The 72,089-nt window shown below is 41.9% G+C and overlaps 1 long non-coding RNA gene across 1 annotated transcript; it reads left to right on the top strand.

Annotated features, from left to right (window-relative positions):
- The first annotated feature begins 43,483 nt into the window (after window positions 1-43,483).
- Window positions 43,484-65,054, top strand: LOC124554787. Its single transcript, XR_006968450.1, has 3 exons — window positions 43,484-43,575; window positions 58,734-58,862; window positions 64,713-65,054. It is a non-coding gene; the product is annotated as an uncharacterized LOC124554787 (long non-coding RNA).
- Window positions 65,055-72,089: the final 7,035 nt, after the last annotated feature.

Below are 72,089 nucleotides of genomic sequence, written 5' to 3'. Positions count from 1 at the left end.
CCTTTGTCTCATCTTCCAGTTGGGCCTGACAACATTTCTGATACATCGGCAGAATTCTTTTTCCGGCTGGAGGGCCATCCTTTAGCATCCTTCACTAACCTTCTATAAAATTCAATGCTAAACAGATGCGACATCTAAACCCTGTGATCCCCGACTGTAATGTTCGCCACGCCCAGTGGATACTTAACACTGTACACGAACTCCCAGAATTAACTATGGCGACGAAGAAAAGGCCATCAGTTTTCGTTGCCACATGGACTAGATGCGGTTCCACTCTCGAGGATGGATCACTCAAAATGGCAGAGGACAGCGTACCATAGCAATGACGTTATCGCGAAAGAAACAGTAATGGTCAACGATATGTGGGCGCAAATGCAATGGAATCCACTGTATTAAAGAGACATGAAGTGCACCCCAGCACACGCAGTGTGCAGAAAATAACATCATGGTGACTACTTCCTTTAAAAGAATTCCGGAACCAAATTATTTCCTGTTCGGTCTTCTGGATGAGAAATTCTCAGAAGGAAGTTCAGGAGAAGGACGAATGAGGCTGATGTTAAATAAATCGACGCGTGCAATGCGAGAAGTCTGAATGCGGTAGGGAAACTGGAGAACCAGAAGAATGAGATGAGAAGACTAAAGTTGGACTTGGAAAGAGTTCTGAGATTTTGGTTAGATAATTATAGGGTAACAACAACAGTATCAATGAATTGTGTAACAAGTGCAAGCATCGTTATAAACAACAGAAAAGTTGGTAACAGAGTGAGATAATATGAGCAACATAGTGATAGAATAATTCTTCTTAGAACTCAAGCTAACCGAAAACCCAATCACCTTTGTACAGGTTAACAAGGAAGGAGTCTCCCCGAAAATTACTAGTGGAATTGAGTGTACCCTGTGCAACACTGTCTTTTGTCTGTGGCAGATCCTTCCACCAAAATAAGAAGAGAAACATGAATGACAAAAGAAAACAACAAATGGCCCTTTTCAGAACCAACGCTTACTATTTTCAGCATAAATATAGAGGGCGTAACGAGAACTAAGGAAGCTATTTTCTCAGACATATGCAAAATGAACTGTTATGATGTGCTATGTTTTAAGGGAAACACAAAAATTAGGACTGTATTAAACCAGTATGGATTTGGTGAAGGACTTACCCCACCACAAATTTGGAAGAGCAGTATATCTGAGAACTGGGACTAACGTTACCTCAGTCGATGTTACACGGAAACATGATAATGAAGTAATCATCATACAACTTGACACCTGATCTATTACATCTGTACATAAATCACCATGAAGAGGTTTCTAATTGAATCCCTACAAAGCTTCAACTCAAGGCAAAATTAAATTTATAATCGGAGATTTTAATAGCCTAGTGCTTCGAAACTATTAACAACAATTAAAGTTAGTGGAATGACCTAACGTTGATTCACGATGCTAAACTGCTAAACTACCATACTTTTTTTAACAATGTGGTATGCCAGAAGTGTTACAACCAAGATTTGTGTTTCGTCAGTCTTAACACTAAACAACTATGTACAATGTTCATAGCCGATTCCATTAGAAAAAACACAAAACCTACAGAACATTCTCCGTGTTTTCAGTGCGTTTCAAACAGGTCCCCTACAGAAGTAAATTCAGTTTCAAAAAGTAAACTGGAAAACCTATGTAGAAGACCTTAACGATAAGATACATCTTTCCCCCACACCATACGAGTATGATGCTTTTGTGGACAAACTGAGAACTATATCTCGGAAACACACAACCAGAGGTTGTAGACAAATGAACTTACTTGGAAAAGCAAACGATATAAAGCCAACAATTGAAACGTGCTGTGAGCTGTATGAGAAGAATACTGGCAGTCATAGAATGTGGACAAATCCTACTGCAAACTATGAGTAAAGTGAGGCAAAATAGATGGGTTTAGATGCTCGAAATACTGGACATGACACTGAGAAGAGAACTTGAATACATTGTGATTGAGACCGAAATAACCACAAATAAAATTTCTCATCAACTTCTTCTGGATGGGAAGACGAAAGTTACTGTACGTAGGCCTAAGATAACAAGGGCACCTCAAACTGCAACGCAAAGAGTTTGATGACAGCCAAGAAGCATAAAAAATGCGAAAGCTGCGGGGTAGATGACATACACTGCTGAACCAAAACATCGAGCGAGGTGGCGCAGTGGTTAGACACTGGACTCGCATTCGGGAGGACGACGGTTCAATCCCGCCTCCGGCCATCCTCATTTAGGTTTTCCGTGATTTCCCTAAATCGCTCCAGGCAAATGCCGGGATGGTTCCTTTGAAAGGGCACGGCCGACTTCCTTCCCCATCCTTCCCTAATCCGATGAGACCGATGACCTCGCTGTCTGGTCTCCTTCCCCAAACCACCACCTGAACCAAAACATTATGACTACTTGCTTAATAGCGCGGTGGTCCACCTTTGGAACGCAATACATCAGGGATTCCACGTGGCATGGATACGATAAGTCCTTGGTAGGTTCCCCGGAGGCATATGGCAGCAGATGTCTACACACAGGTCACAAAATTCCCATAAATTACCGGGAAGGTGGTTTTCGGGCGCGGAGCTGGCGCCCGACAGTATCTCAGATGTTGAGTCCAAATAAGGTGGATTTTGTGGCCAAGACATCAACATGAGTTCATTACCATGCTCCTCAAACCACGTTAGCACGATTATGGGCTTGTGAGACGGACAGCTATCCTGCAGGAATATGACATTGGCTTCGGGGAAACATCAAGCATGAAGGAGTGCACGTAGTCTGCGATGCTATTCACAAACTCCATAGCCGCCACGGAAGCCCAGGCGAGTGTCCTCCATGGCATAATAATGTCCCCATAGGCCAGTGTCTGTGGAGCTGTACATATTTCGAGCAGCCGTTCGCTTCGATGTCGCGTATCGTGACACTAAAGTAGATCAGGCGACATGTTTCCACTGATCCACGGTTTAGTCTCTATGATCCCGTGTCCACTGCAGTCGTAACTGATCCCATGGCCACTGCAGTCGTAGCTGACGATGTCGGGGAGTCAACGTGGGGACACGCTGGGATCGTCAGCTGCGGAGCTCCATGTTCAACAAAGTGCGCTGAACGATGTGCTCCGAAACACTTGTGCTGTAACAGCATTGGACTCTATCGTCATATCTGCCACAGATCACCACATATTCTACTTTACAGAGGGGGCAAGCCACCGGTTTTCACGTTTTGTGATGAGGCGTAGATGTGCAACACATTACCTCACACACGCGATGTCACCGTCCTTAAACCACTTTCCACAGATGCTAACCAGTAACACGCAAACAGCCTACCAGCTTCGCCGTTTCCGAGATGGTCGTTTCCAGAGCCCTGAACATAACAATCTGAGCTTTGTATAAGTCATTACGTCAGTGGATTTTCCCTTTTGCGGCTCGTATCATATTTGGAATGATACACAGCAAGTCAAACATTGTAGGAATCAAATCCTGGACTGCAAAGCATACTCCGGTGTCGACACAGATTCAGACAATAAGCTAGTAGTGATGAACAGTAGGCTGCAATAGCAGAAGATAAAGGAAAAAGTGTATACGATGAAATGGAGCACTTTTAATTTGGACAAAACGAGACAAAGTGGAAATTCTCTGGGTCAGAGACCAGTGGTCTAACAAGGGAAACCCCCCCCCCCCCCCCAGTTCGAATGGCTGAAACGGAATAAAAGTTATTTTAAAATACGGAGATGTGCCTATTCTACCACCCATCAAGTGGTTTATCTGTAAAAATCTGCATTTGTCAACAACAGAGCTTCGAATTTACAGATTACAAAAGCACAAGCCGCGGAAGAAACACTACCGTATAACATACAGTTATGACCTGCAGATTCACAAGCGTGGTATTCTTTGGCAAAAAGCTAAACACCTGTTTGAAAGAATATATATTAATACATTCAGAACTTACAGAATCGCATTTTCACACAATAGAAGTTACTGTGCTGTTGTGCGTTCTTCAGTTTTTCATCATCGAAGTGCAAGTGTGGAGTTTGAATGAGATGTTTAAAACACAGAAGAATCAAACGGTATGCAAGTTGGACAAGGGTTACATGTGGACATGCTGCATCATTTTCGTTGTATCCGCACTGCAGCAGTGCAATATAAAACGCCAAAGTGATTACATCTTTACCACGAGCTGCTTCATTCCAGTGTGTTTCAATAATTCACTGAAAGTTCAGATTTGCACTTCGGAATGGGTGACAGAAATACGACTGAGATTGAGAAGGATACGATTCTAGGAGAAGTCGACACGGCGTACAGGAAGATGAAACGTCGCTCGTAGTAGTAAGACGTACAACCTAGAAAGTGCAAGGTGACAATTAATTAATTATCAAATTTATATTGAAAGTGTACTGTGGTACTACTTTTTTGTTTATTTTCGGGTGAAGATAAAGACAAACATTTGAGAAATTTAGAGGTGTAGCATGGAAAGGTGGAGACACAACAGTGAACAGCAACAGTTCAGTTTTATTTTGCTAGCAGCTACCCTATCGCTGCTATAATAATGTCGTGTGGCTAGGGCCTCCCGTCGGGTACACCGTTCGCCTGGTGCAAGCCTTTTGATTTGACGCCACTTCGGCGACTTGCGCGTCAATGGGGACGAAATGATGATGATTAGGACAACAACACCCAGTCCCAGAGCGGAGAAAATCTCCGACCCAGCCGGGAATCGAACCCGGGCCCTTAGGATTGACATTCTGTCGCGCTGACCACTCAGCTACCGGGTGTGGACTACCGCTGCTCAAAGGTTTCACGCGACTTTTGGTGGGCGTGTATGTCCTTTACGAAAGTCATTTCTGCGATATGTTGAATACCATGGAACTAGAGTGAATGCAATTGACGCTAAATGTACAGGGTAGACATGTATCTGTCCGCAATGAAAAAACTGATAAAAAAAGGTGGAAGCTGCAGTCACAAACAGCCCAAAGAACCTGGTTACGTGAATAAACGGGATGTGAGAATACGGACAGGGCAAAACATATGTGAGATTACATAGTGCATAGCTTACTGCATGGTGTGCACTATCAAGATGCTAGATATTAGGCCCATACTGTTTTGGAAACGAAAATTGTGTTACTGTAACTGTAAATGGTGATCGTTACAGACAAATGCTTAGACAACTTTCTATTCGTGAGTTTCAACATCGAAAACCCGATTTTGGGGCGATGTTCTTTGGCAATATGGTTAAATAAGCCACAGAAGTCTCGAAACAAGGAAATTATCGGAACAGACATTTCCCAGTCAAGTAATTTGGAGGTTTGGTGATGGTGAACGGCCTACCCGTTGACCACACTTCAATGTTCCAAATTTTTATGGCGTTATTTAAAATTCTAAAGACTAGGTCAGTAAATCAAGAGCGACTTAGAGGACCTGAAAGCAGCCAAAAGAAATAAAATTCAAGTTATATATGCCATGTTCTCCAGATGATACGAAACACAGGCATATATGGAAGAGAGATGAGCTGCCTAACACTCAGGCGCAGCTGACTTAACGCTAGCCTCCAACAGACGATGAACAAGGCAAGACGTATTTTATGCCTCCGCCTTTCATCACACAACTACACTCTAAGAGACAAAACAGCGACCCACCACGAAGGAATTATCCAGATGGGACGGAAATCGGTAGATGTGATGTACATAGAGAGACAAACAAATGATAACAATATGAGAAAAATTCGAAGATTTATTGAAGAGAAAGAGCTTCACAAATTGAGCAAGCCAATAACCCTTTGGTACACCTCTGGCCCTTCAGCAAGCAGTAATTCGGCTTGGCATTGTTTGATTGTGTTGCTGGATTTTCTCCTGAGGGATACAGCGGTTATTGCAACATTTCTTGGAGGGAACGCTGACAAAAATTAGTATTTTCGACTCCTGGTGCGGTGCATCAAGCTAGAGTAATTTATTGTCTAGAATGTATTTATTATGACTGTATTTACTAAAACAGTGCACGGAAGATGAGAAATGTGCAGAAGACGTTTCAATATTTAACGTAAAAATTTGTAAAAAGCCATGGCTTTTGTACAGCGTAAGTGTGAAAGCACCCAAGCAAAATGTAATTTACTTATAATCGTTCAAATTGTGCGAAATACAATGGATGACTTCATTTCAGCCAAGAGTCGAGATTTGTTCTCTCATCTGGAGGTAGGTACAACTTTCCTTCAGGATTCTTCCTATACAAAGAAAAATAAACTTGTATATTTAGAAGGCAAAAGGACAGGCTGGCAGTGACGTTTTTTTTCTGGATCCAGGAACGCACAGTACACCCTTGATACGGTGGCATGTCCCATTCGTCAGGTGCCAACAACGACCTCGTGGTGAACAGCTGCGGTGATATCACGCGTCTTGCCCATCCTGCGCTCAAGTGGCACGCCAACGACCAGTTTAAGGTGTGACGATGTTCCGCCAGGAGTGTCGACTAAAGCAGGCAAGGGCAACCTTTGGTGAGCCGCCGACCTGATTCACATACTTACTTAAGCTCGCGGGCCCCCTCGTCACACGAAATCAGCGATCTAATACATAAAGTCCAAACTGTGGCGTCCGTGAGGATAATATTGTATGGGGTAACGCACCGATATGAATGGCGCCCATTTCCCAACACATCGCGCCAGCGAATTATGGCTCCATTCACGAGTTTTGAGAATATATTCATTTCTTGTTCATCCGGAATTCCTTCCGCCGGCCGGAGTGAAGCCGACAGCGGACAAGATGCGGCCCACGGGCCGCCGGTTGCCTACCCGTGGACCAGGGTCTCTGTCTCCAACACAGTGAGCGAGCTGGCGCAGTTTTAACACACACAGCTTGCATTCCGAAGGAAGTCAGTTAAAATCCCTATTCGACTCTCCATACTTAGGTTATCCGTGATTACCCTAAATGGATAAAGCAAATTCTGGGTTGATTATTATGAAAGTGCACGGCCAATATCCTTCCTTCTCTTTCTCCAATCTGATCCTGTGCTCCATCTGTAATGATCTCGTCGTCGACAGCAAGTAAAACCATAATCTTTCTCCCTTCCTTTAAACCCTAATCTTTCTCCTTTCCTCCCTCCAGCACAGCAGTTACTTCCAATTCACTTGGTTATAAGTGTAATCCACGCCTCAGGATTTCCGACTGATGTCGCCACCATACAAATTCTTGTATAAATCAGTTTTCAATTCTGTCTTTAACTACGAAACCAACAGAATGTACTGAATTGGGATTGAAAAACAAGGTGTTTTACAAAATGGTTCAAATGGCTCTGAGCACTATGGGACTTAACATCTATGGTCATCAGTCCCCTAGAACTTAGAACTACTTAAACCTAACTAACCTAAGGACATCACACAACACCCAGCCATCACGAGGCAGAGAAAATCCCTGCCCCGCCGGGAATCGAACCCGGGAACCCGGGCGTGGGAAGCGAGAACGCTACCGCACGACCACGAGCTGCGGGCCGGTGTTTTACAAACACTGCCTCATGTAAAGAAAGGCCAAGCCGCCACTGTTTACAAAACTCTAACGTAGCTGGCTAATTAACAGTGAACAGGTTACGCCTCAGCACGATCCTTGGAGTGTCCTAATTATTAACATACCGAAACCTTGCAATAGACTAAACGCTGAGGCTCTCTGATGAGTCTTAACTGGATTGTAAAGAAACAAAATTACTCTGAACTCGTTGATCTGTGCCTATGTAGTTGCGTGGTCAGCGTGTCTGATAACTTCACGGCGGACAAGCCACGGAATTTAAGTTGTTAGAAGTATTAGAAGGGGTAATCTCAGCTTCCTGAGAATAACTAAGAAGCCACTTGAAGGGAATGCAGCCGATCCACTTTCAAAAACTGCTATTAGCTTTTGGGAGAGCAATTTTCGGCCCCAGGCTTCTTCAGTACTGACATCTAGTGATACCTTACGCTGGAAGCTCCCAACCGGCATTCCAACGTACACTAAATATCACAAAAGTGATCGGTGAAAGCATAGCCAGAGTTATAGTGCTGTACAACACTGACGCGAGTGAAGTGAACTATGGCGTCGTCCGAAGAGTGAGGTCCGATAGTAAAGCTGCTACCTCACGACGGTACCACAAGCTAAAGACAGTCGCTGCCAGAGACAGCCACGAATAAGAGTCGTCGAAGAAGACACGCCCTGAAGACGTTCCGTACGCCACCGCTCCTGGAATGCTACTCGCATCAGAGCGCGGCGCCGCTCGTCTACTCTGTGACAGCCGACTGTGATAGCAGCTGCAGCAGCTTCATAGCTGAGATACAGTAGCGAGCTAGCATTATTAGTCATAACGGTGCACCGAAGTTATAGTTAGATATGCGACTGTCATTCAGTAATATTCAAAGTTATAAACAGTTATTGTGTTCTGCGACAGATAAACTGAAACAATATTTTATACGTGTTGTAGTAACCACTTGACCTCCTCCAGGAGTAAAACTACAGTATTATCACCTAGCTTGCTACGACAAACATCAAATGAACCATGTCAGGTTTACGGTCTATGACGGAAACACTCTGTATGGGATAAATTACGCGAATATGGTTACAACAGTATTTTAGACCAAGAAGATACTGTTACGTAAAACGGAAGGTATAAGAAATAGATGGTTACCTGTAAGAAAAATTGGGTTATGCGATCAAAAAATCTCTGGTTCACAGCACGACTTCAGGAAACACAGAAGCTACTTACATCACCCGTACGCTTTGATTTAAGACGTCATCAAAGCGGTGGACCATCAGCGAAATTAAACATGTCTGAAATACTCGCTAAAGCAAGAAGTATAGTTACTCTCATGACATCACATCACATTCGTCGCTTTTATCAACTCAGAACGAAGCGTCACCTTCCAGCCTAATGTAGACCTTGGACTATGACACAAATCAATCGGTCACTGCAACCCACAATCCAAAAACTCATATACAATCATAATAAATATCAGTGCTCTGTCTAACCTCTGTCTGCACAGGTACGACGCCACACGCCGCAATGTCATCGCGTTATGGTTCAAAGCCAATGCCCGATATGCCGTAGAATAATCCATCGAAGAGGAGCACAGCGAAGTTTTATCATTCCAATACAGAAGTTAGCGAAGTTGCCATAAGCTACCCAGGATTTGGTCTCAGAGTAGTCAGTGTGTTTAACGTTCTCTTCGAAATCGACTCCGAGCGCATCTATCAAACCCTTGCAGCATATGGAGCTATACTGACCTACGGACAAACGATGGGCGAATAGGTATTTTAAGATTTTCATTTGTGTCACAACTGTCAAGATAGACCCAATAAACCACATTCCCACCCGCATTGCACTGCAAGGATTCAAGACGCTCATCGTACACTGAGGTGACAAAAGTCATGGGATACCTCTTAATATCGTGCCGAACCTCCTTTTGCACGACGTAGTGCAACAACTCGGCGTGCATGGACTCAACAAATCGTTGCAAGTCCCCTGCAGAAATATTAAGCCTACTACCTCTATAGCCGTCCATAAAAACGAAAGTGTTGCCGGAGCAGAATTTTGTGCACGAACTGATCTCTGAGTTATATCCCATAAATGTTCGATGGTATCCAGGTCGGGTTATCTAGGTGGCCAAACCATTCTCTCAAATTGTCCAGGATGTTCTTCAAACCAATCGCGAACACTTATTACCCTTGACATGGCGCATTGTCATCAATAAAAATCCCAACGTTGTTTGTGAACACAAAGTCCATGAATGGCTGCAAATGGTCTTCAGGCAGCCGAACATAACCATTTCCAGTCAAGGATCGGTTCATTTGGATTACATGTAAACACAGCCCACAACATTATGGAGCCACCATCAGTTATCACCACGCCTTGTTGATAACTTAGGTCCATGGCTTCGTGGGGTCTGCGCCACACTTGAACCCTAACGTCAGCTCTTACCAACTGAAGTGGGGACTCATCTGACCAGGCCACGATTTCCCAGTTGTCTACGGTCGAACCGATATGGCCACGAGGCTCAGGGAGGCGCTGCAGACGATGTCGTGCTGTAACCAAAGGCATTCGCAGGGGTCGTCTGCTGCCGTAGCCCATTAACGCGATATTTTGCCGCACTGTAATAACGGAAACGGTCCTCGTTCGTCCGACATTGATTTCTGCGGTTATTTTACGCAGTGTTGCTTGTCAGTTAGCACTGCCACATCTACGTAAACGCCACTGCTCTCGGTCGTTGAGTGAAGGCCGTCGGCCACTGCGTTGTTCTTGGTGACAGATGATGCCTGAAATTTGGTACTGTCGACACACCGTCACACTGTGGATTTGGGAATATTGAATTCCCTAACGATTTCTGAAATGGAATGTCCCATGCGTCTAGCTCCAAATATCATTCCGCGTTCAAAGTGTGTTAAGTCCCGTCCTGTGGTGAAAATTACATCGGAAACCTTTTTACATGTCGCTATCCCATGACTTTGTCATCCGAATGTATATAACGATCAGCCACGCACGTGCGTGATTGGTGGCTCGAAAAAGCACCAAAAACAGGATATTCAAGCGGCAAACCAATCTAGTTCGACCTGTCAGAAGCAGATGACGTCAGAAATAACGGTAAAACTATGAGCAAGCAAATCTTAGGGCATACGGACAAGTTAAGCGAGGTTTCACAACGTCTGACTGCTGTGATCCAAGAACAGCTCAAGTCCGGAGTACAATGGGCGATTGCGTACTAGGACGAGCACGGATAGAGCGGATACAACCAGTTTTACATGGGAGGTGCAAGCACTATGTGCCCTGCTGCCTATGCGACTATTGTTATGTCATGCGACCTGGTTCAGGCCAAGCAGCTGCTGCGCCCGAAGTTATCTGGTATAGCGCACACGCTAGACGGGCAGTGAAAGGCTGTGCCCATTTTCTATAGGGCGTCATATCTTCTACTTACTATGAATTTGGATGCAGAAATATTTATATTAAAAACTGTGGAGGTGCCTGCTTTGTGGAAAGAATATGATAAAAAATACCCCAGCGCAGGACGTTGTCTGTAAAAATGATAAAATATTATTGAAGAAGTTGCGCACTGCTGCAGCAATATCGACCACGTCCATTGCTTATTATCCTACTCGGCGTAGGCAGCAAAAGTTCAGTATCACTCGTCACACAGTGATGTGGTAACCTGTGGAACAAATGGCAGTTCCGAGAGGCCGGTAACAACTAAGTTCCGGAAGTGAATGGCGGGCTAGAAGCAGAGACCAGAACACAGGCATGGCGTCGTAAGCGTACGAGATCAGTCCAGAGTGAATACCCCAAGAGAGAAAATAGAAACACAAGCAATACTCGAACCCTGTATGAAATGCGGCGTTCTGAAGCCTTTATGCGATGACTTGTCAAGAGACAGTACACAGAAAGGAAATTTGCAAATAATACAGATAAGGCTTTTTAATATTTACAGCATCTTAACTTCTGCCTTCTTGTTATTTTAAGGCTCGCATATGGCTACCCCTCATGCTCTTACAACATTTTTGTATCTCGTTACCCAAATTACATTTATGTAATTTATAATATCCTGTTTGTAATTTTCAAATTATTTTCAGCTTTCCAGAATCCCGAAACTCATTCCGTTCTCACTCCGAGTTTCAAAATGGTCATTCTTCTTTCGACTTTCTAGTAACAGACCTAATTATGTTGTCCTCGACGGCGAGTTTTCGTCAGAGACAAGGGTATCGTCAGGAGTGTCCCAGAGAAGTGTGATAGGTCCGATATTATTTTATGTATACATAAATGGTCTGGCGGACAGGGTGGGTAACAATTTGCGGTTGTTTGCTGATGACGCTGTGGTGTACGGGAAGGTCTCGAAGTTCAGTGACTGTGGGAGGATGTAATATGACGTAAACAAAATTTATAATTGATGTGTTTTTAATGGCAGCTAGCTCTAAATGTAGAAAAATGTAAGTTAATGAGGATGAATATGAAAAACAAACCCGTAATGTTCGAACACAGCATCAGCAGTGTCCTGCTTGACATAGTCACGTCGTTAAAATAACTAGGCGTAACGTTGGAAAGCAATATGAAATGGAACGAGCATGTGAGGACTGGGTAGGGAAGGCGAATGGTCGACTTCGGTTTATTGGGAGATTTTTAGGGAAGTATTTTTGGGAAAGTATTTGTAAATTAGTCCGCATATAGGACTCTAGTGTGACCTGTTCTAGAGTAATGTTCAAGTGTTTGGGATCCGCATCAGGCTCAGATTAAAGGAAACAGCGAAGCAGCTCAGAGGTGGACTGCTAGATTTGATACCAGAAGGTTCTAACAACATGCTAATGTTACGGAGATGCTTCGGGAACTCAAATGGGAATCCCTGGAGGGAAGGCGAAGTTATTTCCGAGGAAAACTATTCAGAAAATTTAGAAAACTGGCATTTGAAGGTGACTGCAGAACGGTTCTACGGCCACTAACATACATTTCGCGCAAGGACCATAAGATAAGATAGAGAAATTAGGGATCATACGAAGGTATATAGACAGTCGTTTTCCCTCGCTTTATTTGCGAAAGGAACAGGAAAGGAACTTACAAGTAGTGGCAAAGGGTACTCTCCGCCACGCACCGTACGGTGGCTTGCGAAGTATGGATGTAGATGCAGACGTAGATTCGTAATGTGACTGTGGCTACGTAGGAGGCGCTCAGAAAAGTCTTCATTAGACAACCAACAACTGAAGACTTGATGGAAATCAATCAGAAGTATGAGATTAACGCAAATTTTTCTCACTGTATGGAATCAACTGATGGGAAACACAAAAGAATTACAAAAGTATTGGAGAGTGAATTTTTCAACTATAAAACTTTCTCTTCGCTTGTCCTAGTAGCTGTGCTACGTAGAAATTACTGTTTCAGAAATACTAATGTGGGTGATGGCCATGGATATGATTCAAATTTGTTCAAAGCAGCTGATTTAGGAAAAAAGCAATAAGCGCCATTTTGCAGACTATTTCTGCTCTAGTCATGGATCAGGGCCTTGGAAAAGCTGTTGTACGGGATAATTCTTAAATGGTTGTCCTAACTGGAATATGGAGATGAAATTGATTGTAAATATATATGACTTTTTTTAAAGTTTTCGTACGTACGAACTTTCTTTCTTTCTTCCGGTTCAATTTTTTTTCCACTTCCCCAAATAGGTGCTACATTAATTTGGCGTTAGCCACGACTCTATCTTCATTCTCCTGTTTCTGTGATCCGGGTACCTTATATTTTAAATACACGATATTTCCGTACCTTCAGAATTAGCGACTCCCATGTTGTACATCACCAGTGAAAAATTCTGTGTGGGAATGCGCAACTAACTGAGCGGCACGTGAAATACTGTTCGGGATACAGCTGGAATTCCTGCAGGGAAACAGACTGGGGCGTATTCAGCTGCGTGCCACCTTGGAGACGCACGCACTCCGCCTATGCAGCAGCGGCGCGAACGCCAGCGCTGTTCTGTTTATGTCGCCTTTTTTCCAACTCGAATTCTGGTAGAAAAAATTGCACACGTGGCCGTAGCCTAGTACCTCGACAGTGATTAAAAGACGCGGGAGCAAAACATACGGCGAATGATTCTGAACGCTCAAAATGCAAGCACTAGTGCAACTACAGGAACGAAGAACACCGTTTACATTTCTAGCTAACCGCAGAGGCACTATGCAACTACCAGTCTACTAAGATGTTAAGCGTTTTGTGCCCAGCAGTTAGAGCAGCAACAAGGCTGAAAGCTCTGTTCAACAAATAATATATACGCGGCGAGGCAGCTAAGACAGGCCATCACAAATATATCCAGAATGGACAAATATATCGACATGTCGTTTCCGCTAAGCTATAACGGACAATGGCGCGAATTTTCTGACGATGCAAGTAATTTTAACGTCTATATCTGCTGCATTATGTTTGGAGTTTGTTTAATGGAACTAGATGCTTTTTGTTTCACATCCTTCGAAGAAGAATTCAACAACATAACATGTGTGGAACTTTATCAAATGGGGACAACATAACTGTGCCGCAAATCTCTGTCCCACCGTCAAGAGAAGATTTCTCAGAAACGTCTTCCCTCCTGTCCCTAATGTAGGCAGCCACGTAACTCAGGTATGGTTTGTGTGTTAATTATCGTGACCGTCAAATTAAGTTCTTAAAATGTTGACCTGGTGCATTGGTACACGCCATAAATCGTTACCGCGCACACGATACTGCTCGTTGAATTTCATCTGGATTTATCACAGCATAGATCGGTGTTATACGGCATCTCATGTCTTCAGGAGTCGTCCGTGTTTCCTTGTAGATCTCTTGCTTGAATTTTCCCCACAGATAAACGTGCAGAGGTGATCGTGCAGGCCATTTTGTGACCCCCAAAGGACCAAGCCAACTATCTCAAATGTTGTGTTAAGACGGTCTGTAATTATCTTTCCATCACGTTGGTATCACATGGATTGCCTTATCTCAGTGTGATGTCTTCCAATAACTACTGCAGTATATCTATAAGGTAATGAAGATACTTCTATCAATTTAGAGTCTCGTGAATAAAACATGGACCAATGTTGGTCGGTCCGGCCGGAGTGGCCGAGCAGTTCTAGGCGCTACAGTCTGGAACCGCGCGACCGCTACGGTCGCCGGTTCGAATCCTGAGTCGGGCGTGGATGCGTGTGATGTCCTTAGGTTAGTTAGGTTTAAGTAGTTCTAAGTTCTAGGGGACTGATGACCTCAGAAGTTAAGTCCCATAGTGCTCAGAGCCATTTTAACCATTTGAACCAATGTTGAAATTCTTGAAAAGGCGCACCACACGTTACCAAGGTCACTCTTTATTTACTTCTCACAGGCAGCGTCGATTTTCTTCTCACCAGCTGTGCGTACTGCGAAGATTGACTTGTCCATGTTAGGTAAACGATGCTTCATTCGTATATCGAATCTTGCCCAGGTCTTTGGTGTGACGTCATAAGCGCGTGACTGCGTGTGAGATCGCTCTCTAAGTTTTCATATATGTTTAGGTTTCAGATATATATTTTAACGGTTTTTGTGATAATATTTACTATATAAGTGACTTATTAGTGGTTTCTTCATTCACCTCTGCCTTTCTTGTGTTGTGACCTGATATTTGTGAGTGTTTCGTATCGAGCAACTTAACCTCTTACCTGTGTTTACATTCCGCGCTGACCAGTTGCAGCTGTAGCGGCGCACCGAAAGCTAAGTACTAATTAATTGTTTGCGTATAGTGGTTTATTTAGGAACTTTAGTAGTCTTCAACCGGTGTTCTTGGTGTTCTCTGGTGAAACAACTTTAGAAGAAATTTTTGGGAACTGCTTTCAGTTTCGTTACTGTGTCATTAGACGTTTGATTTTCTTTCTGTGTTAGTCTTTTGTTATATTCTCATTTGTTGTTGATTAATACTGTCAATAATAGTAGTTACCTCCCTTGTAGAGCAAGTTTTTTGATTACTGTAGTCAGTTTTTTAACATCGTCTTATTGTAGTAGCGGAACTTAGATAAAGTAGTTTTCTTGTTTCAATAACTGTAAAATTTTACCATGAGTGAGAAGTGTGGGCTTTGCGGTAGGTTCGTGAGTAGTGGATTGCGGTGTGAGACTTGTTCGAAGTATTTTCACTGGGGGGAATGCAGTGGGGAAGCCAGTGGGCATTCTGGTGAGATCCTCTCCTGGAACTGCAGGTTATGTAGTAAGAGTAAATTGATAGAGGAGCAGGAGCAGGAGCGTAAGATCTGTGCCCTTCAGGTGCAGTTGAAAAACGCACAGGAGGAGCTAGATAGGATGATGAGGGAGAAGGGGGTTGGGGAATGTGAGCTGGCTGTTGGGAAGAGATCTGCTAGGAAAAGGAGCTTTTCAAATAGTTTTACTATTGGTGTTTGCAATAGATATGACCAACTGTCAGAGTCTAGTGGAGAGGAATCTCCAGTAGCTGTAGATGTAGGAAGTATGCAGCAGACCTCAGAAGTTACGTTGGCTAGGACAGTTGCAAAGTCTAAGAGAAAGAAGAAGGTTCTGCTGTTACGTAGTTCTCATGGTAGAGGTGTAGGCCAGCAGTTGCAGGAAGTGTTGGGGAGTGAGTACCAGGTCACCAGCATTGTGAAGCCTAATGCAGGATTGGCTCAGGTGATTGTTAACATAGGGGGGTTATGTAGGGATTTTACTAAAGAGGATCAGGTAGTGATTGTGGGTGGGGCTGGTAATAGTATTGACAGGGATGGGGAGTATGACATAGATGATGACCTGGAAAAGATAGCCACTCAGACTGGCAGCACGAATGTGCATTTCGTGTAACTGTTTCAGCGGCACGATCGGCCTCATCTTAATACAGCCGTCAGGCGTAATAACATGAGACTTGGGGGTGCGCTGATGACAGAAGGCATGAGTCACATTCTGTGGTGTCGGTGGAGTCTATCAGCAAGACGCGTTTCACTAGACATGGCCTGCACCTCAACAGGTATGGAAAGGGGAGGTTGGCAAAGCTTATAGGTGACAGCACAGGTGGGGGTGGTGGGATCACTCATGGGAAAATTCCTGTAGTAGTGGGTGTTAGAGCTGTACCTCTTTTACATTGAAGTCAGCTGATAGGTATTCCTGCTTAACAAAGAAACCTCTTTCGACAAAGCTTAGGTATCCGATTAATGAGAGAATTAGTATATTTCATCAAAATATACAAGGTAGTAGAGATAAAGTTAGTGAACTGCTTATAGATGTTGACTCTGAAATTATTGGTATATCTGAACAATTCTTAAAAAAGGAGATAATTCAGAGTCTTCCTTTACCAGGATACAGGTTGGCAGGCAGCTTTTCTAGGAGCTCTTTGCGGTGTGGGGGAGTAGCCATGTATGTAAAGAGCGATATCCCATTTGAGTAAATTGATGTTCATGGTGTGGGTTCCTGTAGTCATGTCCTAGTTCATGAACCACGGGCAACGTATGAGTGGCCAAGTAAGTGGTCCCGACAGTCGGGATACCAGTTACTTTGGAAGAAGGCTGGGCATCTCGGACATATTCTGAGTCGTGGTCACCTTTATGCTCACACGGCAAAGAGTACCAAATCCACCGGTTAGTCCCTCAACCGTTAGGGGTAAAACCCAATGGGACTCGGGGCAAGTAAGGCTAGCAACCTGCTTCCCTGGTACTTTAAATATGATGCTGGCAACAATCAGAGCAAAATGCCTCGGACCTTTGGAGGTGACGGAGTCCCACCTCTAACCGACAAACCAGGGACTACCAAGATACGACCTGGCAAACAAATGGTAATGAGATGGGGAGCTATTAATATGAATGGGGGCTACTCTGGGAAGAAGGTAGAGCTGGCAGAGGCTGCAAGTAAGATGGGGCTGGACGTTTTAGCTGTTAGTGACATTCGGATAAGGGGTGAGAAACAAGAGGAAGTGGGAGAATACAAGGTCTACATGTCAGGAGTCAAAGCAGGAATAGCACAATGAGGTGTAGGGCTTTACATCAGGAAAGAAATGGAACCCAGCGTAGTTGCAATAAGGTATGTAAACGAACGACTGATGTGGATAGATTTGGCAGTGTATAGCAAGAAAATTAGGATTGTGTCAGTATATTCGCATTGTGAAGGGATAGATCAAGATAAGATGGATAGTTTTTATGAGGCACTCAGTAATGTAGTTGTTAGAGTAAAGGACAAGGACAGTGTTCTGCTCATGGGTGATTTTAACGCCAGGATTGGAAATCGAACAGAAGGGTATGAAAAGGTTATGGGTAAATTTGGAGAGGATATGGAGGCCAACAGGAACGGGAAACAACTCTTGGATTTCTGTGCCAGTATGGGCTTAGTAATCACAAACTCCTTTTTTAAACATAAGAACATTCACTGGTATACTTGGGAAGGCAGGGGAACCAGATCTGTCATTGACTATATAATAACAGATCAGGAATTCAGGAAGGCTGTGAGGGACACTCGTGTATTCAGGGGATTCTTTGATGACACTGATCATTATTTAATCTGCAGTGAAATTGGGATTGTGAGGCCGAAAGTACTGGAGGTCAGGTCCATATGTAGGAGGATAAGAGTGGAGAAACTTCAGGATAAGGAAATCAGGCACAAGTACATACCAGCGATCTCAGAAAGGTACCAGTTAGTTGAATGTAGGCAATTACAGTCATTGGAAAAGGAATGGACAAGGTACAGGGACACAGTACTAGAAGTGGCTAAAGAATGTCTTGGAACAGTAGTCTGTAAAAGTAGGATGAAGCAAACAGCTTGGTGGAATGACACAGTAAAGGCAGCCTGTAAAAGGAAAAAGAAGGCGTATCAAAAATGGCTACATACTAGAACTCAGGTAGACAGAGAAAGTTATGTTGAAGAAAGAAACAAAGCCAAACAGATAATTGCAGCATCCAAGAAGAAATCTTGGGAAGACTTTGGAAATAGGTTGGAGACTATGGGTCAAGCTGCTGGAAAACCATACTGGAGTGTAATTAGCAGTCTTCGAAAGGGAGGTAAGAAGGAAATGAGAAGTATTTTGGACAGGTCAGGAAAACTGCTGGTGAATCCTGTGGATGCCTTGGGCAGATGGAGGGAATATTTTGAAGAGTTGCTCAATGTAGGTGAAAATACGATCAGTAATGTTTCAGATTTCGAGGTAGAATGGGATAGGAATGATGATGGAAATAGGATCACATTTGAGGAAGTGGAGAAAATGGTCAATAGATTGCAGTGCAATAAAGCAGCTGGGGTGGATGAAATTAAGTCGGAACTCATCAGATACAGTGGAATGTCAGGTCTTAAATGGCTACACAGGATAACTGAAATGGCCTGGGAGTCGGGACAGGTTCCACCAGACTGGACAAAAGCAGTAATCACACCAATCTTTAAACATGGAAACAAAAGATTGTAACAACTACAGAGGTATCTCTTTAATCAGCGTTGTGGGTAAAATCTTCTCAGGTATTCTTGAAAGGAAAGTGCGAGTATTAGTTGAGGACCAATTGGATGAAAATCAGTGTGGGTTTAGGCCTCTTAGAGGTTGTCAGGACCAGATCTTTAGCTTACGGCAAATAATGGAGAAGTGTTATGAGTGGAACAGGGAATTGTATCTATGCTTTATTGATCTAGAAAAGGCATATGACCGGGTTCCTAGGAGGAAGTTATTGTGTGTTCTACGAGATTATGGAATAGGAGGCAAACTTTTGCAAGCTATTAAAGGTCTTTACATGGATAGTCAGGCAGCAGTTAGAGTTGACGGTAAATTGAGTTCATGGTTCACAGTAGTTTCAGGGGTAAGACAAGGCTGCAACCTGTCTCCACTGTTGTTCATATTATTTATGGATCATATGTTGAAAACAATAGGCTGGCTGGGTGAGATTAAGATATGTGAACACAAAATAAGCAGTCTTGCATATGCGGATGACTTAGTTGTGATGGCAGACTCGATTGAAAGTTTGCAAAGTAATATTTCAGAGCTAGATCAGAAATGTAAGGACTATGGTATGAAGATTAGCATCTCCAAAACGAAAGTAATGTCAGTGGGAAAGAAATATAAACGGATTGAGTGCCAAATAGGAGGAACAAAGTTAGAACAGGTGGACGGTTTCAAGTACTTAGGATGCATGTTCTCACAGGATGGCAACATAGTGAAAGAACTGGAAGCGAGGTGTAGCAAAGCTAATGCAGTGAGCGCTCAGCTACGATCTACTCTCTTCTGCAAGAAGGAAGTCAGTACCAAGACTAAGTTATCTGTGCACCGTTCAATCTTTCGACCAACTTTGTTGTATGGGAGCGAAAGCTGTGTGGATTCAGGTTACCTTATCAACAAGGTTGAGGTTACGGATGTGAAAGTAGCTAGGATGATTGCAGGTACTAGTAGATGGGAACAATGGCAGGAGGGTGTCCACAATGAGGAAATCAAAGAAAAACTGGGAATGAACTCTATAGATGTAGCAGTCAGGGCGAACAGGCTTAGATGGTGGGGTCATGTTACACGCATGGGAGAAGCAAGGTTACCCAAGAGACTCATGGGTTCAGCAATAGAGGGTAGGAGGAGTCGGGGCAGACCAAGGAGAAGGTACCTGGATTCGGTTAAGAATGATTTTGAGGTAACAGGTTTAACATCAGAAGAGGCACCAATGTTAGCACTGAATAGGGGACCATGGAGGAATTTTATAAGGGGGCTATGCTCCAGACTGAACGCTGAAAGGCATAATCAGTCTTAAATGATGATGATGATGATGTTTCAAAGTACTGCACTGAAAAGGTGTTTGAATGTTGTGCAGGTGTGGTTAAATTTAGTGGAGCTAAACTTCTAACTGTTGTTATTTATAGATCCCCAGACTCCGATTTCACGACATTTTTGCTAAAGTTGGAGGAGGTTCTTGGTTCACTTTATAGGAAATACAAAAAGTTAGTTATATATGGTTAGTTCAATATTAATTGTATAAGTGATTGTGCAAGGAAAAGGATGCTGGTAGACCTCCTTAATTCATATAATCTTATGCAAACCGTATTCTTTCCAACGAGAGCGAAAGGGAACAGTAGAACAACCATAGACAACATTTTTGTTCATTCCTCATTACTAGAAGGGCATTCTGTTAGCAAAAAGGTGAATGGCCTTTCAGATCATGATGCACAAATTTTAACTCGAAAAGATTTTTGTGCTGCAACACATGTTAAATATAGTTATCAACTTTTTAGGAAAGCTGATCCAGTTCCCGTAGAGACCTTTGTAAAACTTATCAAGGAACAAGAGTGGCAAGATGTTTATAGTGCTGATGCAGTAGACGATAAATATAATGCTTTCCTCAAGACTTTTCTCGTGCTCTTTGAAAGTTGCTTTCCGTTAGAACGTTCAAAACAGGGTACTAGCACAAACAGGCAGCCTGGGTGGCTAACTAGAGGGATAAGAATATCCTGTAGAACAAAGTGGCAATTATATCAAAACGTTAGAAACAGTCAAAATCTAAATGCAGCAGCCCATTACAAACAGTATTGTAAGGTGCTTAAAAAAGTTATTAGGAAGGCAAAAAGTATGTGGTATGCAGATAGAATTGCTAAGTCTCAGGATAAAATTAAAACCATATGGTCAGTCGTAAAGGATGTGGCTGGTCTGTAGAGAAAGGTCGAGGATATAGAATCAGTGCGTAGTGGGAATGTCCGTGTTACTGATAAGACGCATATATGTACAGTATTTAATAATCACTTTCTGAATATAGCAGGTGAACTAAATAGAAACCTAGTCCCAACAGAGAATCATATAGCGCTCGTAGAAAAAAGTGTTCCGAGGCTGTTACCTGAAATGCTCCTCCATGATACTGACAAGAGGGAGATTGAATTAATAATTAAATCACTAAAGACCAAGAACTCTCACAGATATGACGGGGTATCTAGCAGAATACTGAAGTATTCTTCTATGTATGTTAGCCCAGCACTTAGCCGTATCTGTAACTTTTCCTTTAGGAGTGGTCGGTTTCCTGACCGATTAAAGTACTCGGTAGTGAAGCCACTTTATAAAAAGGGAGACAGGGATAATGTTGACAATTATAGACCTATTTCTATGCCATCGGTGTTTGCTAAAGTTATCGAGAGGGTTGTATATACAAGGTTAATGGAGCATTTAAATTCACGTAATTTTCTGTCAAATGTACAGTTTGGTTTTACAAATGGTTTAACAACTGAAAATGCTATATTCTCTTTTCTCTGTGAAGTTTTGGACGGATTAAATAAAAGGTTGCGAACGCTAGGTGTTTTCTTTCATTTAACAAAGGTTTTTGACCACAAAATATTACTGCAGAAGTTGGACCATTATGGAGTAAGGGGAGTAGCTTGCAATTGGTTCACTTCTTACTTTAAGAACAGAAAGCAGAAGGTAATGCTCCGCAATACTGAGAGTGGTAGTGATGTTCAGTCCCAATGGGGCACTGTTAAGTGGGGCATTCCCCAAGGGTCGGTGCTGGGGCCACTGCTGTTTCTTATTTATATAAATGATATGCCTTCTAGTATTACAGGTGGTTCAAAAATATTTCTGTTTGCTGATGACACAAGCTTGGTAGTGAAGGATCTTGTGTGTAATATTGAAACAGTATAAAATAATGTAGTTCATGAAATAAGTTTGTGGGTTGTGGAAAATAATTTGATGCTAATTCACAGTGAGACTCAATTTTTACAGTTTCTAATTCTCATTTCAACAAGAACCGATATTTTGATCAGACAGAATGGGCATATTATAAGCGAGACGCAACAGTTCAAGTTCCTAGGCGTTCGGATAGATAGTAAGCTGTTGTGGAAAGCCCATGTTCAGGATCTTGTTCAGAAACTAAATGCTGCTTTATTTACCAATAGAACAGTATCTGAAATAAGTGACAGTTCAACACGAAAAGAGTCTACTTCGCATATTTTCATACGCTTATGTCATATGGTATTATTTTTTTGGGGTAATTCTTCTGATTCAAAAAGGGTATTTTTGGCTCAAAAGCGGGCTGTTCGAGCTATGTGTGGTGTAAGTTCGAGAACCTCTTGTCGACCCCTATTCAATAGTCTGGGAATTCTGACATTGCCCTCACAGCATAGATTTTCTTTAATGTCGTTTGTTGTTAGCAATATTAGCTTATTCCCAAGAGTTAGCAGCTTTCACTCAGTTAATACTAGGCAGAAATCAAATCTGCATGTGGAATGCACTTCCTTGACTCTTGTGCAGAAAGGAGTGCAGTATAAGCTACCACAAGATCTCAAAAATCTTAGCAGTACCCCAAACACTTTTAAGTCTAAACTGAAGAGTTTCCTCATGGCTCATTCCTTCTATTCTGTCGAGGAGCTCCTGGAAGAGCTGAAAAATTAAGCAAATTCCAGTGTTACATTGTTGGTTGATTTTCTTCATTTAAGCTTACGAATTGCCGCCTGAATATATTTCTTATATCTCATTTTATCTGTTTCTACTATCGTGTTATAATTTCATGTATTGACTCGTTCCATGACCATGGAGACTTCTCCTTAATTTGGTCCCACGGAACAATAAATAAATAAATAAACGCCGAATCACTTTTAGGTTTCGTAAACGCCATTCGAATAATTGTGCCCAATGCTGAAAATCGTTGGGATGAAGCCGACGATTGAGCGAAATGTCGGAAGTATGAAGTGCATAAAACAAATAGTATCCGCAAAACACTGCTTTGGCTCATTCCACCGGCATTTTCAAGCGGCCTCGTATTGAAATGTGGTCCGTATGTTGCCGCTGTTAACATGTTTGTTTGCATTTATCTCATCAGTTGCTGTTCTTTTTGGTTCGTGTATCTTGTTATTCACACTTCCAGTCTTTTGAAACTTATTTAAGGTGTTTCCAAAGACGAACTTTGAGCGATTGGCACGATCAGAATACTTTTCAGCTACAACCGCATCGCTGCCGTAACAATTTGGGAACATTCACCATAAAAAATACCATGTACAATTTTCAGATGTCGGGTACATTGTAAAAGTATGAACAATTTCACAAACAAGTCACCTGGTAAGCACACGAACTACTTTCCCTGATGGTGAGACCGTGGTTTGCGGCGCTGTTATCTTGATGCTACTGGATCACATTCCTAAAGTCCTCTTCGAAGACTCTCTCCAGTCCCATAGAAAAAATTATACACTTCCATAAAAAAGTTGGTATAACAATTTGGCAGCAATAAAACATTAAAAATTACTTGTGTATGTCGGAATATTCCCCTCATTGCCCGCTATAATTTGGCAGAAGCTGCACCTAGGTCTACTTGTCCTTCTGGAATGTCTTAGCTGCCTCCAGCTTTATAAATACATGAGCCGCCATTGACTTCAGTAAGAAATATTGTTCTACATAATTCAAATGTATATGAAATGTAAACTTTTCGATCAAGTCCACATCTGATTGGCCTCAACATTCACCCATTCCCCATGGTTGGAAACGTGGTACATACATGATGTGCTAACGTACGCCAACCTATCTCTCTGATTACACCGAATATGCCACGAACAACTGTCGACCACTAGTCGAGAATGTACCATGTTGCTGAGTCAGCGGACCATAGTGAACACACGTCGTACTTTGTGACCATATCCTAATAAACCTGCCAGAACCACCGTTATCATGTGTTTGATCATTCTTTTCCATTTCGTGCACCCACACCACATTCTGACTGCTTACAGCACCATATTTTCACGTGATGGGAGAAAATGGAACTATTATTTTTTCAGCGTACTCCGCGAGCGCACCGATTAATGAACATACCTACGACGTCTCAGCATCCTGCGATATATAAAGCCCGCACTGCAGCACTCGGAACACCGTCAGTTTAATTATAACCATGCAGTATAATATCCGGAGAAAATCAATAAAAAGCTACCGGAAAAATGCGAGATGGAGGCAACCGCCCCCACGCAATTCTCTAACGACTTAAAGACACTGCACACGTGGGATATTACGAATACATCACTTCGAACAACTATACAGAGTATAGAAGATCATCCCGTCATGGCTGTGTTCGAAGAGGAAGACGATCACTAAAAAGAAGAACCTAGACATGAAACCAGCCATACCTGCGCTAGTAGTACGACGTGGAAATTCATGAACTGCAACAATAACTTCAAAGAACAAGAAAGCTTCCTGGAAAAGAAGAAGCGAAAACAATCAAAGACGGTTAGGACCGACTTTTAACTACATGGTTATAAGACACGGAATGATCTAACCATCCCTCTCTGGGAAAATGTAAAATTGCAACCCTGAGCATGAACCGCATCGATTCCGTCGCCAAACTGCTAAGTTTGAAAAAGTAACTAACGCTAGCTGATTCAGGAACTGGTAACGACCAGCATCGAAAAAAATTCCTCGTTTCGAGGAACCTGACACATAGGCTATTTGGACAAACATTATGCACATCTCTGTTTGATGAGTTTCCAGCTGGACCCTTTTTATCTCGATGCCGTAATTACGAACTGGACACGTTTTCTTTCCGTTCTACCCGTCTTATCACACACATACCTTTGTAGTATCACGGCGAGCAAGAAGTCGCGGACTGTGAGAAAATAGTGCTTATTTAACGAAAAGTGTTTCATCTTGTCAAGTAATAATGGAAAATTGGAGTACTTGACTGCAAAACTTATACCGATAGTAAGCATTCAGAGCGACCGAATACGTGCAACTGCAGTTACAGAAATGAACAATTCATTTCGCTCATAGGAAGACTTCTGGAAAAATACAGCAACTGTGTTTTACTTCACTGGATTATGCCATTTGTACAACTCCACGACGCTAAGTGACAACATTATTAGAATCAAACATTGAAAAATTATTCTATACATGCAGGTTGGCTTGGACGGGTGTATCAAAACTGTGGCCACAGAAATCTCCTCTCAAATAAAAATCTGTAAAATTTGCACCCAGTTGCTGGAAACTAACTGCGCAATATGTCACGGTCTAGCTGCACTCCAGAAGTCCTCGTCCATCTCAGTGGATGACTGGTTGAACAATCACCCTTAGCATGACTGACTTAGGTTGGCATTTGGATAAGAAGCAGCTTAGCATAGATAACACTGAAGCGCAAATGGAAATGGCGCACAAACTAGTGAACTGCGGACGACTCGAAGTTTTAGAAGAATTGGAGATCTACATTGCAAAAAGAAAGGAGCCAGACAGACTGCTTAATGAAACAAAATGAATTCGCTACTAACGCTTACTTCAACATTTATGTTGATCTGCTCGAACAAGTCAGATGTAGCGATTTATTTCTCCTAGAGTTAGTTGCTGGTGCTCACAGCGAGGTGCTATGTCGCCCTGTCTGAGCCGCGCCAGCGTCACCATGTAAATGGCCAGCAAGGTAAATATTCTGTTACAGGAAAGAGAGCGTCACAAATGGTCGACATGTCCTCTAAGTTGAGGAGAAGCATTATAACAGATGTTTCGTTTCACTGATAAAAGTACATCTTCTAGGAGATCAGATAGTGTATTTCATAAGCTCGCCTGTTAAGCCTGCTTGGAAGAACAAGATGCCTTAGCACGCACCAAAAATGTCAGTCCAAACATCAACAGAAAATTTCTTCTAATGACGTATTATAGGAAGGGGGTGAACCCTGGTGTCCACGTTCTCTGGACTCAAACCCACAGGACCTTACTGGAGACATTTGAAGCTCGCGTGTGTCGGACCTCAGTACAACATGCTGCGAATATTTCTGTCCATACTGTTGTCGAGGCTTATGATTCATACTTAACACTCGAGGGATGCGTCAATGCACCCGCAGTTCAGTACGACTCCGGGTCGACGAAAATATCAATGCTAACAGAAGACTTTTTGAACATTTCATGTAAGAAAGTGTTTCATGTAGTATGTTTGTATGCACTGTGTGTTTCCCATGATTACTGTACTATGAAGAGTTTTAGGTAATAAGTTGTAGCATAATCTTGGATATGCGTGAAATCTATATTGCTTAAGATAAGAAGACTGAAATTTATAATAAATCTACAATGTAGAAGTCTGCATTTGGGCTGTGTAGGAAACGTTTCACGTCGAACATTCCCTCGTCATCATTCTGGAAATGTGTTAGCAGAGTCGATTATGATGACAAATATAAATAACACCTACATTGTTCCTAACAGCGGCGCGGGGCAGCCGCGAGGGGTAGCCGTGCGGTCTTGGGCGCCTTGTCACGGCCCGCGTGGCTCCCCCCGGCTGAAGTCCTCCCTTGGGCATGAGTGTGTGTGTGTGTTGTCCTTACCGTAAGTTAGTTTGAGTTAGATTAAGTAGTGTGTAAGCTTAGGGACCGATGACCTCAGCAGTTTGGTCCCACAGGATCTTACCAAAATTTCCAGTTGTTCCTAACACTGATAAATATGCTACAGATATTTGGCTCGGTGATTACTTTTCCTAATATAGTTTGTTATGCCGATTTGAAATCTGAAAAAAACATTTACTCCATCACTTCAGGTTTTGAAGATATCAATAAAAATTAATTTTCGTGCAACACCGTTCATCGATTTTTTTACTCCCGCGTTCTTAGTAATTTTTCATGCAAAACCATACAATATTTTCGTCGACTGCGAAAATAGTTATATTTCAGATAATACATCAAAAAATTTTCGATATCGCATTACTAATCCTTCATTTCTCACTTTTTTATTTTCAGTTTATGGCGATATCTTGGCGTCCATATGTTGCATAAAGTCACCATATCTGCCATGTGTGCGGCTATGTAACAGACGAATTCCATCTCAAGACTTTTATACCGCTTATTAAGCAAGCATTGAACTATACTTCCGTTCAGAGGCAGATACTGGAAAATTGTGGGCATCACAGTTCATCTGTTTGACATGTGCATGCAACTTGCTCGGGTGGAAGGAAGTCAAAGGTGAAGAACCATCTGCCATTTCAAGTTCCGACAACATGGTGCGAGTCAATAAACCACGCCACAGGCTGTTCTTTCTGTTTTGCAAATGTTACCGGATTTTGTTTCTAAACCAATTCCACATGATCCCGTCGCTTGTCCAATATCAGTGGCACCTACAGAATATACAGGTGATGAATGAATGCAAGAAGGAAGTTCCCTTTCATCTTCCAACAACGCATCAGACACTGGCTACCAATCTGGAGTAGGTATTCATTTAATGAACAATACTGATCTTTGTGACAAAAGGTCAAGCTGAACCTGCTCGGTTCACGCCTTGAAGAATTTAATTTGCTTGTTCCGTGTACAATAACTTCACGTTTTCTTCACAGACACGAAGAACTTATGAAATTCTTTGCAGTAAGTGACACTATTTGCCACTGCACGGACGTTCAAGGTCTCATGTCTTGTGGAATGCAGACAGGGTACACCAAGTATCGCTGTTTTATCTGTGAGTGGGAAAGTAGAGATAGAAAGCACCACCACATAAGGAAAAATTGGCCAGTCAGAAACAGAATACAGCCAGGAAATAAAAATGTCCTTCGTGCGCCATTGATTGACCGTGTCAAAGGTATCATGTCACCGCTTCATACCAAACTGAGGCTTATGACAAATTTCGTGAAGGTAGTAGATGGTTTTCGGTACCTATGCAACACGTATCCAGATTTGAGTTACGCGAGAGTGAAAGAAGGTATGTTCACAGGTCCACAAATAAGGGAGGTAATTGCTGACATCACTTCCAAGACTTACGGAATGATGCAGAAAGAAACACATGCGTCGCATTCAAATCAGTTGCAACCATTTTCCTTAGAAATTATAACTTTTCTGACTATGCTAATGTAGAAGAGAAGTGCATCAGTGCGTACAAATAGCTGGGTGTGAACATGTTCCTCAAAATTCATCTCTTCAATTCACATCTAGACTTCTTCCCCGAAAACCTAGGGTCAGTTAGTGACGAACATGTGACAGTTTTCAACAGGACATCTGGGTGATGGAGTCACGGTATCAGGATCGATGGAGATCAGCAATATTGGCTGGCTATTGCTGGACACTTCAGCGTGAAATGCCAAATTCTCAGCACAAACGCAAGTTTACAGCCACGAAATTCAAATTAAACACACTTTAGATCAAGGAAGTATTTTGAGCGTGTATGAATTTTGTGTGTGTATTATACCTTGAACTTGATATTGCTATATAGTGTATGTGTGCATGAAACAGTCTGACTATTTTCTTAGCTAATGCCATGTTCATTAGTAACCCACGTAACACTAATTGTTCTGGTGAAATATAAATAGTTAAAGGAGCATATCTCAAAAACGGTGCGTTATGGGGACAAATGGTTAGCAAATTTTGAATCACCACGTTCCACTTGTCTTAGAACAAGTGCTGGAAACCAAGATATCTGCCAATTTTTAAAATGTGTTTTTCAGTGTAGTTCGCTTGACACGCAAGTCGCCGAAGCGGCGTCAACTATAAAAGACTTGCAATACGGCGGTCGAACCCCGAAGGGGATATCCCGGCCAATAAATGCCATACGATCATTTCAGTGTAGTTCGCGTATTCACAGAAACATATTACACTGGATACACAGAAAAAAGAAACAGCGACTCAAGGATAGTCGATACCTCATAGAAAACAATGACATAGATGACATGAGGGGCCAGATTACCGTCATAACAAGAAAATGTCACTCACACAATGGTTTCTTCATCGCCATGCGAGGAGAATACAAGGATCAAGACAAAATCTGATAGGCTAAAGAAGCAGCATATGTGACCGTGTCCTGTGCGGAATAAGTTGGGGCGTTGTCGTGGAGCAGAAACAGCTTTTGGACAGCTTCATGTGGCACTTCGTCTTGACAGTCTCACATATACTCGTCATCAGATCTCGGTAGTATGTTCCTATGACGGCTTGCCTCTACGAGCATAATCTGTTAGCTCCACACCACGGCGGTCCAAAAAAACCACTCAGCATCATCTTCCGCGGTGATGCTTAGGTCTTCGAATTTATTGGCGGTGGCGAACCCACATGTTTCCACTGTTTGTTTTGCTCCTTTAGCTTGACGTCAAAGTGATGATTCAGTACTGTCCATGGTGATCAGACGGCTAAGAAAATCATCTGTATCGACTTTAAATAGCTGTAACATTTCTATTACTTCCTCTGTCCGACGGGATTTTGAATAGGTATGAGCACTTGCGGAAAACGCAGATGCTGACCTTTGTCGTGTTAAAATATCGTGCAAGACGTTCAAAACTGATCCGTAATTGACTTACACTTTTTTCACTATTGTCTCGATTGTAATACACTGACGGTAAAAAAAATCGCAACACCAAAAGATAATTAACGTAGAGTAACGAAATTTCTGGAATACCTTTGTCTGGGTATTGTGATAACCACGAGAGTGCTCCTACTGTCATACGAAATCACACATGCTGCAACACCCATATCAGTACGTGGTGTAGCCTCCACAGGCGGCAATACAGGCGCTACCTTTTCAGGTAGTTCTGTAAGAGTTGTTGGCTGACGAGTCGCATGCGGTACTTCTCATCCTGTCATGTCCCACACGTGCTCGATTGGAGACAAGTCCGGAGAGCGTGTTGCACCTCTTTCAGAGCACGTTGAGTTTCACGGGCAATGTGTGGACGAGCATTATCTTGTTGGAACTACACGTCATCTTCCTTTTGTAAGAACGACAAAAGAACGGGTCTAACACCATTTTACACGTACTGAGGGCTGGTTTGCGTCTCCTCCAGAAACAGCAAAGGTAAATGAGAGTTTTACCTTATCGCACTCCAGACGCCCGGGGTGGGACCAGTGTGTCTTGGGCGAATGCGCTCTGCGAGACAGCGGTCTCCTGGTCTAAGTCGTACGCGCAAAGGACTACCCATCACTAGCGTGCAGGCAGAATCTGGTTTCATCGCTTAAGACCACGACGCGCCTTTCCATCTTCGGCCTCTTACGGCACCAATCGAGCCGTGCACGTCCATGTCGTGGCATGAGTGGAAGACGGACTAGAGGTGTACGTCCCCACAGTCCCACTGCTAATAACCGGTTCGCAACAGTTCGTGTTGACATGTCTGCACTCACAAGCCCACTTATCTGTGGTGTGGCAGCTGTACGATCTGACACTGCTGCCCTTACAATACGACGATCCTGGCGAGCGTCTGCGCTGCGTGGAAGTCAATAACTTCGTCTACGGGTCCATTCCGCCACTCTAAAGGCGACACTTTGACCCCTTTCAAACTCGTTCAGCTGGCTGTAGGAAGCACGAGTGCGTGTCCGTGGCATAGTTGCCTGCTTGCTTCACACGTTTGCACTAAACTGAGGCTTCCGGCTGTGAGCATTTCCTCTTAAAGGGTAGACACAAACGGCGGTCTGGTAGCCATGCCACTATCTGTTAGCAGACGATGTTGAAACAATTATCAGTACATCTATTATCCCCCACGTGGCGCAATTCCGTCATCGGATCAAAATCGACGTCGTCTTTCCAGGTGTACTAATTATTTTCCGGCAGTGTATTTTACTACTCCCATGCACTCTCATAACATAGGTAACCTAACATCTTCACCATTATAACATACGTGAAAACATTGTTTATGTTATTCATGAGAAGCTGGGCCACGCTTTGTAAATGTTTATCGCGTTTGCTGCCCTGAACTGTTTGGTGTAAGGTGTTTTTCAGTGAATTGAGCAGCACTCACATGGTGCATGTCCACAAGCGTCTTGATTTTAAAATCACAGGGCAATTTGGTTACACAGATGCAGCACTTAAGTTCTCACCACTTTTCGCGTTTTAATAACTTTAAAACCTTTTCATAAATGCTTTGATAGATGTCATACGAACTAAATCTCTAGCAAGTTTTATCAAATAGTGAAGAAAAACATTCTGTCTGTCCCAGTGCAGCAAACCGTAAACGAATACAAAACGCCGGCCGTGGTGACCGAGCGGTTCTAGGCCCTTCAGTCCGAAACCGCGCGACTGCTACGGTCGCAGGTTCGAATCCTGCCTCGGGCATGGATGTGTGTGATGTCCTTCGGTTAGTTAGGTTTAAGTAGTTCTAACTTCTAGGGGACTGATGACCTCAGATGTTAAGTCCCATAGTGCTCAGAGCCATTTGAACTATTTTGAATACAAAACGAGGCCCCGGCAAGAAAACAACTACACCTCTAACAACCATCTGAAGACGGATGTGCAAGAAATCCGAGACCGGTCATTGTCTGATTCAAATAAACGTTTTTAATTCATACTTGTGGCTGTAACCCAACATACTGAACAGAGTGTCGATATGTTGCGTTTGCTTGGTCGGTCACCCGATGTGTTCCAATTGAGCACAGACGGGACGTCATCCGATGACAACTCCAGCGTCATCCACAACCAACATTAATCGTCCCTGTATTGACCGACCAAGTGAAAAGTGCATGGAACTCCATCCCACAAACTGACATCCAGCAACCATACAACACAATGCAGGCACGTTTGCATGCTTGAATTCAACATCCTGACGGTTACACAGGTTATCAATGCACCACAATTTTACATAAACAAAATCACCGCTACGCTAGACAAGTCGTCCAGCCGTTGACACTCAATGCTACCCATGCGAAGGCGGGGAGGGTCACTAGTATAGCAGGTGACACTCTAATCTACCCTTCCGAGCCAAATCTGGATTCGAAGCGGCTGCGCGGTTAGAGGCGCCATGTCACTAACTGCGCGGCCACTCCCGTCGGAGGTTCGAGTCCTCCCTAGGGCATTGGAGTGTGTGTTGTTCTTAGCATAAGTTAGTTTACGCAGTGTGTAAATCTAGGGACCGATGAACTCCGCAGTTTGGTCCCTTAGAAATTGACACACATTTTTGAAGCGGCTGCCTCCAAGTCGAGCGCCACTGCACTTTGTGCGATACTAATATTTTTCATACATCTAGTTTCTAGTTTACAAGAAGAGATGAGGATTTAGCTCAGATGTGAACACCTCAATGTCCAAGTTTTTGGACGTTAGTGTTGAGCACTGTAGAATAAAGCTGTCTGCTTGATAAAATACCTGAATCTCAGCTGTAAACAGAACATTGTGAATTGTTGTAAACGTACGGTGAACTGTTGCAAATGGTTTTCACATCCGTTATAAGTTACAAATTAGTATTAACATATGACTCCATAACGAAAGAGAGTGGATTTTTAAATTCACAAGTAGGTCAAAAAATGCAAAAATCGGTCCAAAAAATATGATGAAGAGATGAAATGGGATTCGACTAAATGTGCAGACATATTTAACAGGAGGTCCTTGAGAGCAGAAAAAACGCCAGGTGTAGTTAATTGTAAAACTGTATATGTACACGCTGTATGGCATTGTTGGCTGGGATACGTCACAGGGTGGATTTAGCCGCCTGAAACAATGTTCTTCTTCTGCTCACATTGGCCCACTTCCTAGCAGCGGATATGTGACAGTCGTGCCGCGTGTGCATTTGTAAAATGTAAGTAAGTGTAAAGAATACTTGTATTGTGCAGTGTTATGTTTGTGTTGTATGATGACGATGAGAGAAGGGATAGGGTGAAACCCGGTGCCGACTCAGCCTACTACTCCCGAATAGCACCCACGGGGTCGCCCATTCGACGAACGGGTCACCATCTACAGGGTCACATTCCCTCACTTCGTGAGACATTATGGAGAGGTTTGGAATTTATTCCAGGACACTGGCGCAAAGATTGGTGATTAAGAACTTTACGCCATCACCTCGTCTCCCGCTCGTCAAATACTGGCAGTGAAATGGTTCGAGCTTGCTTGCCTCCGAGTCGAGAGCCATCGCAAAGGCATACGTTAGCGACGTCAGCTACTTTTTTTTCTTATTTTTAGGCCTCTGTCCTCCCCTTGCAGCTTATCCTTTGCTCGCCAAAATCGCATTCATCAACGTCGGCTTTTTCTGCCATTCTAGACTTGTCATTGTTATATAATACAGGTTGTTGAAAAGTAAATCCCTCATCCGCATGGATGGCTTTCCACCAGTGTCGACGGAAGCCCCTGTCGAATTGATTTGAGGTTTCCATTAAACGCGATTGCGCACGTCTTGACTATTAGATCAAATAAGCTAGAAGTATCGTAATGTCGTTGATTTATTAAGGTAATAAAATCCTTTACAGAAGAGCACTGCAGTAAGTAACAGATATGTGAATGAAATCTATAGGCCAAATGTCTAATTATTACAAATTAAGGAGAGCGTCAATGAAGTTTTATTCTAATATGTGTGGTATATCAATAACTGTAAGCCGAGAAACCGCGAACTGGAAAACAGAAATTAAATTTTAAACAAAATTGTTTTCTCAAATTTAATTTTTTAGAGTAAGTGCTCGAAATTTGAGCCGGAACATTGTTACGTGGGCGTGCTGAAACGTAATGCCTCCAAATTTTTTACCTGAAAACTCTTAAAGCATTTTGAATAAAATAAAAATTATTAACATTCTACGTCTTTATTCTTCACGTAGGCCTATACATATTTGTAGCCCTCTGCCGCTAGAGGTCCCCGAATTGCACCGAGTAACATGGTGTGTAACGTAACAATGTCGGTGCGTGAGAAGCAGATCACAAAACTGAAAGCACGAATTCGAAGAGTTAGTCCACGCATGGAGCACCCTCGCCTTCAGCAAGACAATGTCAGACTACACACGAGCGCTGCCACATCTGCAAGAAACCGACACCTTGGGTTCACTGTCATTTATCACCCTCCATACAGTCCCGACTTGGTCCCATCCGATTTTCATCTGCTTACAAAACTTAAGAAAACTTTCGAGCCCGCATCTCGTGGTCGTGCGGTAGCGTTCTCGCTTCCCACGCCCGGGTTCCCGGGTTCGATTCCCGGCGGGGTCAGGGATTTTCTCTGCCTCGTGATGGCTGGGTGTTGTGTGATGTCCTTAGGTTAGTTAGGTTTAAGTAGTTCTAAGTTCTAGGGGACTGATGACCATAGATGTTAAGTCCCATAGTGCTCAGAGCCATTTGAACCATTTTTTTTTTTGAAAACTTTCGATGACTTCATTCAGGCAGTGATGAAGCAGTGCAAGCAGAGCTGAGGTTGTGGCTCCGTCAATAAAGTCAAAATTCTAGAGTGACGGTATCAACAAACTGGTCTCTCTTTGGGAGAAATCTGTTCGTCGTCAGGGTGACTTTGTTGAGAAATAAATATGTAGACATGAAGAATAAAAATGTAGAATGTTAATAAAATTTGTTTTACTAAAAAAGCTTTAAGAGTTTTCACATAAAAAATTCGTAACCATTACTTTTCAGCACGACCTCGTTCAAAGTTAACATCCCAATGACTGGCTCATCCTCTGCAAAATTCCTGTCGTGTTACGAATTATTGTTGCTAAGTCAAACATGGCTGCGTTCATAGTGCAGTGTTCAGCCTGTGTTTTCCCATTTAGACTTTCCTTGTGTGTTGCGTGTTTGCCGGCCGGTGTGGCCGAGCGGTTCTAGGCACTTCAGTCTGGAACCGCGCGACCGCTACGGTCGCAGGTTCGAGTCCTGCCTCGGGCATGGATGTGAGTGATAGGTTAGTTAGGTTTAAGTAGTTCTAACTTTTAGGGGACTGATGATCTCAGATGTTAAGTCCCATAATGCTCAGAGCCATTTGAACTTTTTTTTTTGTGTTCCGTGTTTGAAACTGTATCGAGAAGCTGTCTAAAATTTTGCGTGAAATGACATGAAATACATTAATACATGTTCAGGCCAGTAGGAAGATCATTTTTTATTAAACTAGAATACGCTTTCAATCCACGTTTATGTTCCTTTCAATCCACGTTCATTTTCCTTCCCTGTCATAAAGATATGTGGTTATTTCACACGACCATTACTCACTCCAGGATGAACACGTTTAGATAGAAAGTTATTTAAAATGTAGACATAACCGTTCATACGTAAATCTAATTGACTAAAACTCAATAATACAAGCAATGAATAGTAACAAACATGTTACAGTTTTCCGAGACATTCCCACTTTCTGCCATGTTCTCTACAACAGCGTAACGCAACTTAACCCAGATGAGCATTCATGAAGACGAATGTCGTAAAATTGTAGTATTTCGGTGATCAGCGAAAAATTTAACACTGTTAGAGGCTTCAAACGAAGAGATCTTCTCCCATCGAAATTATTCAAGTCATATTTAGAATATACATACATTTGGGGAACTATATTGAAAAGTGTACCCACAGGAGAAAATAAACTAAACCACATGAGATATCCAGAAGAGACTGTACTATTTTCAGATAATTCAGAAGATGTTATTGTAATTCAAGTAGAACGCAAAAATGGTTCAAATGGCTCTGAGCACTATGGGACTCTACATCTGTGGTCATCAGTCCCCTAGAACTTAGAACTACTTAAACCTAACTACCCTAAGGGCATCACACACATCCATCCCCGAGGCAGGATTCGAACCTGCGACCGTAACGGTCACGCGGTTCCAGACTGAAGCGCCTAGAACCGCAAGGCCACACCGGCCGGCAGTAGAACGCATTAATGATTCAAAACCAAATACCGTGGCACACGAACTGGAAAAATCGATAATAAAGTTAATCAGAGTCCCGCATGTAGATACAGAACAGATAACATACACTGGCCGCAACTGGTTATTTTGTGACAGTCGATCAGGAATTGGCTTCCTGAATAAAGAGCACCAACCTTTAATTTGTGATTTTACATGAAGGCTTCTTGACCAAGAAGCAGCGACTCCAAGGTCTGGAACGTCGCAAAACGATCGGGAGAGTGATGTGTTGAAAACATGCTCCTCCATATCGCATCCGCATGACGCCGCATGGGAGAGGATGACACGGAAGCAAGTCGACATTCTTTGGGCATTCGAGACCTACACGAGGAGTTTGTTTTATATAGTTTATGTTTCGCTAGAATTAGTACTCTAGATGATCATCATTTTTCTCTAACAACAAATTAGACTGAGGAAGAGCAATTGAAATTAACGTCATTCAGGGCCCTGCCGAAGAACAGTATTCCCAAATGCTAAGCAAACGTTATTTATTTTACACCAGTATACAGGTTTCTCTCAGTATGCCGGTTGGGCGAGGACAGATGGCCTAAAAAGATTATGGAACAGATTCCAACAACAGGATCAATAGGACGACCGAAAACAACATGGGAAGAGGGAGTGAGAAGAGCTGTGTCAGAGAGGAGTTTGTAGACGGAAGACTGGAAAGGTATGAGATTTTGTAAGCTAGGATGCGAGAAACAATTACAACGTTGTATAAAATAATTTCATCCCATACTAAGGACCATGAGCCGATCTTTTAGCCGATGTCGTTCACAGATTACCATTAGCGTGCTTCTTATGTTTTCCCCCACGGCTTGATGAAGTCTGGTCTTCGTAAAGCAGTAATAATGGGGACAGGAAAATCTTATCATTCACAGCCAAACCAGCGGTTCATAAACGTTTGGTCACCCCTCCGCGAACCCCCAAAGCAAAATGTGGCGAATCACCACCCAGTATGAATGTAACGATGATAGGCATTCCTCTGACTTAATTTTCGAAGCAAGAACTCGTTAATAATTAGAGATGACTGGCAGGACCATAAAAAGACCAAGTAGATGGTTGGGTGACAGCCCTTTCCAAGTCGCCTCGTGGGGCACGTAGCTCTATAAACCATGATAAAAGTGCCTGATGTCGTCTATCCATAAAAAGTTTGATTGCGCAAGATGCAATAAATAGCACACTTGCCAAATAACATAACATACTTTTGATCGTTTCCATGTTTGCAGCGTACGAGTATCATTCCACATCTAAATCTACATCAGTTCTCTGCCAACCACTGTGAAGTACATGTCAGAGGGTACATCCCGCTGTACCAATTATTAGGGTTTTTCCCGTTCCATTCACTTATGGAGCGCAGATTCGAATCCTGCCTCGGGCATGAATGTGTGTGATGCCCTTAGGTTAGTTAGGTTTAAGTAGTTCCAAGTCTAGGGGACTGATGATCTCAGATGTTAAGTCCCATAGTGCTTAGAGCCATTTGAACCAAGAACGATTGCTTAAACGCCAATGCGTGAGCTGTAATTGGTTGCGCTTACTTACGATGCTCGATGGCATTCAGTTCGTTCACTGAAGCTGACTCTATATATTAAAGTCATAACAGTTCTCATGCATGTGGTCTCGCAAATTAAATTATGGGAACACACTAGTATTAAGAGACTTTTCGCCCACCTTGCATATTAAAACGAATACTTAAACAATGTCTTCGGAAGTATTTTCTTCTAAAGTAGATTCTGCTTTCTCCTTGAATACCAAATCCTTCAGGCAACAGCAACTGATAATTTGTTCTCTATCTGAAATACACAACTATGGAGTTAAGTATAACTATAATTAGTAAGATCATAATAAAGATAGTGGGTATATTCAGTTAAGTCCAAATGGTCACGCGCCTATAAAATGAAGTAAAAAACCGAAAGTACAAAAGAATTTCAAGGACTATCGCTGTACTCAGATCAAGAGCGACCGTCAGAGATTTGTTGCTGTCTGTCGTTTTCGTTAAAGGTCATAAAGGATGTGCTTTGTTAGTAAATTATCCTCGTGGATGCCAACGTGGCAATGTACAACTCATTGGTTGTCCACTTACAATCTACAGGACAAGTAATACCTTTTTTTTTCACGCTTAAGTGCGTACTTCTCTGCACAGGGAAGTATTTATAATCTTGGCCTTCGTGACAGCTCTTTTGAACGCTGCTGTTTTTGTTATACTTACGACATGAGTATGAGTTACGTATACACCAGCAGAACAAACACAAAAAACAACTGAAGTCGACGCATCAACAGTTTATTAGTTAGAACTTGATGCAAACAGACTACGAAATGTAATGTTAGTACAGAATTGCCTACAATGACCAAGACCAGAAAACTTAAACAGGAAGTAGATGAGTTGAAAGAGAGGCATCGTGATACTAGCCGTGCAAGAAACAAGATACAGTGACGAAGGTACAGTATAGTTGTGATAGTAAAACCAGGAATCAGAGTGGGACACAAACCTACGTGCTTTGGTACGGGGTTTACGGTAACTAAGAGATGCTAGGACGGCATAGAAATGAAAAATAGGTCAGAAAGGATATCAATGTTGACAGTCGAGCAGGGAACAAAACTTATTGAATAGTAAATGAACAAGCACACACGAATGACAAGAGCAGGCAAGACAGGAAACTTGTTGACAGTTTCTGCGAGGAGCTAGATGATACACTGAAAAGCATGCCACACAGGCAAGTAAAGATATCCGTAGGCGAGTATAATGCACAGATATGAGAAGAACCAATGTAAAGGAATAGTAGGTAACACCAGAGGAGACACAAAAAAAGTGAAAGACACAAAATGAGATTGATAACAACACATTTCAGGCCTAAACCAAATAAGTAAAAGACATCGGTACCTGCCTTGGGAAATTCCAGATTAACCACGTAGCAATCAGTCGGGTAAACACTAAAGAGACCATAAACACCAAGGTCAGGAAGAACACAAAAATGAAATCACTATCTTACAGAAGTCGAGTGGCATTGGATTCCAGACAGGGGTAGACTGCCAAAGACGAACAGAACACCAAGCAACGTGAAGACAGACAGAGATTAATTTAGTCGCAAACGAACGAAATACGAGGAAGAAATTGAAACATACAATGAATGGAGCGACATGAAGTTGAATATGGGGAAACACGCTGAACTATGGGGAAAGGAAGAAAAGAAAAATGAGCACTGGTGATGGAACAAGAGCTGTGAGGAAGCGGCAGAGCACTGCAGGAAAACCTAAAGAATGGAGCAGTAGAGCAGTAAGAAGGACCACGAAAATGGGAGGTTTCCTATAAATGAGAAAGGAAGTGGCCAGAACAATAAGATGGACCAGAAGACAGAGAATGAAGCGGGAATTGGGGAGATTGAGAACAACTTCAGGAAAAAAAATAGGGATTTTATCGTGAAATTCGAAGAGAGTCTGACTGGATACAAGGGCAGCTAAATGCTTAAACAGGATAAGAAAGAGGTACTGGAAATTGGTGCAAAGGAGAACTGTAGGATACTGCTGAATACTTTCACAGCCTGCTGAGCTGCAAACCACCTGAAGATGAGCTGGAATTGGAGACAGACATAGAAGAGAGAGAGTCACACATACCAATCAAGGATGAGGTCACATAGGCCATAAGCGATGTAAAGAATAATAAGACAACTGGAGAAAATGGGATAGCAGCCGAGATGATAACGTGGAACGGCGGACAAGGCTGTAGACAACATTGCCAACGTTATCTGCCAAATTTGGGGAACAAAGAAGTTACTAGAAGGATGGAAGGCTGCCATAACAGTGTCAATACATATAGAACATGGGCCCTTAAAGAACAAAAAGGCAGTGGTAACCTTTATAAACTTCACGAAGGTGTATGACTCCATCGACAGACAGACTCTTGGAAGAATTCTGAGGAACACAGGCCTACAGGCCTAGATCGCACTACAAAAGCTGAAAGACACAAAGGCATGGGTGATATTCAAAGGAGCACTATAAGAAGAGTCAAACACGGAGACGGGCTGTCTCTAATCTCCTTCGTCATGCCACTGATCATGCAGTGGAGAACAGTAAACGTGCAAATGGGAATACTATAGACGCATGTGGGGGACAAAAAGGATATCAGGTCCAAAGTGGACTGTCCAGCCTCTGCAGAGGACACAGCGACAGAAGTGGGACGGAAGAAGTAGTAAAGACACAACTCAAAAACCTAAAAAATACAGTCAGAAGGGTGGCTACAACAAGACAAAGACATTGAATACCACTGGGGATTCGAAAACATCATAGGACACAGTGCAAAAGGTGGAAAAACTTAGATACCTTGGAGAATATAGAACAGAAACAGGAGCACTGAGAGAATAACAGAGAGGATAAAGAAGATGAGACAAGACATCAGTATGACCAGAGATCTATACAATATAAAGAATATACAGAGTGTTACAGAAATGTTGTGACAAACTTGGAGGGGCTGTGGAAGGTGTCTTAAGGAACAAATTGAGGATGGGGCCCCTGTCATCCAATGATGCTACCAGGTGTTGATGTTATAGGTGCCCTGCCACTAGGCCACCCCTTCAGCAGGAAACATGCCTTCGTATGCTGACGAAACACAGGCAGAGTGTCTCATAATGTTGTTTGTTATTCAGTGAGTGCGACTGATTGCCATGATCGCCAGTGGAGAAGGTGGAACTAGATGTTGCATAGACAGGCTTTGTCACCTATGAATGTAATGCTCTGTTGCTTTGGTGGATGACGGTTTCAGACAAGGGTTTAAATCTGCAGTTTATTTTTTTCCCTGTATATCGAAAAAGACTGGAGATTTTTGAGGGTTCCAGAGGAAAAATAAGCTGTTGATTGAATCCTGTATCCAAAGCCGTCATCGACCACAGCAACAGAACATTGAGTTCATAGGCCTTTCTATGCTGCAGCTAGCTCCATCTTCTCGACTGCCGATCATGGCAATCAATAGCAAGCACTGAATAACAAACGACATTGCGAGACATTGCGCCTACAGTCTGTAAGCGTACAAAGTCACGTTTGTTGGCAAATGTGTGGCCTAGTGGCACGCGCCGGTGCCTATAACTTCGATGCTCTGTAGCATCCTTGGATGACACTTCCAGAGAGGGGTTCCTATCCTCAATTTCTTTCTCGAGACACCGTCTACAGCCCCACGAAGTTTGACGCAACATTTCTGGGACATCTGTATCCACAGATGCAAAGTTCAGACACTAAAAGGTAACAGAGAGAAGTGCAGTATTATAAGTTGTTGAGATAATAATACTAGGAAGAAATTGTGCAGAACAACTAGAGAAAGAAGAGAGAAAAATACTGATGAAAATACTACTCTCTAAGAGAGGTGGTGAGCGTTGGATGTGAGGACCTACAGAGGAACTGTACTGGAACATGAGGAAAATGTCAGGAGAAATCAGACTGAAAAGGGCAAGGCTTACTGGACATGTAATCAGAATTAATATGGATAGAATTATGGAAAGAGTATGGAAACAACAGGGAGGATAAGGAGAAAGACAGGAACCAAGTGGGTTGTTGAGTTCCAGAAGGATTTGTCAGTATTGGAGATCAAGGTCGAAGGAAAGAAAATTGCACACGCAAATACACACCGAGCAGTATGCTGGAGTTCGACGACAGAGAAGGAGACAGGAAAATGGTAGTCACCAGTTTAATGAACAAGAGAAGAGGGTACTGAAGATCTCGGAAAAGCAGGAAAGAAGAAGAGAAAGCATGAAGAGTTTCTGGGATGACAAGAGGAAAAGTGCAATCTACAAAGGAGCTACCCATTGTTCTGAAAAGGTTGTAACGCAAGAAGAAAAGGAAGAAGAACAAGAAGGAGAAGAATAAGAATTACCTATATTTCAAATTTCAGTTTCGTACAGTTGAAATTAACGCACAAATAGGGGCAGCGTTTTGTGGTAGACTTCTCAGAATTAATACAGTAAAGTAATAATGATGACAACATCAAAACAACAAAACATCGGAGAAAAACGAGAAATGATTCCGATATAAAACGCAAAGAATATGTAACAACACATTTCATTAAGATAAGTGCATGGGAGCAGAACATTTGACATCAATTCCTTGTTGTGGTATAGAAAATGTGAGCAATATGCCCAAACCATTAGTGCTGACGTACGGTTTTCCATCCTTTGCGAAGCGACATAATTTCTGGGGATTACTTCTCGCTTGCATGATTGTAGAAGAGCGATGATAACTCTGTATGTCTGTTGCATTTATGTAAAGAGTTGATTTTGAATATAGTAATAAATAATAAATCATCTTAGCATTATCTTTGCAAGTGTTATGCTTGTCTAAAAGTGACAATCTTTTTAGATCATTCTTATATTCCAAGTATTGAAAGAGAAGTACCGTAGTTTCAGTGGAAGCTGTAACGGTAGCGGTAACTGTTCTTAGTATAATCACCCAAGTTTTAAATGATAAATAATTTTTTCCCTCCTTTTCAGTATGAAAAAGAAAAAAATCAGCACTGCCTCCCGCTAGTCATAAAGCAACCATTAAATGGCGAAACAGCGTGTTCTCGCCGGCTGTCACAATACTGCGCGCTATTTTTTCTCCCATGTCATCGTCGGAGGAGGAGCAACCGCTCCCGACACAGTAAAAACAGTTCCGACATATGTTGGAAAGAACAAAACAACTGAACATTCACCACAGACTGCAGCTGTATCCAGCTCTGGTTGTCGGGAACGCAAACGAAAATGCTTGTGACTTGTTTTCAGTGTTTACGTCAATCAGCTCAAACATGTTAAGGGTCTCACAGATAACTGTGATTTGCGTTTAAATGTCTTGACAGTGCACGTATACAATAAGCTGATACATTATTCTACTGAGCAACTACACAATAGTGTTGCTTCTACATACTTAACCACTCTCCGAAAGAATACCTCTTCGGCGAGCTGTTAGTGGGTTTTGAGTATTTCTTGGCGTGTGTTTGAATATATGTGGATGATATTTTATATACAGATATAATGACACATCACAGTGAACAGACACCACTATACGAAAGATAAGGAGCCTCCACGTGTAACCATAGTTTTCGGCAATGTGCAGCAGTGAGACAGAAATTTGTATTCTTACCTCCTGGTAACTCAAACGGGACCGTTCGTAATATCTATCCGGCGGTGTTCCGTAACGTCTTTGTTGGTGTCCTGATGTGCTCGTGCTCCTCTTCTTGTTATGGGCGCCCCCGGTAAACATCATCTTGTCAACTGATACCATCACACATTTGCAGACCTAAGATGTGTTTTTCTGAGAGTTACAACGCTGTTATTCAACATTCTTCCTCTCAGCGAGCGCGGCAGAAACTGAATAATCATGCTTCACGAAATTTTTCGCAAGAGAAACAGAAGCCCGCAGCGCACAACAACTGAATGACGAAAATATAACGGACACGCAGCGCACTCATACAATTACGAGATGATAAGTGGACGGCAGCTTCTTCATTTGTTATGTTTCTTGCGCTCTGCTTTGCACTATTTAAACACTGGAAGACAAATCTGGCATCGGGAAAATAAACGAAAAAAGTAACTGGAGTACTGTATACTTTGTATTCTGATTGGTTCCATGGCTAGGAGGGAGTCACGTGGTAAAGCTGACGTCACAGGTACATAAAATGGCAACGATATAAGCGCAGAACGTATTACGATATTATAATCTATGCCGCATAGTGGACTCTGTGTACTGTTTATTTTATTTCAGGGTAATCATATGCACATTTAGTATTTCCTCACGATTTGTGTGTCATTCACCTTAACGACATAACCTAATAGCAGAAACAGCGAAAGCATACCGGCAGTTATTTCATTTCGCATTTCATTTTTAAGTATTTAAATATTGTGATGCGAGGTATTTACGGTACTTAACGATGATGCCTATGCACAGGAACAAACACGAACCCTTGTACTCATATTTTGTAGAGCAGTGTATGTTTAATCATATGATGTTATCAAGCGATGCAACAATGTATAATTACACGGATATGCACAACAATGTGAGATCACAGTACTGAAAGTGATACAGATGTTGTATATTACGTACGCAAAAAAACAGAAACTTGAAAATACAGTGGCTAATTATGAAGTACTGCAATACTGTGCTCATATTTATTTGCGAAGAAAAACTGTAATAACAATACTGCGATGTGAAGGAGCAGCAGAATACCCGTAATTAGGAAATAAACTACCGTGCTGCAAAGTCTTTAAAGCAAAATCTCAATTACCTTATGTTATAGGTGCGTGTGTTTCCATGTAAGTGGTTTCGCTTAATAAGAGAAGAAAAGTAGTTTCTGGCACTTTATTCGTGAAGTATTAGGTTGATATGCACAATTTGTTTTTCACAACCTTCAGAGATAGGTTACAGTACCTACTGAGAAATAAATTTGAAACATTACTGTTAACAGAAACAGCTGATACACATCTTTAATTTGGTATGACTAAGTTAACAGCATGTAATATAGCCTACTGGTACCTAGTTTTCTAATTCTTGATATAACATTTGTGGTATTGTGGTTTTCCACTAATGCCAATATGTATTTTGTTAACAATTCTAATCCTCAAGAGTTGAGAAATATTCATAGCTACCACAGCACAAAAGAGTATGACTTTCATTTGGAGAAGCTGTTAATCTCTAGCGATAACAATTTACAGTATGATGCATTCCTCAATTATGAGGTTACTTTTTCATGTATACATTTCCCAGTTGATTAACATATTGTAGTTTGTTTTCATGAACTGACTTACCTAAAAAATTCAGTAACTCAGGGATAAATAATTTTTAGATATATAAGGAGAACTGTGCAGATATTGTTTTTTATTATTGTTTATAGGCTGCATGCTGTACAGTCTGTTAGTGTGTGACTTACACTGTCACATTATTTTTTTAAAAGCATCTAGTAATAAATGTTCAGATACATCATTGGCAGATGATACACTTCCCCTCTTCTGTGGTACATTGCTTTCCAGCAATTTCAGTCAGTCTCGTTTGGATGCTTAGATTGTGGCATAACATTTATCTCATTGATAGAAGTGTAAGATTAAGTATGCATCCCACACATAGTATGAGAGGAATGCGATTTCATTCAATTGTGTTGCCCTACAGCCAGGAAAGTCTTTGCTTTTCTTTATTCAAGTTATTTTTTGTGGCTTTCTGTCTAATGAGCATTGAGGATTTAAGATGAGACACAGTACGCAAGATAAGTTGAACTAGGTACTAGCAAAGAACTGGCTTTATAGAAGCCATATACACTACTGTGCAATCTTTCTAAGCTTAAACAAAATGGCAAAGTGAAGAGTAGAAAAAGAACTGGAAGTCAGTGAAATGCAGCTTTCTGTGTTATTCTGTTTTCCCTCTTTTCTTCCCTTTGTTGGTAACTACTTGGTATAATGAATAAAAAGGCTTGCAAAAGTTCTACATAGAACTTGAGACAGATGATATTAGCATACTTTGAAAAAATGCAAGAGGGTCAATGGTGGCATAACTGCTAAAGGCTTGAAAGTATTGTGACAAGAGTTTTGCAGCCAGAGTGAGAGTGGTACTGAGTCCTACAGTAGAATAATGGTTGTGCAAAACAATGAAGACATCATATTAGGCATGAAATTATTAAGGGTTCTTATGTTGTTGACACAGTGTCATTAATAATATGTGCTGTTTGGTATCCACTTAAATACACAATATGACTCAGCAGCAACAGTTCATATATTCAGTGCACAACACATTACAATGTAGAAAAAGAAAGTTACAATTTATCCTTTTGGCAGGATGACAAAAGCTTTGGTAGCAGCATCATCAACACAACCCTGGGCGTCATAGAATATTTTTCTGGTGCAGAGGGAAGGAGGCAATGCTCTAAAATTGCCATTTCTGATTAAATTAGTTGGTCAGTTTTGAGACATGTCATGCCATAGGACCTAAATATTTCCCAACCCCAACCCCTCATAGACACCTATGAGCAGAACACTAACAGCTTTAACACCATGTCATTATCCTCTAGAGATAACACAGTAGTTATATGGCCATGAAAACATGTGTTATTATTGGTAACACTTTTAAAACTGCCTAGCAACTCATCCTTCGCACACATTTTCTTAATTACATTGTGGTGTTCAATGTTGAAACTAATTGCTAATGTTTTCCTAAGCTTCAGCAGAATAAATTTTTAGTAGCTACTAAAATTTACACTTTGGAATACTATAAAAAGCCTGCTTTCAGTCATTATAGTTAGTTCACTTTGTCTAACAACTTCAGACCATTTATTATGTTATAAGAAAGGGTCATATCTGATTTCATGTTACTGAGTCATTCAGTTCTCTTCACACAACACCTCTGTGTTCCTTGGTTGTGCATACCTACACTGTGTTATCTTCTTCACACATCATATAACTTTGCTCTCTTAAAATATATGAATCTTCGACAAACTAGCTGATTCACAATCATTTCTACCATTTCTGTAACTTCTTGACAAAACACTAGGAAATGAAAGATACATGTTACAACAACTATTATGTGTATAGAGTGTTCATGTGACATACATATGATTGAAAATTCAAAACCCTTTCTTTATACCAGTCTGCAAATACATTATTTGCAGGATTATTTATTTGTTTTCAAGTAAGAAAAGTAAAATTGTATGATTGAAATGTAGGGTGAAACACAGCATATGACTTCATACATTTGCTAACACCAAACAAAGAACACAGTGCAATATATAACATTTCATTCTTCCTAGTATGGTCAGTCACAAATTACCGAGCATGAGCTTGCGTTATTGGATGTGTCCAGCATAAAATTTAATTTGCTTTCTGACTTGTCTACTCATGAATTATGAACTGCTAAGATTTTGAATTTGTTATTTTATCTATTAACCATTATTGTGGCTTTTGGTCTGAAGAGTAGTTTGATGGTGTTCTTCACTCTAATATACAATCTTTGTGTTAAGGGTAATGTCACATTTTGAGATGAAGATGTCAAAAATTGATTTACTTTTCCTATTTGCATGCACTAATGTTGTATGGCATCATATACTTGAAAAAACTGTTTGTTGCACCAAAGTGTGTAATAAGGGTGCTATGTGGTGTCCACTAAAGAACCTCTTGTTAAGAGCTCTTTGAGCAGGTGGGTGTACTGAGAACAGCCTGACAGTACATTTGTTCCATTATGAATTTTGCTGTCAACAATCAATGACAGTGAGAAAGTAACAGCCTACTAACTGCCAGTAATCGTTCTCTGCAAGTTTCTTCATCTAGCTTAATTGCTGCAGCCTACATCCACTTGAACTGAAAATTTTGGTCTTGTCTCCTCCCAAATTAACTATTTCTTGATGCCTCATGGTACATCCTATCGTCCTATTTCTTCTTTGTCCCCAATTTGATTCAGTGACTCATCATCAGCTATCCAATCCACCCATATAATCTTTAGCACTTTTCTGTAGCACCAAATTTCCAAAGCTTCTATTCTCTTTCTGTCAGCACTTTTTATTGCTCAGACTTTGATTCCATTTCAGACTACTACACTCAAGACCAAATACTTCACAAAAAAATTTCCTAAGACTTAAATTTGTATTTGATGTTAACATATTTCTCTTTTTCAGAAAAGCTTTTGTTGCTATTGCCCCTCTGCATTTTGTATCAACTTGTACTTTTGCTATCATCAGTTACTTTGCTGTTCAAGTAGCAGAACTTGTCCACTGCATTTAGTGTCCAATTTCCTAATCTAATTTCCTCTGTTATCTGATTTAATTCAGTCACACTCAATTGCCATTGTTCTGTTTTTGCTTTAAATTCACACTCCGTAAACCCCTTGAAGGGCATGGCAGAGGGTTGATGTTCATCTGATAACTTATTTTCAAGACATTACCCACTAAATTCAGCTGATCTTGTAAGTCTTTCACCATCTCTGATATAGTTACAATGTTATAAACTTATCTTAAAGTTTTTGTTTACTCTCCCTGAATTGTAATTACTTGTCCATATTTCTCTTTAGTTTTCTTTACTACTTGCTTGATGAACAGATAGAATAATGTGGGAGATATCTTACAACACTGTCTCACTTCCTTTCTGCTTACTGTCTTCTTTTTGTACCCTCTGATTCTTCTAACTGCAGTCTGGTTTCTGTCTAAGTTGTAGATAACTTTTTGCATACTGTATTTTATTCCCTTTAACATCAGAAATTTAAAGGCTGTGTTCCAGACAATATTGCTGAAAGCTTTCTTTCTATCTACAGTTGCTATAAATGTTGATTTTTATCTTCAGTCATTCTTCTAAGGTAAGTCCTATGATTAATATTGCTTCATGTATTCCCAAATTTCTCTGGAATCGAAACTGATCTTCTCCCATATCATTTTCCTGAAGTCATCTCATTCTGCCATTGATAATTCATGGTAGTATTTTGTAAACATGACATATGAAACTGATAGTTTGGTAATGCTCCCACCAGTCTTTGGTATTGGTATTGAAGCTGAGGGTGTTTTGTATGTCTCAAATGTTCTGCAAACCAGGTGAAACAGTGTTGTCATTGTTGGTTCTTCTGAGGATCTGAATAATTCTGTGAAAATGTCTTCTGTTCTAGGAGCATTGTTGTAACATAACTTTTTTCAGTGCTCTGGTAAATTCTTCTTGAAATTGAGCACTCCTCTCTCATCTCATTCTGTATTATCATCATAAAATTTTCTTTTCTTTATATAACCCCTTTACATGTTCTTTCTACCTTTAGTTTTTACTTCTTTGCTTAGTAATGGCTTTCCATTCAAATTATTTATGCTCATGCAGCATCTTATCTTTTCCCCAAAGGTTTCTTTGATTTTCCTGTAAGTGGAATCCAACTTTCCTATTTTCATGCATACCTGAACATCTTTCCATTTCTCCTCTTGCCATTCCTTCTTTGTCACCTGTAATCCATTTTCCCTACTTCATATGCTGTATTTTTATGTTTATATTTTGTCTTTCAAAGCTATTCATTCATTTCCACGTGCATGCATGCGTGTGTGTGTGCGTATGTGCATGTGGGGATTGGGGGGAACAAGAGATCACACTCTTTTAGTTTCTCCATCCACTCTCAAGCCAAATATAATTTGCTGTCACTCCCACTTTTAATATACCACAGTTTCCTATGGTTTAATTATAATAACAATAACTTGTATAAAATGTTTTAATACAATAGTAATAACTTGAATACATTAATACTTAGTACATTGCTTTAGCATAACTTATAAAAATAATAATGTACACAATGTAAAATTAAACTGTACACTCACCATTAACAGTATTTCACATTGCACTACAATTGTGAACAACAAAGGTCTGATGACTGTGGCTATACAAATGTATGTATGAGAGGAATGCGATTTCATTCAATTGTGTTGCCCTACAGCCAGGAAAGTCTTTGCTTTTCTTTATTCAAGTTCCTGTGGCTTGTGAGTCCTGCATATGACTTCTTGAACCAGTGTTGGATTTGTTGTTATTTGCCAGTATGGTCAGCCTGTGAACGGGAACCTTTTCCTGGCTGAAATGTTCTGTGCAGCCTGCACTAGCTCTCAAGTGAGCAACTGAAAAGTGTCCATGTTAAACACAGCTTGTCATTTTCAAGAATTCCTTGTCATTTTTAGTCTGTTTATATGCATTTCATTTCATTTCACAAAAATTATCTGAGAAACTTGGAAACTGATATATGCAAAAATGTAACCTCTTTGCAATTTTTTAATCTTTAATCTTATCGAAGGAAAATGTAATCCAGAAAACTAATAAATTATGAGACAACTGCTGGCCACTGGTTACCTTCAGTACTACCAACAGACGCAATCTTTAATCTGCATTTCATAACTAATAAATTATGGGCAGAATCTACATCTTCTCCAAGAAATAGTTTACTGTTTAAAAACTGATTTCTAAATCTTTGTCTTGCCACTTTACAATTCTCTGGAACTTTCTACTGTCTCTAGGTATCTTCCATTTGTGAAACCTTCTTTCCTGATTCTTAAACCAAGTGTAGCAACTGTTAAATTGTGCTCTATACAAAATTATACCCAACTTCTTCCCCTATTATTCCTTTTCCCCTGTCCATATTACTGTATTTTTTCCTCTTCTCTTTCTCTTCCTACTATGGAATTCCAGTATTCCATCACCAATAAATCTTTGTATCCCTCAACACAGTCAATAATTTTTGTTACATTATCATTCATTTTTAGTCTCTTTATCATCTATCATCTGCAAAGCTAGTATACATATACACTTGTTCTGTCAACTCAGATCTCCGTTTTTCTCCTCTCTCCCTCAAGTTACATGTTTTTTTGGCATACTGCTATTCTGTGTATATGCAGCCTCTTAGCACTAAGTTAGCAGGGATTGGTGAGTTCTTACAGTACTCACTGGTGCCCAGTATACAAAGTTTTCTATTTATATACAGTGAATAATTGAATCCCACTAATTTTTTAGATTGAAACACTTGTCTGAGTGTAACAAGTTGTAGGACATTAGCTGGTCACTGGGACCAAGCGGTTCTAGGCACTTCAGTCTGGAACCACGCTGCTGCTACGGCCGCAGGTTCGAATCCTGCCTCGGGTGTGGATGTGTGTGATGTCCTTAGGTTAGTTAAGTTTAAGTAGTTCTAAGTCTAGGGAACTGATGACCTCAGATGTTAAGTCCCATAGTGCCTAGGGCAATTTGAACCATTTGTAGGACATTCTCACATGTGTTTATGCTGTGGAAGTGTAATAAGACTGCTCTTGTTCTCTGTATACATAAATGATTTGACAGACAGAAATAGCAGCAATCTGCAGCTGTTTGCTGATGACCTGTAGTATATGGGAAAGTATCATCGTAGAGTGACTAGAAGGATACAGGATTCAATGAACTGTGGATGAAGCCCGACCAACAGGCATTACATGCATTGATCAAAAATGATAGTGCATTGAGAATGGCTAGTTTCTAGCTGAAATCTAGATCTGCCAATAAAATTTCAAAAGGACGACTGATAGCTGAAATCTATTATTTACAAGTCAATATAACAGTCGCTACATGCAACAGCCACTGAATGGGGGGTAACCTGAGGATACAGGATGACAGAATTTCTGTTTGGCGTGAAGAATGGCAGCTTGCTCCAAATGTAGAAAAATGTAAGTTGATGCAGATAAGTAGGAAAAACAGTCCTGTAATGTTTGAATGCAACATTAATGGTGTGCTGCTTGACACAGTCACATCAATTAATAAGGAAGGTGACTGGTTAACTTCAGCTTATAGGAAGAATTTTGGGAAAGTGTAGCTCATCTATGAAGGAGAACATGACTTGTGAGACCCATACTGGAGTGCTGCTTTAGTGTTTGGGATCCTCACAAGGTCAGATTAAATGAATATAATGAAGCAATTCAGATGCACGCTGCTAGATATGTTACCAGTAGGTTCGATCAACAACTGAGTATTACAGATGTGCTTTGTGAACTCAGGTGGGAATCCTTGCATGGAAAATGACATTGTTTTTGTGAAAAACTATTGAGAAAATTTAGAGAACCAGCATTTATGGCTGACTGTGGGCCTTTACTACTGCCACCAATGTGCATTTCATGGAAGGCTCATAAAGACAGTATTTATTTTATTTTGTTGGTCTGGTAAATCTTCTATACATGCAATGTATGACAGGTGTTTGACAATATTTTATGGTATTAGACAATTATTCTAGTTTTTTACCCATATAATCAGATACACTGAAAAGCAATTCTGTAATTAAAAAAAAGGCTTAACAGCATTTTGAATGCATTTACATCATTGGTGGTCTTAATAATTTCTGGTGCCTTATTGTAGAACGTGACACCTGAATGATAAGTATCCTTGTGACACATAGTTGTGTTGGAATGATTTACATGGACATTTTTCCTTAACCTAGTGTGTTGCTCATGCTCAGCAGTGTTTGGGGTTAAGACATTGTCCTCCATCGTACTTTTTCTTACAAACAGCACAATTTCCAAAATGTAATTGCAAAAAAGAGGAAGAGTATTTAAATCTCTAAAAACTGGCAGAGGACACAAGGTTCCTATTCAAATCTCAAATACAACCCAAGAAAAAAACAACTTCCTGCATTCTTCTACGTACGTGAAAATCTACTTATTTTTATCACTATGGCCCTTTGTGATAGTTAGCAAGGATAATATATTTTCTGTAACCTCTATAAGTGCTTATCATTTGAAAAATAGCCAGTCAGTGTAAATTCTCCCATCAAAATAAGCAAAGTATTTCTGTAACATTTTTGTGACTAGCATGTGGCTTCGTTGCAAACCACATAGATACTTTCAGAATGGTCCCAATTTTTTCATCTAGTTTATTTGCATAAGGATTCCACACAACAAATTATCAGTATTCTGGGGCAGTTGTGCAGTTGTTTGCGGTATTGGATTGTATATTTTGGGAGAGTCACTACTATTTGAGAGTGCTTCTGAGCCACTACAAAGGGCTTGAGCAGGTCATATGGCATTCTCCTTATACATGTCTTGAGATTATCCAGTACTGTTGTTGTTGTGGCCTTCAGTCTGAAGCTTGGTTTGCTGCAGCTCTCCATACTAGTATATCCTATGTGAGCTTCTTCGTCTTTGCATAACTACAGCACCCTACACTGACAGCAGAGATGTGCCATTGAGGTAACACGCAACGGCACATCAGTGGTAACTCATTAAATGCGAGAAGAGTATTCTTGCCAACATCTGTACTCTAATGTGAGCACCATGGGTTCTGAAGGAACTGCTGAGAAACTAGGTTAACCTGGGCTCACCAGTGGGTGCATGTGGCTAACACTGACCTTGTGTCTACACTCACCACACTGAAGTGATTAGAGGGAACAGGTATAGACCTAAATTAAATTGGCAAAACAGTATACAGGTCATGAACCTATCTTTGTGTTACAGGTGTGTTGATGTTACACTGTATAATCTGACATTGTATTGCTGGTGGTCAGAACTGAGGGATCTACTGAGAGTGGCAGCTATGCCACTGTGACCAAAAATGGAGATAAAATCAGTTTTCTAAACCATTGTGTTAGGGCATTATGCGTATATAAAGGGTTAAGTTTTTACTGCTTAACTTATCCTTAGGTAAATTATGCAGAAGGAAAAATTTAAGTGTCAATGTAAAAAGTATTTATTATGAACATCTGTGTACAGTACAGTTTTTGTACAGAAAACCAAACATTTTATGCTGGCTTGTCAAAGAATTTTATCCTGGCTTAAGTACAGTTACCTGAATATAAATCATGTGAAGAGGCTTACATATCAAGTACGTGAAACAAATTTATATCTCCTTTGCCGTATCTTCGCTGTCTAAGGTTTCTGTGGAGTTTATTTTTTGGTAAATACTACAAAACCTCAGAGGTCTTTTATCTCCATAGATGATATGGGTTGTCAGAATGGATAGAGTAATGGTATTTCTTCAGGAAGTTTAGTCGGTAAGGATGATCAAGCATGGGTTATCTTCTGGTTTTTGAGTGATGACCTGCCATATTCTTGAAGAGTTCCAATCCGTACCACTGTTCTGCTTCAGAATAGATGTATTTGAAAAAGAGCATGCTTGGTTATCTACCAAATTTCACAGCTATTATTTTCCTGATATTAAAGTTGGCACCAGTTATTGCAATTCTGCTTCTTACTGTTCTACTTTTAACTGTTGAAACTCCGTGAAATCCTATGTTTCAGTTCAAATGACCTTAAATGTGTCTTTGACTCTGGCATTTTACACAACTTCATACCACTGATCTGGTGTGTAAACATGATCTGTCTTTCTGAATTCCTTTCCTGATGTGCCAAAATCTATATCACTGGATAAATAAGTATGTTCAGGAACAAGGAACTAATGTTAAATGGCTTCATGGAATCCTTCAGCAATGAGAGAATAATACACATTATTCACGTTATTGTTTCTGTTTTGTCCATTACAAGAGTCTGAAAAAAAAACCAATAGCTTTCTCTTAAAATGAACATCTGAGTGATAATGATGCAGGATGCAATTTCTGATGAACCCCTTGAGGTAGTATCTTCTAGCCACATAGACATAATACCTGAACTGGAGCTGCATATGTGAAAGCCGAGGTTGTCTAAGCACAACTGCCTTATGCAGGAAAATGTCTCTGTTAAATTTTTAGTGGTGGCAGTGCTTGTTGTAAATCATATGTGATTACAAAGTAGTTACCATCACCACCAGAGCAAGCCTTTGTGTATTCCCTCAACAGAGAGTATGCTATTTCAGCTTTAAATTGGTGTAGCCTAACAGTCAAAGTAATATTATCTACCATAGAAGCAGCACACTCATCACAAGTTTTACGTGTGTCTGTATATGGTAACTTAAATCTTATATTAAAAGAAGTATTTAAAAAATTTTGCATACTTGCTATATTTTATGGGTAAAACACCTGAATCTTGGCATTCTTTCTCACACAGATGGCGCATTTGGGCCAGTTTTGGCACTCATAATGTACATCTCATTTGTATTGTCTTTCCATGAATAATTACTTCTGTATTTCAGAATGGTTTCTATATGGCATCTAACCATATCTGATGAGGCTTCACTTATTGTATGCTTAACAAAGCCATGTTCTCCACATCTCTCTATATGCCACATGCCAAGATGTGTTGTATTAACTACATTATTCACCTCAAAATCTACATTTTATCCAATAAAACACACTTTTCTGTCTCCTGTAGTAGTTGGCGCTCATTTCTGCAAAACTGCAAGTATGTAACAAAACCTACTCTAAGCTTTCTCTTCTACTCACTCCCACAGAATTACATTTCTTAAGCATAGCCCTGACTGCAGCCCTTAAACTCAATAAGCTTATTTAGGTGTGCTCTTTCAATGTAGCACTCTTGCAGCCTGTAAAACCCACAAAATAATGTGTTTTTAGAATCTTCATCTAACATTTAGTGGCTACACCAATTGAGGTTAGAACAATGTCTTCATTTTTGCAATCACATGCAGGTTCTTTTTGTTTAGCTAGTACTTTTCTTCTGGTTTTATCACTCACATATTCATATCCACTGTTTCTTTTCTTCTTTATATTTTCTTTCTTTCTCTGTCTGTGTTACAAATATGTTTTTTTACAACCACTTTCAATGACCTGTGATACACAAGCATCCATGTTTTTCTGACAAGCATCAGCGACACATCAAAGGTGGTTTTGGACATCATTGTGGTGAATTTGGTGCTAATGTGACATCATTAACTCACATTAAACTGCACAGCTGGCTCTGGCCTTTTTTCGCACGTGTTGACAGCTTGCTGTTTGAAGTGTCACTGAGAAGAGGCATTCCAGAGATGGGTGAGCAACAGTATGGTATGCAGGTGAATAGCATCCATAATCTTCAAGTAAGAGGCCTCATTGACCCATGTACTGTGCATCCATAATCTAGCAATGAATGCACAAAAATCCTATAAAACTGGAGCTGACGCACCCTGTCTGCTCCCTAAGACCTGTGGCTAAGACACTTTATGATATCCAGTGCCTTCTGGCTTCTGGCTTTCAGGTCTCTCAAGTGTGGTTACCATGATAGTCTGGAGTAAAAAATGCAACTGACAGGTCACAGCTGCAACAATGGAGGAGAGAAAGAACAGAAAACAGCAAAATCATCCACAAATAAGGAGCATTGTACAGGATCCTGTACGACAGATGATATACTATTTATGGCTATGGCAATGAGGAAAACACTTAAAATACTGCCCTAAGAAGCACCATTCTCCTGCTCAAAATAATACAACAGGTTATCACCAACTTGGGACCTAAGAAAGCACTTAGACAGGATGGATTGTATGAAGATGGGGAGGTGGCCACAAAAGTCCCAGTGATGGAGTTGCTCAAGAATACTGTGTCTACAAGTAGTGTCATATGCCTTGCTGATATCAAAGAGTATACCCAAGCAGTGATGTTCATGTAGAAAAGCCCACTGAATAGTCAACTCTAGTAGGGTCAGGTTGTCGACAGTGGGCCAAAATCTCTGAAATTCATGCAGAGAGGGGCTAAGGAATTGCCTTGTCTCTAAAAACCAGACCAGACAACAGTTAACTATTCACTCCAGGGTCTTTCCTAAACAGCTTGTTAATGCGATACTCTGGTAACTACTGGAGCATGTGTGTTCCTTTCCTGGTATGAGGAGAATGATCACAATTGCCTCTCTCCAGGGATTTGGAAAGTTGCCTGTCTGCCATATGAGATAAAATATCCGAGAAAGATTTCCTTTTGATGCTACTGACAAATGTCTAAGCATACAATACTGGATTTGGTTGTGACCGTGTGCAGTGTCACAAGTCTCAGGCAGTGCCACATCCGGCTCCCACGTTGAGAAAGGGCAGCTGTAAGACTCAGAACTGTTGGCTCTAAAGTCCCTCTTGCCCCTCTCTACAGTCACACAGTAGTGGCAAAATGCTGGATCCTGACTGGTATCAGCAGTAGTCACTGCAAAATGCTCTGCCATCATCTGAGCAATGTCTCTGGGCATTGTTTGGAGACATTCATTTTCAGCACTGCTGCTATTGGTAAATGACTGTTTTCCAGAAGTCCTCTGGATGGCTTCCCATACTTCAGAACAACAAGTGGAATGAGATTTTCACTCTGCAGCGGAGTGTGCGCTGATATGAAACTTCCTGGCAGATTAAAACTGTGCTCTGGACCAAGACTCGAACTCAGGACCTTTGCCTTTCACAGGCAAGTGCTCTACGAACTGAGCTACCCAAGCACGACTCACACCCCGCCCTCACAGCTTTACTTCTGCCAGTATCCCGTTTCCTACCTTGCAAACTTTACAGAAGCTCTCCTGCGAACCTTGCAGAACTAGCACTCCTGAAAGAAAGGATATTGCGGGGACATGGCTCAGCCACAGCCTGGGGGATGTTTCCAGAATGAGGTAGGAGACAAGATACTGGCAGAAGTAAAGCTGTGAGGACGGGGTGAGAGTCGTGCTTGGGTAGCTCAGTTGGTAGAGCATTTGCCCGCAAAAGGTAAAGGTCCCGAATTCGAGTCTCGGTTTGGCACACAGTTTTAATTTAACAGGAAGTTTCATATCAGCGCACATTCCCCTACAGAGTGAAAATCTCATTCTGGAAACATCCCCGAGGCTGTGGCTAAGCCATGTCTCCGCAATATCCTTTTTTCAGGAGTGCTAATTCTGCAAGGTTCACAGGAGAGCTTCTGTAAAGTTTGGAAGGTAGGAGACGAGATACTGGCAGAAGTATAGCTGTGAGTACGGGGTGTGAGTTGTACTTGAGTAGCTCAGTTGGTAGAGCATTTGGCCGCGAAAGGCAAAGGTCCCGAGTTCGAGTCTCAGTCCGGCACACAGTTTTAATCTGCCAGGAAGTTTCAACAAGTGGAATGGTTGATGAAGTCCAGGAACGCTTGCCAAGACCATTTCCTGCTTTTCTTAATCATGCATCGAGCCTTGGCTCTCATGTCTTGAAAGGCTGTGAAGCTGTCTGCTGTTGGGCAGCATTTAAACCATCAAAGAGCTGCACACCTGCCCCAGATTGCTGAATGACACTCACCAGTGCATTACCTGAGCCAAGGCACAGGTCACCACCTAAGATGACCTGAAGACTTTAAGTTGGGTAAGTTAGTTGCATGATGGACCAGTCACATGATGTGGTCCACGAATTCGTGGACAATGTCACAGTGTTCAGACAAAGCTATCTGGCTGAACAGCATCCAATGAGCCCTGCTGGCCATCCAGTTCGGTGGCTTCTGTTCAAGCATCCTCCATCCAGTAGGTGGATCCACAGTGGGAAGTGGTTACTGGAATGAAAGTCATTAGTTACTTCCCACTGAGCTGAGTCTGCAAGGGCGGGAGAGCAGAGAGAGAGGTTGATGGCTGAGGACAATCCAATAGCAACTGAGAAATGAGTGGGGCTGGCTGTAATGAGGTTTCACAACTTCTGTGACATCCGGAGGTTCTTCAAGACGACCCCTAGAGCAAGTATAGCTCGAGACTCATAACACATTATCGGCACTGAAATCACCCATTTGGAGCAATTGGTGGGGAAGTTGTTCAATAAGGTCCATGGGAGCCTCAAAGTCAATTGCATCATGTAGATGTAAGTACAGTGAGCAGACACTGATCTTCTGAGACACATGAACTGCAATGGCTAATGCTTATAGGTCAGTAATCAAGGAGAGAGCAGAGGAGTGGTAAAGCAAAATCGTATGGCATTGTGGGCCGGGAGGCCCCATATGGGGAAGTTCGGCTGCTGAGTGCAAGTCTTATTCCAGTCAACGACACATTGGGTGACTTGCATGCCGGTGATGAGGATAAAATGATGATGATGAATGATGATAAGGACAACACAACACCCAGTCCATGAGCGGAGAAAATCCCCAACTCAGCCGGAAGTCGAACCCGTGCTCGCTTGCATGAGAGGCAAGCACACTACCACCCAGCTAAGCAGGTGGACAGAGGAGTGGTGCATGTTATTCACAAACACAGCAATCCCTCCATTGGTTCTGTCCCCCGTCATATCATCCTTTCAGTGAAGGGTATAGGTCCCATAGCACAGGGGCATCAGTGGGTTTAACATGTATTTTTTGGAAGTACAGGCACAAGGGATGTTCATATGGTTACAATTTCAGTTCCTCCACATGTGTCCTGAATCCATTAATGTTCCACTGTAATAAGGAAGCCATCTATCTTGGAAGATGCTCTTTCATCTGTCTTTCTGCCAAGGAGGGAGCCCATAATGGGTGGAGGCTCAATCTTGGGGCGAGATGACTGCCGCAGTCTGACATCAAGGTCCATTAGCTCTACAGAAGAATCATGAGAGATGTGAGAGAGGATGATGTCAACATCGTAAGACTGTTTACTTTGTAATTCTGTTGGTGGTGGATACTTGACCTTTGATTTTTTGCCCTGGGTAGGCTTCAGAGCCACAACAGCAGCAATGATTGCTGGACTGCTGGATGGTGGACTGGAGTGAACCTTTGGAGGAGCAGGGAGCTCCAAAATGTCTAGCTACCATGGCCTTGTCTGATGTTTTGGAAGGAACTGTAAGTTTTGAAGTTACTGTAGCAGCACATGTACACTGACAAATGCACGTACTAGTGCTAACACTAGCAGCCTCTGTATATGTAGCATCTTTGGTTTTCTGAACTGTCTGTTTAACAGCTGAAGCCAAGGAGATAGCAAAGGTGGGGGGCTGCATGCTTTGTAAATGTTTTTGACCTCACCATAGTGGATCTGTCTCATGGAATACCAATGTGTGGAAGGGAAGTTGAATAAAGTGAATTACAAAAGATGGTTGGTAAGTTGGGGCCTTATAGAGAGAAGCTGAAGTGAATACGATAACCCACTCATTGTACAATGGAAACAAGATGAAGGGGAAGACTTGTCTTAAGAGTCCAGACACTAAAATAAAATATTGGGAAGAGCACCTGATCATCCTGAAAATATAGACGAACTATTGCACAAATTTAAAGATGTATTGTATACAACTAATCTAGATCTTGCCTCAAATTTTCACCAAATACACTCCTGGAAATGGAAAAAAGAACACATTGACACCGGTGTGTCAGACCCACCATACTTGCTCCGGACACTGCGAGAGGGCTGTACAAGCAATGATCACACGCACGGCACAGCGGACACACCAGGAACCGCGGTGTTGGCCGTCAAATGGCGCTAGCTGCGCAGCATTTGTGCACAGCCGCCGTCAGTGTCAGCCAGTTTGCCGTGGCATACGGAGCTCCATCGCAGTCTTTAACACTGGTAGCATGCCGCGACAGCGTGGACGTGAACCGTATGTGCAGTTGACGGACTTTGAGCGAGGGCGTATAGTGGGCATGCGGGAGGCCGGGTGGACGTACCGTCGAATTGCTCAACACGTGGGGCGTGAGGTCTCCACAGTACATCGATGTTGTCGCCAGTGGTCGGCGGAAGGTGCACGTGCCCGTCGACCTGGGACCGGACCGCAGCGACGCACGGATGCACGCCAAGACCGTAGGATCCTACGCAGTGCCGTAGGGGACCGCACCGCCACTTCCCAGCAAATTAGGGACGCTGTTGCTCCTGGGGTATCGGCGAGGACCATTCGCAACCGTCTCCATGAAGCTGGGCTACGGTCCCACACACCGTTAGGCCGTCTTCCGCTCACGCCCCAACATCATGCAGACCGCCTCCAGTGGTGTCGCGACAGGCGTGAATGGAGGGACGAATGGAGACGTGTCGTCTTCAGCGATGAGAGTCGCTTCTGCCTTGGTGCCAATGATGGTCGTATGCGTGTTTGGCACCGTGCAGGTGAGCGCCACAATCAGGACTGCATACGACCGAGGCACACAGGGCCAACACCCGGCATCATGGTGTGGGGAACGATCTCCTACACTGGCCGTACACCACTGGTGATCGTCGAGGGGACACTGAATAGTGCACAGTACATCCAAACCATCATCGAACCCATCGTTCTACCATTCCTAGACCGGCAAGGGAACTTGCTGTTCCAACAGGACAATGCACGTCCGCATGTATCCTGTGCCACCCAACGTGCTCTAGAAGGTGTAATTCAACTACCCTGGCCAGCAAGATCTCCGGATCTGTCCCCCATTGAGCATGTTTGGGACTGGATGAAGCGTCGTCTCACGCGGTCTGCACGTCCAGCACGAACGCTGGTCCAACTGAGGCGCCAGGTGGAAATGGCATGGCAAGCCGTTCCACAGGACTACATCCAGCATCTCTACGATCGTCTCCATGGGAGAATAGCAGCCTGCATTGCTGCGAAAGGTGGTTATACACTGTACTAGTGCCGACATTGTGCATGCTCTGTTGCCTGTGTCTATGTGCCTGTGGTTCTGTCAGTGTGATCAAGTGATGTATCTGACGCCAGGAATGTGTCAATAAAGTTTCCCCTTCCTGGGACAATGAATTCACGGTGTTCTTATTTCAATTTCCAGGAGTGTATTATTTCAATGCAATTCTAGGAAGTACACTGATTTTTTGTGTTAGCTGGACTCTACAGAAAATTTATAAGAAATCAGAGTTTTAATGCGGGTTGTTTGAATAACCTTTAAAGGAGAAATGTAAAATGGAAACAGTGTAAGGAATGCCAGAAATCACTTGATGAGATAAAGTAACAGTTATGGCAGCTAAAGAAACAGTTATGTGAGCTAAATAAACAGTTATGTGACAGCAAAATTCTACACAGACCAGATTTGACATTACCATATCACGTAATGACCAAAAACAGTGACAGTGGAGTGAGAGTATACTTATTTAAAGACAAATTAGTGAAAGGGAAGATAGAACACCGTTCTATAGCGTTTGTGAGCTGAACATTATAGAAACAATAGAAGAATTACACTGTAACAGAGAAAGAGCTGCTAGTGGTACATTGCACTTTGACGAAGTTTAAAAGCTATTTATTGAAATACAAAACTATACTAAGTTATCTGCAGGAATGCAAGTTGTCACAGTAGACTTACAAGATGGGCACTGGGGGGGGGGGGGGGAGGGGGGGGCTGAAAGTGTAAAGAGTAGAAATTGAGAAGGAAGGGATTTTATAATTACGCATGAAAGGCATTAGGCCTATGTCTGAAAGGGAAATTAGGAAGATCTGTAATGAGATAAGGAGAAACCAAAACCATGGTGACAACTGGGAACTTGTTAAGTGTCTCATGGGAAAGAAAGTTAATGAAAAAGTGGAACAATACTACATAGTTTATAAGGGAATGTTATGTGGGAGAAATAGTCTAGAGAGTGATAGGTGGAACTTGGGTTGGCCAGAACAGTATATAGATAGTCTTATTAAATATGTATATGAAAGTTACGGACACTGTGGGGCTTCGAAATGTATCCAAAAAGTCCAAGAATATTTATATTTTTATAACTTAGCTGGAAGAGTCATAAGCAGTTTAGCCACTTGTGACAGGCATGTAAACATCAGCAACAAAACTAGTAGAGGACACATGCAGAACATCATTCCTAAGAAGCAAATGTTACTGTTAGGAATAGGTTTGTTTGAGCAGTTACCAAAAGCAAAAGGGGGTACAATCACATCTTTGTTATGGTGGATTTATTCAAAATTCATTAAGTTATACCCTATAAAGAATGCAACCAGTAAATGCATAACATAAAAAATTAAAAAAGATTGTTCTGGAAAAGTACAGATCCCAAAAGATATTCCAGCTGATAATGGGGCTCAGTTTACTTCTAAATCATGGAAAGGTTTTAAAGGGGAAGAAAATGTAAATCACGTATTAATATCGGTGTGTAAGCCATAATACAGTAGAGAGCACACGTCTGATTGAACATGTAAGTAGTTTTGAGAATATGTACACATCAAAAAAAGTTTTGCATAACCCTGGTTCCCAGACCTCCTGAAGATAGACAGTGACTGTAGATACTGTATCACAGATGCAGTCCCTTTGACTGTTCAGAGATGTCACTAAACCCACCCAAAGATGTAAACATTCATGCATGAACAGTGCCTATTAGATGGAGGGGGTCCGACAGCTGATCAGTTCCAGGAAGGAGGTACACAGCTCATGTTGTCAGTAGTCCAACCATGACTGGACCGTCAATGCTATGGTTCAGTCACATTCACATTGTTAGTTTGTCCCAGAAAGGGCTCTCAGGAAGGGAGGTGTCCAGGTGTGTCAGAGTGAACCAAAGCGATGTTGTTCGGACATGGACGAGATATAGAGAGACAGGGACTGTCGATGACATGCCTCGCTCAGGATGCCCAAGGTCTACTACTGCAGTGGGTGACCGCTGACTATGGATTATGGCTCAAAGGAAACCTGACAGCAATGCCACCATATTGAATAATGCTTTCCGTGCAGCCACAGGATGTCATGTTACTACTCAAACTGTGTGCAATAGGCTAAATGATGCACAACTTCACTCCCGTGTCCATGGCGATGTCCACCTTAGCAAACCATGACACTATGCAGCGTGGTACAAATGGGCCCAACAACATGCCGAATCAACCTTTCAGGATTGGCATCACGTTCTCTTCACCGATGAGCGCCACATATGCCTTCAACCAGACAATCGCTGGAGACATGTTTGGAGGCAAACTGGTCAGGCTGAATGCCTTAGGCACACTGTCCAGCAAGTGCACCAAGGTGGAGGTTCCCTGCTATTTTGGGGTGATATTATGTGGGGCCGACATACATTTGGTTGTCATGGAATGTGCCGTAAGGGCTGTACGATACATGAATGCCATATTCTGACTGATTGTGCAACCATATTGTCGATGCATTTGTCTTCATGGATGACAATTCGCACCCCAATTGTGCGCATATTGTGAATGACTTTCTTCAAGATAATGACATCCCTCGACTGGAGTGGTCAGCATGTTCTCCAGACATGAACCCTATGAAACATGCGTGGATAGATTGAAAAGGGCTGTTTATGGGCGACGCGATCCATCAACCACTCTGAGGGATCTATGCCTAATTGCCGTTGAGGAGTGGGACAATCTGGACCAACAGTGCCTTGATGAACTTGTGGATAGTATACCACGATGAATACAGGCCTACATCAATGTAAGAGGATGTGCTACTGGGTATAAGAGGTACTGGTGTGTACAGCAGTCTGGACCACCACCTCTGAAGGTTTCGCTGTATGGTGGTACTACATGTAGTGTGTGGTTTTCATGAGCAATTAAAAGGGTGGAAATTATGTTTATGTTGATCTCTATTCCAATTTTCTGTACAGGTTCCATAACTCTCGGAACCCAGGTGATGCAAAACTTTTTTTGATGTATGTATTAAATAGTTTACAGCATCAACCAACAGATTTTCACCATATGAAATAAAGTATGACAAGAAACCAACTAATTTAACAAATGAAATTATAGAAGTACCCGCATGTAAAAGTCTTAACTTCACAGGAAAGGGAGGAGACAGTCAAGAGGAATATACAGGAACAATGTAATATTAAGAAGCAAAGAGATGATAGGAAGGTAAAAGTAACACAATTTATGGTACGAGATCTGTTTCTCGTGAAAACAAATGGAAAACCAAGGGAAATTAGTGAAGAAGTTAACAGTTTTTGTCATTTATATTGGACCATTTGAAATAATAGTTTCCTCATCCAAATGCTGATAGACTAATTTAACCTTAGTCAAGAAAGTTGTCTGTGTTTAGAAATATTGTACACCTGAAGCCATACTAACATGCAACTAAAACTGGTAAACAAGTCCTGTCATTGCAAAAAAATATTAACATAATGCAATTGAGTATATGGATTTTTGTATGTTTTTGTAAATGTTAATGTAGACCCACGAGGTATACATCTTCTTTATGCATAAAATGTGTGGCATACACAATGTCCCAAGCCATGTGATTTTTACTTCAAAATTTCGGTTTCCTTGAATCACATATTCTTTATTTTGCTGTATAAAATACACATCTCCTACTATCTTCAAAATTCAATGATGCACTGTATCATGCTGAGTTTGCTTCATTTTGTAAAGACCGTGAATGGGATATTGAATGATATATGTTGAGTTATATCATCACAACATATTTAAATGAAACTTATGCTTTGCATTATGTCAGTTGCCTAACTCACTGAAATGTTTGTAACGTAAAACTCTGGCATGTGCACTATATTTGAAATGAAAAAGGAATCACATGGTAACCCAATTACAATCATAATGAAATATGGAAAGATATTAGCACTGCCTCAGAGCGTACACTTACTTGTCTATGAAACTAACACACGATATAAGAAGAACTATATATGTTACTTGTAATTGCTCTCACATACTGTTTCTTAATCAACGTTATGTGCCTTATATACAAAGCAGTAACATTGTACAATGTGACTTATACTTTGATATGCTGCACAATATTTATAACTGTTATCAGAACACACATTTATGAGTTACTATTTCACAGTGATATGATGGATGAACCAGATTACCATGTTACCTTGGAGCAGATCTACTTCCATCTCATCTAGACTCTACAATGCTAGCTAAATGTTTCATGATATATCACATAAACTGTTATGACATTTCATATTTATGAACAGAATGATTATACTTCAATCTGATAGCGTGTTATATAAATGAAATATTATATTGAATCTACTATGATGTCAGGCTAAAGCACTTTGAAAAGTTTGTAACCAGAAATGAACTTTCATCTGGCCAGGCCAAATACCATTCAAGCAAAGGCAGTCTGTCAGTACCAAACAGTAAGTTTGATTCTCTGTAAACATAAATGTTACCTAGCTGACAAAATATATAACCATTATACAATACGCATTTACAACTGAGAATACCTCTTTTCTCCTTTGTCTGTGATGAAGCTGCCTTTCAAGAGAAACCTGATTACAAATGATATGACATATATGTCTACATACCTACAGTAAAAACCTAGCTATGAAAGTAGTTGTCAATATCAGAACATCCCACATCAATGAAAGCGTCAAATACCTACATTTCAAACTACATACATTGTCATTCTAGTGAATCCAAGATGATCCATGGCTCCTACTGATGTTGAATTTGTACACTTTGAAATGTTTTGTTGAGCATATACACAGATTGTTGTCATTTATTTTAAAATGTATTATACATGCACACAATCCTAATGTACCGTACGGACTTATTCCACTAACATTTTCATTACTCCTAAACACATTTATTAAGTAGTTGTTTTTGCTGCATCTGGAGGGCACTCAACATTGCAGTCATTAGCACCCGTACATTAACCGTGCGAGGCGAATGGGTCTATAGCACACAAAATGGGGATAGCCTGAAATACAAATAAGACCACATACATTCCCTTGTACTCTTTTTTGCACAGACACACATAACTCCTCTGAATGGTACAATGGAGCAAGCAAGTTAAGGTAGACAATTACAAACAATGATATCTGACTTGGACAGACACTAAATGGCAAGTCCAGAAAGAAGATTGGTAGATCATAAAAATAGTAACTGGACGAGCCAGTCATTCTCTAACATACAAAACCGTCGACCTAAGAGCTTAGGTCGAAGACAAATCATAAAATCATAAAACACTTGCCACATTCAGTTCAGTATCACCTACAATTGAAGGCATGTCTGTCTGCAAACCAGCTTGAATCCTCTCGTCATTATATGAAATACAGTCGGTTAAAATGTGGCAAACTGCGATCAGCACACCACATGCACCACAAACAGGCAATTCTTCATGCCTGAGAAGGAAGCTATGAGTCAGGGGGCTGTGTCCCATTCAAAGGCACAGTAAACAAACTTCATCAATTCTAACTGGCCAGGAGGACGTGTGTCATGGCCTCACAGTCTCTTTCATTGATCACAACTTATTTTCCATCATGCCCAGCCACCCTTCCTCCCAATGATGCATGACAGTTCTTCACAGCATTGACAGCACAGCACACAGACGGACAGGGCAGTCAGTTACATCGGGAAGGGTACATGCCTCCTTGGCCGTGGTGTTGGCCACCTCATTCCCACCTCATACCCACGTGTCCTCGTACCCAGTAGAATGAGACAACCTTCCTTTGTCTGTGCAAGTGAAAGATGACATCGTGGAAATTCTGGACAGTTCTGTCTGCTGGATACACAGACTGGATTGTCTGCAGCGCACTGAGTCAGAGCATATGAGGAATCTGGCTCCACATTCACGTTTCATCTGATACACAGCTTTAAAAACTGCATAAAGTTTGGTGTCAAAGACAGTAAATGCGCTAGGTAGACAGAACCTAAAGACAAAGGCAGGAAAACTGACAGAACAACCGACAGCATCCCCCTCTTTGGACCCATCTGTGTATACCATGTTAGAGTCCTGTTACTCATTTAAAATGCTAATACATTTATTCTTAAAAACATAGTCTGGAATGAACAATTTGTTACACTCTGTCAAATTTAACATTAATCTAGGTTTATACAACAACAAGGGGGGAACTTTGCAACAACCCTCCCTCTTTATGTTTGGCAGAGAGATCCCCAGATCCAATAAAAGCTGTTTTGCCTCTATACAGAACAGTTTTGTCCCTCACGGACAACTGCAATAGAGTCATTCTAAGGATTCACATATATTAATAGCTGCAGAGAAGGCGAGTGAAGTCAGGAACAACCGGAGCTTGAGCGCCAGCGTAACCACAAGGAACCGCTGCCGAGCAGCTACTTGTAGCTTCCCAGCCTCTGCACTTGAGCTCGGTATAGGGCCCGTCCTATAGCCTCCTGTGGCCAATCTGATGCTCTTGTGGTGTGTGGAGTCCAGCATCTTTAAATATGTTGGTCGTGCCGATCCGTAGACCGTACAATTATAATCAAGACATGATCACACGAAACCCTTACAGAGCTGCAGCAAGCAGGATCTATCTACACTCCAGTTCTTCCCATTCAAGTGGTTCATGACAGCCAGCACTTTATGAGCTCATGTTTTGAGCTCCTTGAAATGTGGCAGCCAAGTAAGTTTGCTATCAAATAAGAGACGTAAAAACCACACCGTCTCCTTAAAATGTAAAACAGAATGTTAGTTCTGGAGGTGTAAAAAGAGACCAATCATGATTAAAATCAGTACATACTGTTTTCTCTGGGGAGAAATTAAAACTTGTCCAAGCAGACCATTCTTCAAGCCGCTTAAGTGTTAACTGTAACTGACAAGAGGAAGATATGGTACTAGAAGTGGAACAGAAAAAAGAAAAGCCATCCACAAAGAATGAGTGCTGCAGATGACTCCTCACTGCAGACAATATGCCATTAATTGGAACTGCAGGCAAAGTCATGCTTAAAACACTCCCCTGTGGGATACCATGAACTTGAGGAAATCAATCGGAAAGAGTATTCCTGACTCTGTACCGAAAATAACGTTCAGCAAGAAGGACCACAGGAAAATGGGGAGGTAGCCACGAAAGCCCCATTCGTGTAGCTGACAAAGTATATTGTGTCTCCACATAGTGGTGTATGCCTTTTCAGTGTCAAAAAAGATGGATATTAAATGCTGTTTCAGTAGGAATGCCTCCTTTACAGCCGCATCCAGTAGGGTGAGGTTATCAAAAGTGGAATGATACCTTCTAAATCCACACTGGAAATGGGTGGGGAGATTTCAAGATTCCAGAGTCCAGACTAGGTGGGAGCTGATCATGCCCTCTAGCACCTTTCCTACACAACTGCCAAGAGCAACACTGATAGCTGCCTGGAAGGGTATCATCCTTCCCTGGTTCAAGAATGGGGACCATTATGGATTTCCTCCAAGGCATAGGATATTCCCCATGTCTCCATATCTTATTAAAGAAAGAAGTAAGATTTCTTTAGATTCAGGGTTAAGGTGCTGTAGAATACCGTAATGCATAAAGTCTGGCCCAGGAGCAGTCTTGCAAGCCGCAGCTAATTTTGTGTCCAAAAAAATGGTTCAAATGGCTCTGAGAACTATGGGACTTAACTTCTGAGGTCATCAGTCCCCTAGAACTTAGAACTATTTAAACCTAACTAACCTAAGAACATCACAAACATCCATGCCCGAGGCAGGATTCGAACCTGTGACCATTGTGGTCGCACGGTTCCAGACTGTAGTGCCTAGAACCGCTCGGCCACTCCGGCCGGCTGTTGTGTCCAATTACCACGTGGAGAACAGAAGGTTATATGCCTTGCCATTCTTGGAGTCAAAAGCAAGATATCTCCTCTCCCAAACATGGCAATAGGTGTGGAAACCGTAATAGGGAAGTGGTCACTGGAGGTCATCTAGCACCTCCCATTCTACAGTCTGTGAGAGCAGGAGAGCAAACTGTCAAATCAATTGCAGATAATATCCCTGTTGCTGTGCAAAAATGTGTCATGGACCCCGTATTCAGCAGATACATGGTGTCAGCTCATAATACACTTTCAACTACTCGTCCCGCCGGGAAGGTGGAGAGACTAATCCATAGAATATTATGGGCATTGAAATCCCCTAACAGCAAAAGCTGGTCAATGGGCTCAAAGTGCCTTGCCATCCAGTGGTGCTTGTGGCAGAAGATAGAGATAACAGAAGGTTACCTGAAAGGACACAAAATGCACAGTGACAGTGACTGCCTGTAGTGGGGTGATTACGGTTACAGGGGAGGAGTAAAGTGTGTCATGGACGCTCATTACCAAATCGTCAATAGCAGCAGTAGTAGCCGGTCTCACTGCTGGTGCTTTAGGGACAATTCCACTGTGCTTTGACTTAGTCTTTGTGGTGGCTTTCCCTTGTTGGACTGAAACATGGGAAGATCTCTGAATGAGCACACCAGTCGGTGCTGGTGGGACCATTCCGGTTGGGGGCAGTGACTCTATGTTGTCAGTCTGAGAAGTTTCTGTAACTGAGTCTCTGGCAAGCACAGTGTTACCAGATCCTGGTTGTTGGCATGTGAAGCAACATGAGCACATGCTGGTATCAACAGTTTCCACTCCCATTTGAGTCATCACACTAACTTTAACTATGGGCTGTTTCACAGCTGATGCAAATGAGGTAGCGAATGATGCGGACTACATTGACATAAGCTGCTTCCTTGCTTCACCATGTGACACGTGATGTGTAACTTTATGTTCTTTAATTTTCTTTTCAACCCTATAGATGGGGCACACTCTACTCCAGACTAGATGTGAGTTAGAACCATTAACATCCACTGGTGGAGATGAACATTCCACATCTGGTTCATGAGCTGCTTGACCACAGTTCCCACAAGTAGCATGACCATTACACCCAATGGTTGTCTGACCAAATCTTTGACACTTTAAAGACTGCATGGGATTTGGAAAAAAAAAGCACAAACCAGTAAACGTAAGAAGTGTGTCTTAATGTGGCTGTGCAGGTCTTGGTGTAATGGAAACTAGAATGAATGTAGATGTTGGTTCAAGCTGCCCATTCACACTCTTATTGTAGAAGCCAGTGGGGGAGCAGCACACACTGAAGTTGATGTGAGAATATGAACTGGAAGAAATGACAGGATGGAGGAAACTGTTTGGTTGAGGATGGGGGGACAGTGGGTCACCTGAGATTGAGGCCAGGAGAATTACAAGACGATAACTTCTATCTGTGTAGGTCAGAGAAGCTGGTGGTGTAGGGAAGGATCCAGATTGCCCAGGTGGTTGTGAAGCAGGCATCAAATGAGCATGTTGTGCTGAGCTGAATGTTGTGCTGAGCTGAATGTTGTGCTGAGCTGAATGTTGTGCTGAGCTGAATGTTGTGCTGAGCTGAATGTTGTGCTGAGCTGAATGTTGTGCTGAGCTGAATGTTGTGCCACTGGATGGTCAATTTTGTTCTTGTCAACAGTTTCGTGGTGGACGTTCATCCTGGCGGATAGTTGGTTGGTAGTCATAACAACATAAAAAGCTGTTTCAACTCCAATATAATCTCCAATCCATACTGAAATTCATAGTCCCATCCAAGAATGTCTCACCTGAGGGCATCTGCCCCTCTCACACCAACAACACCCCACAGACCCACTTTCTACATACTTACAATGCTGGATACCCCACTGTAGCTGGAGACTGTGCTCCCACTGAAAGAACTTCAACGCTTGTTCACCAACACCTTCAACCAACTGACTAAAACCTATCCCTTCCACATCAAAGATACTAACCACTTCCTTCCCTGACTTTCCACTATTGCTCCTCAATCTCTATTCATCACTGCTGATGCCATCTCCTATACGCCTTACCAATGGCCTTGCATCTATCAAACACTACCTCTCTCAGTGTCTTTCAGACTCCAAACCAACCAACTCATTCATTATACACCTTACCAACTGTACCCTGATGCACAACAACCTTTCCTTTCAAAAGAAGGTACACAAATCCACAGCACACCCACGACACCTTCCTATACCAGTGTTTTTATGGGCCATCTAGAGGAAACCTTCCTAGCCTCCCATGCCTCCCAACCCCTTGTCTGGTTCAGGTTCTCTGATACTTTTACAATCTGGACTCAGGGTCAAGACACCTTATCCACATTCCTTCACAACCTCATCACCTTCTCTCCCATCTGCTTCACCTGGTCTTCCTCCGACCAACGTGCCACCTTCCTGGATGTTTACCTCCACCTCTCTGGTGGCTCCATTCATACCACTGTTCACTTTAAACCTACTAATCACCAACAGCACCTTCATTATGACAGCTGCCATCCTAAACACACTAAAAAACCATCCCACACAATCTTGCTACTCGTGGACAACATATCTGCAGTGATGAGAACGACCTTGCCCAGTATGCTGAAAATGTCAAAGGCCTTCACAGACAGGCAATCCCCCCGCCCAAACGTAATTCACAAACAGATTTCCTGCGCTATATCCTCACACACCACCAATCCTCCCTCCACCCCCAAGAATCACCCCAGACTGGAATTACTCAGCCATATCCTTTACCAGCACTTTGATGCTCTCTCTCATCCCACCCTAAAATGAGGGGCATCCTACCCAAGATCCTTCCCATCCATCTGAAAGTGATGTTTCTTCACCCATCCAACCTACGAAACAGCCTAGTCCCTCCTTATGCCATTCCCACTTCCAACACCTGTGGCAGATGAAGATGCAAGACCTGTCCAATCCACCCATCCAGCGCATCCTACCCCAGTCCTGTCACAGGCTTATCCTACCCCATCAGAGGATGCACCACCTATGCAAGCAGCCATATCATATACCAACTTTGTGGCAAACACTGCACAGCTTTTTACATGAATATGACTACCAGCCAGCTGCCCATCAGGATTAATAGCTGCCACCAAACTATTGCCAAGAACAAAGTTTACCACTTGGTGGCACAACATGCAGCTAAGCACAAAATGCTCAGTTTCAATGTCTGCTTCACAACCTGGGTCATCTGGATCCTTCCCATCACCACTAGCTCCCCTGAAATACATAGATCGGAGTTACCTTTACAACACATCCTCTGCTCCTACACTCATCCTGGCCTCAATCTCAGGTAACATACTGTCCCTGCACCCATCATAAAAGTTTCCCCTTCCTCCGCACTGTCACCCCTCCCAATTCATGTCCCTGTATCTCCTTCAGCATGTACCACTCCCCACTGGCCCCTACAATTGTGCATTCCATGCCTAGCTCATATACCTGCCTCCCCTCCCTCATGCATTCCTAGCCAAGGTACAGAGTGAAGACTTTCCACTATCTTGCTCAGTGCTGGCAACTCTGGTGTGAGCTCGATATTGATCATTTTTTTTGATAGAAAATGACACACACAAGTAACAAGGTTTATCGAAAGCACATTATACAGATGTTAATGTTCAAATAGTGTGAATATATGTAGTAATGGATATGAATTGGCTGCACACTGTTAGATCTCA

The sequence above is a fragment of the Schistocerca americana genome, chromosome X (genome assembly GCF_021461395.2).
Source record: "Schistocerca americana isolate TAMUIC-IGC-003095 chromosome X, iqSchAmer2.1, whole genome shotgun sequence".
Taxonomy (NCBI): Eukaryota; Metazoa; Arthropoda; class Insecta; order Orthoptera; family Acrididae; genus Schistocerca; species Schistocerca americana.
Note: the sequence above shows the minus strand (reverse complement) of the source record. Positions and strands in the feature narration are given on the sequence as shown.